The following is a 72,089-nucleotide window of genomic DNA, read 5'->3' as shown; positions in this document are numbered from 1 at the left end:
GCACGGCGGTGTCAAGCTGTTCTTCACATGGTTTGCCTTGGCGAACGGAGTCACACAGGGGAGGAACTGCTAAAGTTAATTCGTAAAGAAATCAGAGTATGGCTTACTCCACGAAATCTGGAAATGGGAACCATGATGACCGACAATGGGAAGAACATTGTGTCCGCACTGCGACAAGGAAGTGTGAAACATACGCCCTGCATGGCACACGTGTTGAATCTGGTTATCAAGCACTTCCTCAAGTCTTCACCCCATTTGCAAAACATCCTGAAAATGGCAAGGAAACTGTGTATGCACTTCAGCCTCTCGTACACCGCCAAGCACACCTTCCTTAAGCTGCAGCGTCAGAACGGTATCCCACAACATAGTCATATTTGTGACATTGCCTCACGTTGGAATTCCATCCTCCATATGTTGGACAGACTATACGAACAAAGAAAAGCCATCACCGATTTCTTGATGATCCAAGCAGATAGGAGTACTCCCCTGTGTAACTGCAATGTGAACCAGTGGCAGCTCATACGTGACACCTGGCGTTTGCTGAGGCCCTTTGAGGAAGCCACATTATTTGTAAGTCACTAGGATCACGCCATGAACAACGTAATTCCACTCCTACATTTCCTACAACAAATGATTGAAACCATGGCTGGTCACGGAAATGGCCGGTGTTTCTGGTCATCGGACCGAAGAGGAGGAGCAGGAGCAGCCAGAGGAGCTGGAGGGTTATGAAGAAGGCGAGACAGAGGACCCAGACACACCGTGGCAGTATGCAGTGGAGATGGAGGCAGGTAGTCCCTCCGAGTCACTGGCGCAAATGGCACGATGCATGCTCAGTTGCTTGCGTAGTGACCCCCGAATTGTCAAAATTCGTCAGTCAGGGATGACTTCTGGATCTCCACCTTATTAGACCCTCGCTACCGTCCCAGAATGGGGGCCTTTTTTACACCCACTGAGAGGGAGGACAAACTGACCTTCTACGTAGTCAGTTGGCTGATGCCTATCGGCCTCATGGTCCATCCACTCGCAGGTCTGACTCGGGGGGCCCTCTGCGCTCACCTTCCACTGCCATGGCTGCTGTGGAGGGGAGGGGTGGCAGGAGCAGTACCAGCTCAATCAACAGCAGCCTGAGTCTACAGTCGGTCATGAGTAGCTTTCTTCACCCGCATAGTGAAGCAACTTATCAGCAGCAGGTAGACATGGAGCAGGACCTGAACCAGCAGGTGGTGGCATACATTGACATGACCATGCCAACAACCATTGAAGATCCGCTGGACTTCTGGGCAGCCAAACTTGATTTATGGCCGCAACTAGCAGAGTTTGCCCTGGAAAAGCTGTCCTGCCCGGCCAGTAGTGTGCCATCAGAGCGGGTGTTTAGTGCGGCCGGGGCCATAGTCACCCCAAGGCGAACTCGTCTGTTCACTAAAAATGTAGAGAGACTGACGTTTGTCAAGATGAATCAGGGATGGATCAGCCAGGATTTCCAGCCACCAATGCCAGATGCCTCAGAATAGATTGACCATGCTGCTACACCAACATTTCCCAATTATGGTTGGTTATGAAACCCTCTTGGGTTATCAATTAGGGTTATGAAACCCTCTTTGGTACTGCCATTGCCTGCTCCTGGCTCATCCTGTGTCTTTCAGGAATTACATGCCTCACTGATGCTTCTGGCCTTGGGCCTTTAATTTTTGGAAGTTTAGCAGTAGCTAAATACATGCTTAATGCAAATGTCAACATTGATCTTTAAATGTAAGGGCTTATGAAACCCTCTTGGGTACTGCGAATGCCTGCTCCTGATTCATCCTGTGTCTTTCAGGAACTACTTGCCTCACTGACGCTTCTGGCCTTGGGCCTTTAATTTTTGGATGTTTAGCAGTAGCTAAATACATGCTTAATGCAAATGTCAACATTGATCTTTAACCCCTTCACGCCGAGCGACGTACATGTACGGCGCCGCGAAGTGTCACTTGGCGCGTGGCGACATACATGTACGTCACGGGGTTCTGGGAGCGTCGCGTCACCGGTAGCGGTGATCGGGCTGGGATGACTGCTGTTATCTAACAGCAGGCATTCTGGCACATCGCCAAGGGGGGTCCTGAGACCCCCCCATAACCGCGATGCGCGCAAATCGCAGGTCAATTCCGACCTGCGATCTGCGCGATTCCGGGTCATACGGGTCACTGGTGACCCAGTGACCCGGAAAATAAGAGGGATCGGGGATGTCCGAGACACCCTCGATCCCCCTAAAGGGATAGGAGTTTGGTGGCAGGGGTGCCACCCCTCCTATCCCTGCTATTGGTCGGCCGAGCGACCGACCGATAGCAGACCGGGGGAGGGGGGGTTAAAGTTCGGTTCCCCCACTTTGCCCACCTATCGGTGTCCGGGCAAAACGGGGGAATCGTCCAGGGAAGGTCGGCGCCGAAGGTCCCTACCTGGATCCCCGTTCGCGATCCTCCCCCACGTGCGGCGGCGGCAGCAATACTTCCGGGTCCTGCTAGGTGAGTTGTTGCATAGCAACATCCGGAGGGCCACAGTTTACAGTGGTCTCTAAACCGTGGCCCTCCAGATGTTGCAAAACTACAACTCCCAGCATGCCCAGACAGCTGTTTGCTGTGTGGGCATGCTGGGACTTGTAGTTTTGCAATATTTAGAGGGGTTCAGGTTGTAGATCACTAAGTGGTCTCAAACTGTAGCCCTCCAGATGTTGCAAAACTACAACTCTCAGCATGCCCAGACAGCAGTTTGCTGTCTGGGCATGCTGCGAGTTGTAGTTTTGCAACATCTGGAGGGCCACAGTTTTGATACCACTGGACAGTGATTTACAACTTGAACCCCTCTAAATATTGCAAAACTACAACTCCCAGCATTCAGGAACAGCATAAGGCTGTCTTGGCATGCTGGGAGTTGTACTTGCGTGCCTCCAGCCATTGCATAACTACATCTCCCAGCATGCCCTTCCGCAATCAGTACATGCTGGGAGTTGTAGTTTTGCAACAGCTGGAGGCACATTGGTTGGAAAATACTGAGTTAGGTCATAGAACCTAACTCAAGGTTTTCCAGCCAGTGTGCCTCCAGCTGTTACAAAACTACAACTCCCAGCATGCATGGTCTGTCAGTGCATGCTGGGAGTTGTAGTTTTGCCCCCCCCCCTCCCGTGTACAGGCTACATTCACACTGGCGGCAGATTACAGTGAGTTCCCCGCTACAAATTTGAGCTGCGGCAAATTTTCCGCCGCAGCTCAAACTCCTAGCGGGAGACTCAGTGTAATCTGCCGCCAGTGTGAATGTAACCTAAAAACACCACACTACACTAACATAAAATAAAGAGTAAAACACTACATATACACACGTACACTGCCCCCCCAACACCCCCCTTCCCCAATAAAAATGAAAAATGTATTGTATGGCAGTGTTTCTAAGATGGAGCCTCCAGCTGTTGCAAAACAAAAACTCCCAGCATTTCTGGACAGCAATTGACTGTCCAAGCATGCTGGGAGTTTAGCAACAGCTGGAGGCACCCTGTTTGGGAATCACTGGCATAGAATACCCCTATGTCCACCCCTATGCAAGTCCCTAATTCAGGCCTCAAATGCGCATGGCGCTCTCACTTTGGAGCCCTGTCGTATTTCAAGGCAACAAAATAGGGTCACATATGGGGTATCGCCGTACTCGCCTAACAAATTTTGGGGGGCTTTTTCTCCTTTTACCCCTTATGAAAAGGAACAATTGGGGTCTACACCAGCATGTTAGTGTAAAAAAATAATTTTTACACTAACATGCTGGTGTTGCCCTATACTTTTCATTTTCACAAGAGGTAAAAGGGAAAAACGCCCCCCAAAATTTGTAACACAATTTCTCCTGACTACGGAGATACCCCATATGTGAGCGCAAAGTGCTCTGGGGGCGCACAACAAGGCCCAGAAGGGAAAGTGCGCCATGTACATTTGAGGTGATTTGCACAGGGGTGGCTGATTGTTACAGCGGTTCTGACAAACGCAAAAAAAAAAAACACACCCACATGTGACCCCATTTTGGAAACTACACCCCTCACGGAATGTAATAAGGGGTGCAGTGAGAATTTACACCCCACAGGTGTCTGACGGATCTTTGGAACAGTGGTCCGTGAAAATGAAAAATTTTGCACAGCCCACTGTTCCAAAGATCTGTCAGACACCAGTGGGGGGTAAATGCTCACTGTACCCCTCATTACATTCTGTGAGGGGTCTAGTTTCCAAAATGGTATGCCATGTGGGGGTTATTTTGCTGTTCTGGCACCATAGGGGCTTTCTAAATGCGACATGCCCCCCGAGCAAAATTTGCTCTCAAAAAGCCAAATATGACGCCTTCTCTTCTGAGCATTGTAGTTCGCCCGCAGTGCACTTCAGGTCCACTTATGGGGTACCTCCATACTCAGAAGAGATGAGGTTACACATTTTGGGGGGTCTTTTCTGATTTTAACCCTTGCAAAAATGTGAAATTTGGGGGGAAACCCACATTTTAGTGAATTTTTTTTTTTCTTTTTACATATGCAAAAGTTGTGAAACACCTGTGGGGTATTAAGGCTCACTTTATCCCTTGTTACGTTCCTCAAGGGGTCTAGTTTCCAAAATGGAATGCCATGTGTTTTTTTTTTTTTTTGCTGTTCTGGCACCATAGGGGCTTCCTAAATGCAACATGCCCCCCGAGCAAAATCTGCTCTCAAAAAGCCAAATATGACTCCTTCTCTTCTGAGCATTGTAGTTCGTCCGCAGTGCACTTCAGGTCCACTTGTGGGGTACCTCCATACTCAGAAGAGATGGGGTTACAAATTTTGTGGGGTCTTTTCTGCTATTAACCCTTTAAAAAATGTGAAATTTGGGGGAAAACCAACATTTTTGTGAAAAATGTTTTTTTTTTTTTTTTACATATGCAAAAGTCGTGAAACACCTGTGGGGTATTAAGGCTCACTTTATTCCTTGTTATGTTCCTCAAGGGGTCTAATTTCCAAAATGGTATGCCATGTGTGTTTTTTTTTTGCTGTTCTGGCACCATAGGGGCTTCCTAAATGCGACATGCCCCCCAAAAACCATTTCAGAAAAACGTACTCTCTAAAATCCCCTTGTTGCTCCTTCGCTTCTGAGCCCTCTACTGCGCCCGCTGAACACTTTACATAGACATATGAGGTGTGTCCTTACTCGAGAGAAATTGGGCTACAAATATAAGTATACATTTTCTCCTTTTACCCCTTGTAAAAATTCAAAAATTGGGTCTACAAGAACATGCGAGTGTAAAAAATGAAGATTTAGAATTTTCTCCTTCACTTTGCTGCTTTTCCTGTGAAACACCCAAAGGGTTAAAACATTTACTGAATGTCATTTTGAATACTTTGGGGGTGCAGTTTTTATAATGGGGTCATTTATGGGGTATTTCTAATATGAAGACCCTTCAAATCCACTTCAAACCTGAACTGGTCCCTGAAAAATTGCGAGTTTGAAAATTTTGTGAAAAATTGGACAATTGCTGCTGAACTTTGAAGCCCTCTGGTGTCTTCCAAAAGTAAAAACTCGTCAATTTTATGATGCAATCATAAAGTAGACATATTGTATATATGAATCCAAAAAAAAGAAAAATTATCTGGAATATCCATTTTCCTTACAAGCAGAGAGCTTCAAAGTTAGAAAAATGCAAAAATTTTTATTTTTTCATCAAATTTTGGGATTTTTCACCAAGAAAGGATGCAAGTTACCACAAAAATTTACCACTATGTTAAAGTAGAATATGTCACGAAAAAACAATCTCAGAATCAGAACGATAAGTAAAAGCATTCCAGAATTATTAATGTTTAAAGTGACAGTGGTCAGCAGATTTGCAAAAGAAGGGCTTCGTCCTAGAGGTGAAAATGGGCTCCATCCTTAAGGGGTTAAATGTAAGGGGTTAGGAAACCCTCTTGGGTACTGCGAATGACTGTTCCTGACTCTTTCTGTGTCTTTCAGGAGCTACTTGCCTCCCTGATGCCTCAGGCCTTGGGCCTTCAATTTTTGGATGTTTAGCAGTAGCTAAATACATGCTTAATGCAAATTTCAACATTGATCTTTAAATGTAAGGGGTTATGAAACCCTCTTGGGTACTGTGAATGACTGCTCCTGACTCATTCTGTGTCTTTCAGGAACTACTTGCCTCCCTGATGCCTCAGGCCTTGGGCCTTCAATTTTGGGATGTTTAGCAGTAGCTAAATACATGCTTAATGCAAATTTCAACATTGATCTTTAAATGTAAGGGGTTATGAAACCCTCTTGGGTACTGCGATTGCCTGCTCCTGACTCATCCTGTGTCTTTCAGGAACTACTTGCCTCACTGACACTTCTGGCCTTGGGTCTTTAATTTTTGGAAGTTTAGCAGTAGCTAATACATGCTTAATGCAAATTTCAACAATGATCTTTAAATTCTCGGCGCTCTGCCAGGGCCTTCTCCTACCCCGCTGGGGGCCAATCCGAGGACCTCATTAAACCATCCAATCGGTAGTAGAGACATGCGGTGTGTACAAAGGGCAGGGGCCTAATGAACCCAAGCTTATGACCCGCACTTAGTTGTGATTCTTCTTTCCTGGCAAATAATTGCAATCTCTGATCCCTATCGCGAATAGGGTTCAGCGGGTTACCCGCACCTGTCAGTGAAAGATAGACACACGCTGGTGTAGCGCGCGTGCAGCCCCAGACATCTGAGGGCATAACACACCTGATATTGCTCGATCTTGCGATTGATCGTGCAATGTAAGGGGTTATTAACCCCTTAAGGACACATGACGTACTGGAACGTCATGTGTCCGCACCCGATCTATAACGTGGGGCCACGGCGTGGCGGCGGTGCCGCTCGCTATTAACCCTTTAGATGCGGCGTTCAAAGTTGAACGCCGCTCTTAAGTGAAAGTGAAAGTATGCCGGTTAGCTCAGTGGGCTGTTCGGAATAGCCGCAGCAAAATCGCGGCATCCCGAACAGCCTACAGGACAACAGAAGGGTCCCTACCTGCCTCCACGCTGTCCGATCGCCGAATGACTGCTCGGTGCCTGAGATCCAGGCATGAGCAGTCAAGTGGCAGAATCATCGATCACTGGTTTCCTATGAGAAACCAGTGATCAATGTAAAAGATCAGTGTGTGCAGTGTTATAGGTCCCTATGGGAGCTATAACACTGCAAAAAAAAAAGTGAAAAAAAAGTGAATAAAGATCATTTAACCCCTTCCCTATTAAAAGTTTGAATCACCCCCCTTTTCCCATTACAAAAAAACTGTGTAAATAAAAATAAACATATATGGTATCGCCGCGTGCGGAAATGTCCGAATTATAAAAGTATATTGTTAATTAAACCGCACGGTCAATGGCGTACACGCAAAAAAATTCCAAAGTCCAAAATAGTGCATTTTTGGTCACTTTTTATATCATGAAAAAATGAATAAGTCCTATCAATGCAAAAATGGTACCGCTAAAAACTTCAGATCACGGCGCAAAAAATGAGCCCTCATACCGCCCCATACGCGCAAAAATAAAAAAGTTATAGTGGTCAGAAGATGAGAATTTTAAACGTAGAAATTTTCCTGCATGTAGTTATGATTTTTTCCAGAAGTACGACAAAATCAAACCTATATAAGTAGGGTATCATTTTAATCGTATGGACCTACGGAATAAAGATAAGGTATCATTTTTACTGAAAAATTTACTACGTAGAAACGGAAGCCCCCAAAAGTTACAAAACAGCGTGCTTTTTAAAAAAAATTTGTCTCACAATGATTTTTTTTTCCGTTTCGCTGTAGATTTTTGGCCAAAATGACTGACGTCATTACAAAGTAGAATTGGTGGCACAAAAAATAAGCCATCATATGGATTTTTAGGTGCAAAATTGAAAGATATATGATTTTTTAAAGGCAAGGAGGAAAACACAAAAATGCAAAAACGGAAAAACCCTCGGTCCTTAATCCCTTAAGGACCAGGCCATTTTACACCTTAAGGACCGGAGCTTTTTTTGCAATTCTGACCACTGTCACTTTAAACATTAATAACTCTGGAATGCTTTTAGTTATCATTCTGATTCCGAGATAGTTTTTTCGTGACATATTCTACTTTAACTTAGTGATAAAATTTTATGGTAACTTGCATCCTTTCTTGGTGAAAAATCCCAAAATTTGATGAAAAAAATGAAAATTTTGCATTTTTCTAACTTTGAAGCTCTCTGCTTGTAAGGAAAATGGATATTCAAAATATTTTTTTTTTGGGTTCACATATACAATATGTCTACTTTATGTTTGCATCATAAAATGTATGAGTTTTTACTTTTGGAAGACACCAGAGGGCTTCAAAGTTCAGCAGCAATTTTGAAATTTTTCACAAAATTTTCAAACTCACTATTTTTCAGGGACCAGTTCAGGTTTGAAGTGGATTTGAAGGGTCTTCATATTAGAAATACCCCATAAAAGACCCCATTATAAAAACTACACCCCCCAAAGTATTCAAAATGACATTCAGTAAGTGTATTAACCCTTTAGGTGTTTCACAGGAATAGCAGCAAAGTGAAGGAGAAAATTAAAAATCTTCATTTTTTACACGCGCATGTTCTTGTAGACCCAATTTTTTAATTTTTGCAAGGGGTAAAAAGGAGAAAATTTTTACTTGTATTTGAAACCCAATTTCTCTCGAGTAAGCACATACCTCATATGTCTATGTAAATTTTTCGGCGGGCGCAGTAGAGGGCTCAGAAGGGAAGGAGCGGCAAATGGTTTTTGGGGGGCATGCCGCATTTAGGAAGCCCCTATGGTGCCAGGACAGCAAAAAAAACACATGGCATACCATTTTGGAAACTAGACCCCTCAGGGAACGTAACAAGGGGTAAAGTGAACCTTAATACCCTACAGGTGATTCACGACTTTTGCATATGTAAAAAAAAAATATATATTTTTTACCTAAAATGCTTGGTTTCCCAAAAATTTTACATTTTTAAAAAGGGTAATAGCAGAAAATACCCCCCAAAATTTGAAGCCCAATTTCTCCCGATACAGAAAACACCTCGCATGGGGGTGAAAAGTGCTCTGCTGGCGCACTACAGGTCTCAGAAGAAAAGGAGTCACATTTGGCTTTTTGAAAGCAAATTTTGCTCTGGGGGTATGCCGCATTTAGGAAGCCCCTATGGTGCCAGAACAGCAAAAAAAAACCACATGGCATACCATTTTGGAAACTAGACCCCTCGGGGAATGTAACAAGGGGTAACGTGAACCTTAATGCCCTACAGGTGTTTCACAACTTTTGCATATGTAAAAAAAAATTATTTTTTTTACCTAAAATGCTTGTTTTCCCAAAATGTTTACATTTTTAAAAAGGGTAATAGCAGAAAATACCCCCCAAAATTTGAAGCCCAATTTCTCCCGATTCAGAAAACACCCCATATGGGGCTGAAAAGTGCTCTGCTGGCGCACTACAGGTCTCAGAAGAGAAGGAGTCACATTTGGCTTTTTGAAAGCAAATTTTGCTCTGGGGGCATGCCGCATTTAGGAAGCCCCTATGGTGCCAGAACAGCAAAAAAAAAAAAACACATAGCATACCATTTTGGAAACTAGACCCCTCGGGGAACGTAACAAGGGGTAATGTGAACCTTAATACCCTACAGGTGTTTCACGACTTTTGCATATGTAAAAAAATATTTTTTTTTTTACCTAAAATGCTTGGTTTCCCAAAATTTTTACAATTTTAAAAAGGGTAATAGCAGAAAATACCCCCCAAAATTTGAAGCCCAATTTCTCCGGATTCAGAAAACACCCCATATGGGGGTGAAAAGTGCTCTGCTGGCGCACTACAGGTCTCAGAAGAGAAGGAGTCACATTTGGCTTTTTGAAAGCGAATTTTGCTCTGGGGGCATGCCGCATTTAGGAAGCCCCTATGGTGCCAGGACAGCAAAAAAAAAAAAACACATGGCATACCATTTTGGAAACTAGACCCCTCGGGGAACGTAACAAGGTGTAATGTGAACCTTAATACCCCACAGGTGTTTCACGACTTTTGCATATGTAAAAAAATATATATTTTTTTAACCTAAAATGCTTGTTTTCCCCAAAATTTTACATTTTTAAAAAGGGTAATAGCAGAAAATACCCCCCAAAATTTGTTAAGCAATTTCTCCCGAGTACGGCGATACCCCGTATGTGGCCCTAAACTGTTGCCTTGAAATACGACAGGGCTCCAAAGTGAGAGCGCCATGCGCATTTGAGGCCTAAATTAGGGACTTGCATAGGGGTGGACATAGGGGTATTCTACGCCAGTGATTCCCAAACAGGGTGCCTCCAGCAGTTGTAAAACTCCCAGCATGCCTGCCTAGACAGTCAACGGCTATCTGGCAATACTGGGAGTAGTTGTTTTGCAACAGCTGGAGGCTCCGTTTTGGAAACAGTGGCGTACCAAACGTTTTTAATTTTTATTGGGGAGGGGAGGGGGGTTGTATAGGGGTATGTGTATATGTAGTGTTTTTTACTTTTTATTTTATTTTGTGTTAGTGTAGTGTAGTGTTTTTAGGGTACAGTCACATGGGCGGGGGTTCACAGTAGTTTCTCGCTGGCAGTTTGAGCTGCGGCAGAAAATTTGACGCAGCTCAAACTTGCAGCCGGATACTTACTGTAATCCTCCGCCCATGTGAGTGTACCCTGTACGTTCACATTGGGGGGGGAACATCCAGCTGTTGCAAAACTACAATTCCCAGCATGTACGGTCTATCAGTGCATGCTGGGAGTTGTAGTTTTGCAACCGCTGGAGGCTCCGTTTTGGAAACAGTGGCGTACCAGACGTTTTTCATTTTTATTGGGGAGGGGGGCTGTGTAGGGGTATGTGTATACGTAGTGTTTTTTACTTTTTATTTTATTGTGTGTTAGTGTAGTGTAGTGTTTTTAGGGTACAGTCGCACGGGCGGGGGTTCACAGTAGTTTCTCGCTGGCAGTTTGAGCTGCGGCAGAAATTTTGCCGCACATCAAACTTGCATCCGGATACTTACTGTAATCCTCCGCCCATGTGAATGTACCCTGTACATTCACATTGGGGGGGGGGGGGGGACATCCAGCTGTTGCAAAACTACAACTCCCAGCATGTACGGTCTATCAGTGCATGCTGGGAGTTGTAGTTTTGCAACAGCTGGAGGCACACTGGTTGTGAAACACCGAGTTTGGTAACAAACTCAGTGTTTTGCAACCAGTGTGCCTTCAGCTGTTGCAAAAGCTACAACCCCCAGCATGTACGGACAGCGGAAGGGCATGCTGGGTCTTGTAGTTATGCAACAGCTGGAGGCATACTACATTGGCTGGGGATGCTGGGGATTGTAGTTATGCAACAGCTGGAGACACACTGGTTTGCTACTTAACTCAGTGTGCCTTCAGCTGTTGCAAAACTACAACTCTCAGCATTCACCGACAGCCAACGGGCATGCTGGGAGTTGTAGTTATGCAACCACCAGATGCACCACTACAACTCCCAGCATGCGCTTTAGGTGATTGTGCAAGCTGGGAGTTGTAGTTATACAACAGCTGAAGGTACACTTTTCCATAGAAAGAATGTGCCTCCAGCTGTTGCAAAACTACAAGTCCCAGCATGCCCATAAGGGAATGCTGGAAGTTGTGGTGGTCTGCCTCCTGCTGTTGCATAACTACAGCTCCCAGCATGCCCTTTTTGCATGCTGGGAGCTGTTGCTAAGCAACAGCAGGAGGCTGTCACTCACCTCCAACGATCCAGCCGCACAGGTCAGTCCCTCGTCGTCGCCGCCGCGGCCGTCGCTCCTGGGGCCCCGATCCCAACAGTCCCGCACCCGCTCACGTCCTCCGGAAGAGGGGCGGAGCGGGTTGCGGGAGTGACACCCGCAGCAGGCGCCCTGATTGGTCGGCCGGTAATCCGGCCGACGAATCAGGGCGATCGTGGTGCCACCTCTCCCCTGCTGGCTCTGGCTGCTCGGGGCCATCTCTGACGGCCCCGATCAGCCAATAATTCCGGGTCACCGGGTCACTGGAGACCCGATTGACCCGGAATCCGCCGCAGATCGCTGGACTGAATTGTCCAGCGATTTGCGGCCATCGTCGACATGGGGGGTCATAATGACCCCCCTGGGCGATATGCCCCGATGCCTGCTGAACGATTTCAGCAGGCATCGGGCACCGACTCCGCTCCAGATGGTTGCGGGGGGCCGGTAAAACACATGACGTTCTCATACGTCATGTGTCCTTAAGGACTCGGAAATGGAGACGTATGAGAACGTCATGTGTCCTTAAGGGGTTAAGGGGTTAAAGCCTCTTGGGTACTGCTGATGCCTACTCCTGACTGCTCCTGTGTCTTTGAGGAACTACTTGACTTCATGATGCTTCTGGGCTTGGGCCTTTAATTTTAGGATTTTTGAAATACATACATACATGCTTAATTTAAATTTCAACATTTATGGTGCAATGTATGGGGTTATTAAACACTCTTGGGTAGTGTTTTTTTCAAATTTTCTGATAATTATCACAGTAATAAACTTGAATTTTCCAGAATAATAACCATTACAACATTGAACACTTGCTGCGTGTGATTTTTAAATAAAATTTTCAAAAAAAAATACGGAGAGGGATGAATTCTGCTTCTTTATTTCATAAAAAATTATTTTATAGAAGAATGTCTTTTGATGGTCCACCGTCCTGCATTATAGAGTCTTCTGGACTGTTGGATATGCGCTTGTTCTTAAACAAAGGTACAAAAAACAAAAATAGCCGGTCAGGGCTATGGAGACGTTGCGTGCGCCTACATCCTACGGCCACATGAGCCCTGTGAGTGCTTGTGAGATTAGGTCCTTTGTACCCACACGGCGGGGTCCGGGACACAAATTTTGATTTAAATTTAAAATAAAAAAATCACACATTTCAATGGTCTTCTCATGCTGCAGCCAACTCCAGGCTGCATCATTCTGGTAATATATAGAGAGCACTCGCTGTCCTAAATTTTCGTTAAAATTTTTCGTCAAAAATGTTTGTCTTTTTTATTAGGGATTGTGAAGCTTTGGTGCGTACTCATGCATCAGCCAACTCCAGCCTGCGTCATTCAGGCAATATATGGTTTACTGATGGCGCTGCTGTGCCTGGGTCTGGTAATTTCAAATGTTCTCATAGGTAGCACCCGCTATCCAAAAGTCTTCTTCATAAATTTCTACAATTGTTATGTTTTTTGGGGGGGATTGTGAAGCCCTAGTGCCAACTCCAGGCTGTATAGGTACAAGACAAGGCTACAGTATAGGGTGCAGGAGTACATCGGCACTGAACGGACCCAGGACACAGCAGGTAAGAAAGTAAAATCCAATTTATTTGATGCAACGCGTTTCCCTGCGCAAGCACAGATTCATCAGATTCATCCTGCCTGATGAATCTGTGCTTGCGCAGGGAAACGCGTTGCATCAAATAAATTGGATTTTACTTTCTTACCTGCTGTGTCCTGGGTCCATTCAGCGCCAATGTACTCCTGCACCCTATACTGAAGCCTTGTCTTGTACCTATACGTTGTGGAATCCACACCAGGAGGGCCGCAGACGGACCATTGTATCCAAGCGATTTCCATTGTTGTGTATGAGGCTACACAACCTCCCAGGGTGAGCAATTTAAAATTAGCTTTTACTCTCCCCTCCCCCCATCTCCGGTGGTATTACCCTATGGAGCGCCTTCTCTCCTGTTTTTAGAACTCCAGGCTGTGTCATTCAGGCAATATATAGGTAGCACCCACTGTCCTAAATATTCTTAACATTTTTTAAAAAATTGTTGTTTTTTCTTTGGGATTCTGAAGCCCTGGTGTGTACTCAATGCTGCTTCCTGCTACACTCTGTCAGCCTGTTGGTCCTGTGTAGTGTTGCTCGCAAATATTCGCAATGCGAATTTTATTCGTGAATACTGCATATTCCCGAATATTCGCGAATATAGCACTATATATTCGTAATTACTAATATTCTTTTTTTTTTTTCCACAGTTCACATCACAGTGATCACCCCTCTCTGCTTCCAGCTTGTGTGGTGTAAAGAAGGCTCTAATACTACTGTGTGAGATTTCCGCTTATGCTAATTTTTGTATATGCTAATTTCCGCATATGTTAATTTTCACATACGCGAATTTTCGCATATGCGAAAATAAAACGAGAATATTGCGAATGTAGCAAATATATGACGAATATTCGTCCATATATTCGCGAATATTTGCGAATTCGAATATGGCCTATGCCGCTCAACACTAGTCCTGTGACAGTGTGCTACTGCGCCTCCACATCCTTCACTGTTTCTTAAGCCTCCACTGCCCGGACAAGTCTCAGTGGACCTTCAGCATACCATGTGTGCAGGGCACGGCAGTGTCACGCTGTTCTTCACATGGTTTGCCTTGGCGAGAAGTCTTGGAAACAATGGGCGGTGAGGGCAATGGAGACGTTGTGCCTACATCTCACAGCCACATGAGCCCTGTGGGGGCTTGTTGGATTTGGTCCTTCGTACCCACACGCTGGGGTCCGAGACACGCAAAGGTTGTTTTAAATTTCAAATCAAAAAATGATGGCGTTGCTGGGCGTGGGTCTGGGAATTTCAAATTTTCTCATAGGTAGCACCCACTATCCAAAATCTTTTTCAAAAATTTATAAAATTGTTGTGTTTTTTGGGGGGGATTGTGAAGCCCTGCTGTGTACTCGTGAATCAGCCAACTTCAGGCTGTGTCATTCAGGCAATATATGCTTTACTGATGTTGCTGTGGGGGCTTGTTGGATTTGGTCCTTCGTACCCACACGATGGGGTCCGGGACACTCAAAGTTTGTTTTAATTTTCAAATAAAAAAATGATGGCGCTGCTGGGCCTAGGTCTGGTAATTTCAAATTTTCTCAGAGGTAGCACCCGCTATCCAAAACCTTCAGTTTAAATTTCTTAATTCATCTTTTAATCTTAGGGATTGCGAAGGCCTTGTGCCTACTCATGCTGCTGGCAACTTCGGGCTGTGCCATTCATCCACTATATGGTCTCCTCATGCGGCCAACACCTCCACGCTGTGCCATTCAGCCACTATATGGTCTCCTCATACTGCCAACACCTCCATGCTGTGTCATTCAGCCACTATATGTCTCCTCATGCTGCCAACAAGTCCATGCTGTGTCATTCAGCCACTATATGGTGTCCTCATGCTGCCAACACCTCCACGCTGTGTTAATCAGCCGCTATATGGTCTCCTCATGCTGCCAACACCTCCACGCTATGTCATTCAGTCACTATATGGTCTCCTGACACTGATGCCCCCACCAGGCTCTGTCATTGTGCTGCTGTGCGGCAGTGATTCTAAAAGCGACGCCGGTAATCTGCATGTTATTCTGAATAACAGTATTATTTCACTACCCCAGCACACTCCATATGCGTTTTAGAACACAGCAAAGTTTTCTGTACCCCTATAGAGGCTGTATGTAGGCTAGAAATAGCCTTTTTTAATATGGATTTGCCGCAAAAAAATTTGGATCGAAGCAAACGTTTTCGGAAAATTCGGCGAATCGGCCGAATCGAATTTTTGAAAAGTTCTCTCATCTCTAATTATAACTTGTTCTTCAATAAGGGAATCTCTTGAGGGGCCACAAAAACAATGAAGTTTAGGAAGGCAAAGTTTGACCAACTCAGAGAAGCCCTTAACAATATAAAATGGGATAATGTCCTCAAAAACAAGAATACTGACACTAAATGGGAGGCTTTTAAAAATATCTAAAACTCTCACTGTAAGATGTATATACCTTATGGGAATAAAAGGGTCAGAAATAATATGGATGAATAAAAACGTTAGGGGGCAATAAATGACAAAAATATAGCATTTAAACTACTAAAACAGGACGGCAGTGAAGAAGCATTAAAAAGCTATAGAGAAAAAAGTAGAATTTGTAGGAAGAAATTATAAACGGGGATCAGGAAAAAGCAAATATATTAAACAAATTCTTCTCCACTGTATTCACCGAGGAAAATGAAATCCCAGATGAAATACAGTGTGATAAGGTAAGCTCCCCAGTACAGGTAACCTGTCTAACCCAGGAAGAAGTACAGTGCCGCCTACAAAAAATCAAAATAGACAAATCACCAGGTCCAGATGGCATTCACCCCCATGTTCTAAAGGAATTAAGTAATGTAATAGATAGACCTCTATTTTTAATATTCAGGGACTCTATAGTAAGAGGGACTGTTCCCCAGGACTGGCGCATGGCAAAGGTTGTGCCAATATTTAAAAAGGGGTCAAAAGGTGACCCCAGAAATTATAGACCTGTTAGTTTAAACTTTGTTGTATGTAAATTGTTTGAGGGTTTTCTAAGAGATGGTATTTTGGAATATCTTGATAAAAATAAATGTATGACTCCAGATCAGCATGGGTTTATGAGAAATCGGTCCTGTCAAACTAAACTGATCAGCTTTTATGAGGAGGTGAGCTCCAGACTGGACCATGGGGAATTGCTGGATGTCATATTTCTGGATTTTTCAAAAGTATTTGATAGGTGCCACATAAAAGGTTGGTGCATAAAATGAGAAGGATTGGACTGGGGGAGAATGCGTATAAGTGGGTAAGTAACTGAGGGAAACAGAGGGTGGTTATTAATGGTACTTATTCTGATTGGGTGACTGTTACTAGTTACTAGTGGGATACCACAGGGGTCAGTCTTGGGTCCTGTTCTATTTAATATATTCATTAATGACCTTGTAGAGGGGTTGAATTGTAAAGTAGCAATCTTTGCAGATGATACTAAACTATGTAAAGCAGTAAACACTATAGAGGACAGTGCACTGTCACAAATGGATCTGAATAGGTTGGAGGTTTGGGCTGGGAAGTGGCAGATGAGGCTCAACACTGATAAATGTAAGGTAATGCACACGGGGAGGGAAAAATCCGGGTTGGGATTATGTATTAAATGGGAGAACACTTGGGACGACAGAAGTGGAAAAGGACTTAGGAGTCTTAGTTAACAGTAGATTTAGCTGTAGTGCCCAGTGTTGGGCAGCTGTGGCCAAGGCAAATAAAATCATGGTGTGCATCAATAGGGGCATAGATGCCCACAACAAGGAAATAATTCTACCGCTGTACAAATCACTAGTCAGACCACACATAGAATACTGTGTACAGTACTGGGCACCAGTATACAAGATAGATATAGTGTAGCTGGAGAGGGTTCAAAGACAGGCAACCAGGGTAATACGGGGAATGGGATGACTACAGTACCCAGAAAGATTATCAGAATTAGGGTTATTTAGTTTAGAAAAAAGAAGACTTAGGGGCGACCTAATAACCATGTATAAATATATCAGGGGGCAGTACAGAGATCTCTCCCATGATCTATTCATACCCAGGACTGTATCTATAACAAGGGGGCATCTTCTACGTTTAGAGGAAAGAAGGTTTCTATACCAGCACAGACGGGGGTTCTTTACTGTAAGAGCAGTGAGACTGTGGAATTCTCTGCCTGAGGGGGTGGTCATGGTGAACTCTGCAAAAGAGTTCAAAAGGGGTCTGTATGCATTTTTGGAGAAAAATAACATCACCGGTTATGTATACTAGATTTATAGGGATAGAACGTTTATCCAGGGATTTATTCTGACTGCCATATTTGGAGTCGGGAAGGAATTTTTACCTCTAGTATGAGGGTTTTTGCCTTCCTCTGGATCAACTCAGTACGGACTCATTAGGGTTATAGGTTGAACTTGATGGACTCTGGTCTTTTTTCAACCTTACAAACTATGTTTCTATGTTACTTTGCTATAATTTCTATAATGGGGTAATTTGTGGGGTATTTCTCACAGAAAGGCCCCTCAAATCCACTTCAAACATAACTGGTCCCTGAATAATTCAGAGTTTAAAATTTTCGTGAACATTTTTTAAATTGATGCTATATTTTGAAGCCCTCTAATGTCTTCAAAAAGTAATAACATGTTAACTTTATGATGCCAACATAAAGTACCGCTGTCCATTTTCACCGGGGGGGGGCCTCTTCTCTGTGCTCAGGGCCTGCCCCGGACTAGTGACGTTGCCTTGACGACGACACACAGGGACGTTCATGCGCGTCCCTGTGCATCGTCGTCAAGGCAACGTCACTAGTCCGGGGCAGGCCCGGAGCGCGGAGAAGAGGGCCCCCCCGGCGAAAATGGACAGCCCGGAATGACGAACCCTCCCCACCAGACGGTCCCTACAGCATAGATGGCCCGGACCAGCTCACCCTCCTTCCCACCGAGGGGAGGTGAGTAGAAAACTAAATGGGGGGGGGGTCTGGATGATGAGGAAGGCCGATGGCTGTCCGGGCATGCTGGGAGTTGTAGTTTTGCAACTTCTGGAGGTCCGCAGGTTGAAGACCATTGAGAAGGGATTGAGAGGCGGAGAGTTCACTCGAGTATAAGCCGAGGGGGGCGTTTTCAGCACGAAAAATCATGCTGAAAAACACGGCTTATACTCACAATCACAATGTGTGATGATCGGATCGCCGCGGCAGCGCTGCGGGCGATGTGATCATCCATTCAAAGTACCGCAATGCCGCAGATGCCATGATCTGTATTGATCACGGCATCTGAGGGGTTAATGGCGGACATCCGCGCGATCGCGGATGTTGGCCATTACGGGTATGACGCGAGCACCGTTTTGATGCTCGCGGTCATACAAAGGACGTAAAGGTCGTTAAGGGGTTAATGTGTACATGTGAAACCAGCTCAATGCAATTGCAAGAGCTTTTCATGGTTATTTTTCTCAGTTATGTTTGCTACCAATCTTTCAACCCATTCATCTGAGATGAGGATTCAGCTAAGGAGCTTTTTATTTTCTTGCAAGTTTCCTATTCTTCCTCCAGAAACCAAAGCTTCCCTTAACATAAACATCACATTCAAGGGGTACTCCGCCCCTAGACATCTTATCCCCTATCCAAAGGATAGGGGATAAGATGTCAGATCGCCGGGGTCCCGCTGCTGGGGACCCCGGGGATCGCTGCTGCAGCACCCCGCTATCATTACTGCGCAGAGCGAGATTGCTCTGCACATAATGACGGGCAATACAGGGACCGGAGCATCGTTATGTCACGGCTCCGCCCCTCGTGACATCACGGCCCGCCCCTGTCAATACAAGTCTATGGGAGGGGGCGTGGCGGTCATCACGCCCCCTGCCATAGACTTGCATTAAGGGGACGGGCCGTGATGTCATAAGGTGCTCTGGCCCCTGTATCGCCCGTCATTACGCACAGAGCGGGACCGCTGCGATCTAACATCTTATCCCCTATACTTTGGATAGGGGATAAGATGCCAGGGGCGGAGTACCCCTTTAAATGGATTTGAAAATACTTCTAAAAGTTTACCGAAGTCCCCAGGACAGGCAAGATTAATGTATCCATACTATAAGATTTAAAGTCCTCATTTGACACCTCATCTTGAAACAAACACCCTTGCATAAGAGGTTGGGTTAGAGTTTTTTTTTTACTGTAATATATATTTAGTTGACATATAAGTAACATGTGTAGCAAGTTTCATTGAAATATCTCCAGCCATTTAGAAGTTATTGTGGTGGCCAAGTACAGGAGTTGCTCTCCTGTACCCTTTTCTGTCCTGTGTGGCAGACTCTATTTCAGTGCCCAAGTCCATCTTCACTATGCATACCCTAAATGGCTAACAGTGCATTATGTTATTTATTCATTTGTCTTTCTGATGTTAATGTGCCTTTAAATGTTGTTACCAAGTCCTATGTAACCAGGGAAGGTGTCAGTGACCAGGTGACTTGTTGGTGACCTATAGGACCCCTCCAAAATGCTCCCTTGTAAACACAGGGAGGAGCCAGCTAGTTCAGTCTAGAGTCTGCAGTGCAGAGTCCAGTGCTGAGTACAGTACAGTCAAGACCTGAGAGTGTCTGGTGTTCCTAAAGGAGACCTAGGCCTCACACAAAGCCACGCTTCCACTAACTGTGTACCCCTTCAGGTGAAAGTCAAAACCTGGTAAACAACTACAGGGGAGAAGTCTAGTCAGTCATAATCAAGTCTATTCAGTCTGCTAAAGTCAGTGTGGGTCAGCTTCATTCAGTCCAAGTCCACTACAAGTCCCAGCTAGCCCGCAAATCTCCTTAAGTCACTGGGTATCTCCTTGGGCCTAACTGAACTGTAAAGACTATACCATCTGTCTGCCACAGTAAATCTACTGTAGTTCCGTAACCCTGCATCAGAGTTATTATTTGCCCCGTGCCTGGTCCAGGAACCAGCGACCATACCTCGGGTGGTGTAGAGGATAACCACGCCCTGGTGTCACGAACGCAAGGGGTTAATGCCATCTGCCCCTAGGGTAATAATCTGCCCTTCATCACACTGCTCACCACAACTTTTGGCATCACGAACAGGATTTGGGTGTGCGCCTTATGCAAAAAGTACCCCCCTAGCGTGAACTGTGTCTGTATTGTCGAAAATTTGCATGCTGATGCGAAAAGAAATTGCGCCAGAAAGTGTATGGGACTTTGTCAGTAAAACTCATATGTTGAGAGGCGCTTGTGAAATTGAGGGGGAGGTGAAGAGATGTTTATTGTCTGCCATTGTGAACCGTGTAAAAGTCGTGCAGCCCTGTGTAAAGTCTGTACCTGAAAGGGTTAATCTGGCCCAGCGACTCCCACGCGTCAGCGGTCACAGCTCCACCCACGTCAGTCCCCAGCGGTGATGCCTCTTCGACTCAGGGAGGAGGATGCGGTTATCTTCAACTGTTGCCCACAAAGTCAGCACTGCACTGCAGTTTCGGAAAGTATCACCGATCATCAATATAGAGTCTCCGGTACCCAAGTCTGCTGTCATCATTCCGGTAGTAGCCAGAAGCCTGGTTATTAAGTCTCCTGTTACCAGGTACACCATCATTCAAACAGGAGCCGCTGCAGAACCTCGTCAGCTCTCTTAAAGGGAAACGGACCTCATCTTTCTTAAAACGATAGCGCACTCAAAATTCCACAAGATGTCTGAACCCAGCACAACAGATCAACCGGGCGTCAGTGCCTCTCCATCTCCAGCGGTGAGCCCGCCACCTGGTCCAGCAGCTAGTGTTCTGACTCCTGCAAGCATCAACAACCCTGATGTTCCAGCGACAGCAACAGTATTAATGGGGAATCCTGTCCTTCCTACCTACAATGGAAACCCCTTCACCCTGAGGGGTTTCAAAGAGAGGATCCAGAGCTTGTTTGTCTTTTACTCTTTCCCTCCTAACAGGTACAACTGCTCACGGGACAACTCCAGGGGCCGGCACTAGAGGAAGCCCACACCTAGCCAGCATCTGAGCAGGCGACAGTAGAGCAGATTTTTGAGGGACTGTACCAGGTGTTTGAGTCACATTCTCCATCAGAGGTATGTATCTGACTATATGAAAGGCGACAGAAGCCAGGTGAGACCTTGAGAGCATATGCTGTAGCCCTACAGAATGCCCTAGAGACTGTCCAGAAGTTAGATGCAGGCCAACAAATTCAGGGCTACTCGAGCAGGGCAACAAAGTGTTAATGGACAGATTTATTGATGGAGCCCATAATAAGTGGGACAAGGCCCAAATGAGAATGTTTCCAGTCCAAAATCCCAACATGTCATTTCATGCTTTTAAAAGACTGGCTATCCAAGTAATTGAGTTCGAGACTGAGTTAGAGGAAGATTGTACTCCCCTTACACCTGCTCAGGAACCACTGGGGGCGATGGCCAGGCCTATACCATCAACGTCCCCTGTCCCCAGCCCAGTGCAACCTACTCTGCCAGTCACCACAGTCTTGGATCTACAGAGTGTTATTCAGGACATTGAACAATTGACTAAAGCTGTTAAGGAGCTTGCCGCCCGGCCTGCCCCGCCTGACCGTGAACCGTACTTATCTAGAAAACCTGTCCCTGCTTCTGCTCCCCACAATCCCAGTTACCGTAATCCTCCACTCAATAGGTATTCAGGGACTCAGAGGCCTTTTTGCACCTATTGTAACAAGCCCGGCCATTGGAAAATGCAGTGCTGGGATTTAAACGGATTCACCCTGAGGTCGAGGACTGGCCCTTAGGAAAACAGTCATCAGGTCCAACCCTCAAACGACCTTAATCAGGACTCTCACTTTATGTCGCCTCCTGCCCCCTTGTAACGGTTATCGGTGAAGGTATATATTTAAGTGCGTTAATAGATACAGGGTCACAAGTGTCTACCATATGTAAACATGTTTTCTATCAGCATTGGGATGCTAGTCTATTGTGTGAGCCTTATGATGTTAACTTCAGAGTAGTTGCAGGTAATGGGTAACCAGTCCCCAGACATGGATACTGGGAGCCAACCATTCAATTGGGGGAACATATACTTACAGGGCAGGGAGTGATTGTACATAATGTGACAGATAAGGGGTCTGCTGAATTCATATTGGGGATGAACGTTATGAGGAATTGTTTTACTGAGATTCTAGATGCCTTGTATGCCTCTCTTCCCTATATGCCCCCTTCAGACCAACAGGCTGTGCACCACCACCTGAAAGTCCTACAAGCGGAACAGAAATTTGTCAACAAGCAAGGCGAGATCTGCAGAGTACGAGTTCAAGATATCAAGTCGGTTACCTTACAACCCAACACTGAAATCACCAGGAACCCCTCACCCATGCAGCTAGAAGATCATCCATTAGTTTGAGCTGCGATTTGTCTCGTCACTGTGTCAAACAGAAAAGTCCCAGTACGGTTAGTGAACCTGTCTGATTCTGCTACTGTTTTACCCAAGTACACTGCAGTTGCTCAGTTGTACCTCCTAGAGTCGAAAGACATCGTGACTAAACATCTAGTGGCCCAACAGCTTGTGGCTCAAGTCACCGGTGGATCCAGTACTAATCCCCCAGAGCCCTGATGGGCGAAGCTCCAGGTTGGGGATGCCACTACCCCATGGGATCAGGTCAATGGAGTCATCAATGTAGCCAAGAGGTATCATGAAGCTTTCAGTAAACACCAAGTATAGGAAGGTGTGTATGGATATTGTGTCTCTACGAGACAATTATACTGTGCTACCGGCTGATCCCACATCCCAATATTTGGTGGAACTAAAAAACTTGATAGATGAGGCCAAGTTGAACCAACTCATTGATGAAAAAGAGTTTGGCTATTTATATCCGAGACATCCCCAGCTGCCTACTTTCTACTGCCTTCCAAAGGTACACAAAGGGGTCCATCCATTGAAAGATTGCCCTATAGTATCAGGGAATGGCTCATTAACAGAAGCAATCAGTGTCTATGTAGACAAAATACTTAGAGGGTTCGAAACAGCTTTGCCGTCTTATGTTAGAGACACGATGGACTTTCTTAAACGCATTGAGAACATCCAACTGGATAACTCTACCTTCCTCTGTAGTATAGATGTTGAGGCTTTATATAGCTCCATCTTACATGAAAAAGGATTAATGGCCGTGGAAGTATTTCTATCTTCGAGGGGCAATTATTTCTCCGCCCACAACAAATTCGTGGTTGACTTAGTAAGATATATTCTTACACATAACATCTTTACGTTTGATGGGAAGATCTACCACCAGCTCAGGGGGACCGCGATGGGGAGCCCTTGTGCCCCCACATACGCGAATCTCCTCCTGGGCTTTTGGGAGGACACCGTGGTCTTCCCACCAGAGGACAACCTCTGGACTGCCCACATATTGATGTGGGCAAGGTACATAGACGACGTGTTCGTTCTATGGTTCGGTACCAGGGAGGATTTCCTTGGTTTTGTTGATTTCCTCAACTCAAACACTTTGGGCTTGAGGTTCACGTTTGAGATTGATTCACACTCCCTCCCCTTCCTTGATGTACTGGTACAGAAGGATGACACAGGGACACTATCCACTAAACTATACCGTAAATCTACATCCACGAATAGTTTATTACACTGGTCATCCTTCCACCCGTTTGCATCACGCAGAGGTATCCCGAAAGGGCAATATCTTAGAGCCCGTAGGAACTGCTCAACTGATGATGAATTTCATCAGGAAGCTAGGAGGCTGAGGGACCGCTTCCATCAACGGGGATATCCGAAGGAAATCCTCACATCGGCATTCAAACATGCACAGAGTCAACCACGAGAAGAGTTATTATCACCTCGAGAACGTCAACAGGATGACTCCTTCTCCCGGATTATAGCCACATATGATGATCGTTCGGCTGAAATTTATGGGATCATCCAAAAAAACTGGTCTATCCTCCAGGCTAACCCCCTTCTTGATAGGGTAATATCCTCCCGACCATTAATAACGTACCGTAAGGGTCACAGTCTTCAGGATAGACTTGTCCACAGCCATTATACCCGCCCGACCCCGCCAAGATCATGGTTAGATAGACGCATTTGGGGCAATTTTCCTTGCAGCGGCTGTACGGCATGCCCCTTTATGGCCAGAACCAAACAGGTCACAAGTTCATTCACAGGTGTTAGCTTTGACATTAGAGATTTCGGGAATTGCAGAACCAAAGGGGTAGTATATCTCTGCCAGTGTAATTGCCCTCTTGATTATATTGGTAAAACAATACGGGAGTTTCGGAGGCGTATATGTGAACACCTTAATGACATCAAACATCAACGCCCAACCTCGATAGCCAGACACCTACGGGATAAACACAACAATGATCCCAAATGTCTGAAATTCTCCATTATTGAAGTTGTGCGCCCCTCTCCCCGCGGTGGGGATTTTGATAAGAGACTTCTTCAAAAAGAAACACGAAGGATACACCATTTCAAATCGACCACCCCTAGGGGGATGAATGAGATGTTATCCTTTGCATGTTTCTTATAGAACTGATGTTACCTTTCCATGACTCTAGACTGTACTCCCTGGGGATTAATAGGCCAAATCATGAGCCTTTCTCTCCATATCAAGGGTAGAATTAGTTTTTGTGTTTGAAAACTTAGCCAGCGACTATTAGCACCAGAGTGTGCAGCTGTCCTATATATTATTCTGGAACATAGTATCCAGCTATATGATTTGTCATATTAGGTAAAACTTTTTTATAACATTATCTGACCTTATATGCATAGCCTTATGGTTTATTCATAACATAGGCAATTACCATCCTGAAGAATAAGCATTTAATCCTACACAGGACTTAATATACTTACATCGGTTTCCCCCATGTATACACGGTCGCTCTTATTTTCATTTCCCAAATAAGCAAGAAATATTTCTAAGTGTCACTTTTGCCTTAATGCGCATGTCTCAACACTTAGACGCTGTGGGATTATCGGCAATTAGTGCCGGGCGCATGTGCGGGAATTAACCTATCACAATCACTCCTGTGCGCCTGCGCGGTGTAGACCGGGAGCAGGAAGCACATTAGATGACACGCGCAAGCGTACTTCCGACATCCATGGTCATGTGGCCCAGATCGGTCACATGACCGATATCCGGAAGTAAACGCTTTACATACGTGAACGCCGAGGAGTATACCAACAAGGTAAGGACTTCCTCCTTACAGGTATAGGGCGGTCCGGAGTCAGAATGAGAGACACTGGTTGGCTGGTATCCCCAGTCAGTCTATCGCCCGGTGATCAATGATTGGCCAGGACTGATTGGGATGTGGTATATAGGTATAGCCGACACCATATTCCAACATGGCAGCGGGAACACTGGTCATCTCATCCCTATCCCCAACTAACCATCATGGTGGACAACCCTGGTCCTAATTTCATCTAATACCCTTTATTGTCCCCTGATGATTAGGGCAAGAAACGCGTCGGGCCACAGCTGGGGTTTCACCCCATTACCAATTTCTTCACCTTTGGTCCAGATAAGTGTTACGCCGAGCGCTCCGGGTCCCCGCTCCTCCCCGGAGCGCTCGCTTCTCTCTCGCTACCGCAGCGCTCCGGGCAGCTCCACTGACCCGGTGCGCTGCGATACCGTCTCCAGCCGGGATGCGATTCGCGATGCGGGTAGCGCCCGCTCGCGATGCGCATCCCGGCTCCCGTACCTGACTCGCTCTCCGTCTGTCCTGTCCCGGCGCGCGCGGCCCCGCTCCCTAGTGGTTCCAATTAGTGTGTTCACCTGTGCACTCCCTATTTATACCTCACTTCCCCTTCACTCCCTCGCCGGATCTTGTTGCCATTGTGCCAGTGAAAGCGTTTCCTTGTGTGTTCCTAGCCTGTGTTCCAGACCTCCTGCCGTTGCCCCTGACTACGATTCTTGCTGCCTGCCCCGACCTTCTGCTACGTCCGACCTTGCTTCTGTCTACTCCCTTGTACCGCGCCTATCTTCAGCAGTCAGAGAGGTTGAGCCGTTGCTAGTGGATACGACCTGGTCACTACCGCCGCAGCAAGACCATCCCGCTTTGCGGCGGGCTCTGGTGAAAACCAGTAGTGACTTAGAACCGATCCACTAGCACGGTCCACGCCAATCCCTCTCTGGCACAGAGGATCCACTACCTGCCAGCCGGCATCGTGACAGTAGATCCGGCCATGGATCCCGCTGAAGTTCCTCTGCCAGTTGTCGCCGACCTCACCACGGTGGTTGCCCAGCAGTCACAACAGATAGCGCAACAAGGCCAACAGCTGTCTCAACTGACCGTGATGCTACAGCAGCTACTACCACAGCTTCAGCAATCATCTCCTCCGCCAGCTCCTGCACCTCCTCCGCAGCGAGTGGCCGCTTCTGGTCTACGACTATCCTTGCCGGATAAATTTGATGGGGACTCTAAATTCTGCCGTGGCTTTCTTTCCCAATGTTCCCTGCACTTGGAGATGATGTCGGACCAGTTCCCTACTGAAAGGTCTAAGGTGGCTTTCGTAGTCAGCCTTCTGTCTGGAAAAGCTCTGTCATGGGCCACACCGCTCTGGGACCGCAATGACCCCGTCACTGCCTCTATACACTCCTTCTTCTCAGAAATTCGAAGTGTCTTTGAGGAACCTGCCCGAGCCTCTTCTGCTGAGACTGCCCTGTTGAACCTGGTCCAGGGTAATTCTTCCGTTGGCGAGTACGCCGTACAATTCCGTACTCTTGCTTCAGAATTATCCTGGAATAATGAGGCCCTCTGCGCGACCTTTAAAAAAGGCCTATCCAGCAACATTAAAGATGTTCTGGCCGCACGAGAAATCCCTGCTAACCTACATCTTGCCACTCGCATTGACATGCGTTTTTCCGAAAGGCGTCAGGAGCTCCGCCAGGATATGGACTTTGTTCGCACAAGACGTTTTTTCTCCCCGGCTCCTCTCTCCTCTGGTCCCCTGCAATCCGTTTCTGTGCCTCCCGCCGTGGAGGCTATGCAGGTCGACCGGTCTCGCCTGACACCTCAAGAGAGGACACGACGCCGCATGGAGAATCTCTGTCTGTACTGTGCCAGTACCGAACACTTCCTGAAGGATTGTCCTATCCGTCCTCCCCGCCTGGAAAGACGTACGCTGACTCCGCACAAAGGTGAGACAGTCCTTGATGTCTACTCTGCTTCTCCACGTCTTATTGTGCCTGTGCGGATATCTGCCTCTGCCTTCTCCTTCTCTACTATGGCCTTCTTGGATTCCGGATCTGCAGGAAATTTTATTTTGGCCTCTCTCGTCAACAGGTTCAACATCCCAGTGACCAGTCTCGCCAGACCCCTCTACATCAATTGTGTAAACAATGAAAGATTGGATTGTACCATACGTTTCCGCACGGAGCCCCTTCTAATGTGCATCGGACCTCATCACGAGAAGATTGAATTTTTGGTCCTCCCCAATTGCACTTCCGAAATCCTCCTTGGACTACCCTGGCTTCAACTCCATTCCCCAACCCTGGATTGGTCCACTGGGGAGATCAAGAGTTGGGGGCCCTCTTGTTTCAAGGACTGCCTAAAACCGGTTCCCAGTACCCCTTGCCGTGACTCTGTGGTTCCCCCTGTAACCGGTCTCCCTAAGGCCTATATGGACTTTGCGGATGTTTTTTGCAAAAAACAAGCTGAGACTCTACCTCCTCACAGGCCTTATGATTGTCCTATTGACCTCCTCCCGGGCACTACTCCACCCCGGGGCAGAATCTATCCTCTGTCCGCCCCAGAGACTCTTGCTATGTCGGAGTACATCCAGGAAAATTTAAAAAAAGGCTTTATCCGTAAATCCTCCTCTCCTGCCGGAGCCGGATTTTTCTTTGTGTCAAAAAAAGATGGCTCTCTACGCCCTTGCATTGACTATCGCGGTCTTAATAAAATCACGATAAAGAACCGCTACCCTCTACCCCTCATCTCTGAACTCTTTGATCGCCTCCAAGGTGCCCACATCTTTACCAAACTGGACTTGAGAGGTGCTTATAATCTCATCCGCATCAGAGAGGGGGATGAATGGAAAACGGCATTTAACACTAGAGATGGACACTTTGAGTATCTGGTCATGCCCTTTGGCCTGTGCAACGCCCCTGCCGTCTTCCAAGACTTTGTTAATGAAATTTTTCGTGATCTCTTATACTCCTGTGTTGTTGTATATCTGGACGATATCCTGATTTTTTCTGCCAATCTAGAAGAACACCGCCAGCATGTCCGTATGGTTCTTCAGAGACTTCGTGACAATCAACTTTATGCCAAGATAGAGAAATGTCTGTTTGAATGCCAATCTCTTCCTTTCCTAGGATACTTGGTCTCTGGCCAGGGACTACAAATGGATCCAGACAAACTCTCTGCCGTCTTAGATTGGCCACGCCCCTCCGGACTCCGTGCTATCCAACGTTTTTTGGGGTTCGCCAATTATTACAGGCAATTTATTCCACATTTTTCTACCGTTGTGGCCCCTATCGTGGCTTTAACCAAAAAAAATGCCAATCCCAAGTCTTGGCCTCCTCAAGCGGAAGACGCCTTTAAACGGCTCAAGTCTGCCTTTTCTTCGGCTCCCGTGCTCTCCAGACCTGACCCATCTAAACCCTTCCTATTGGAGGTTGATGCCTCCTCTGTAGGAGCTGGAGCGGTCCTTCTACAAAAAGATTCTTCCGGGCATGCTGTTACTTGTGGTTTTTTTTCTAGGACCTTCTCTCCGGCGGAGAGGAACTACTCCATCGGGGATCGAGAGCTTCTAGCCATTAAATTAGCACTTGAGGAATGGAGGCATCTGCTGGAGGGATCAAGATTTCCTGTTATTATTTACACCGATCACAAGAACCTCTCCTATCTCCAGTCTGCCCAACGGCTGAATCCTCGCCAGGCCAGGTGGTCTCTGTTCTTTGCCCGATTTAATTTTGAAATTCACTTTCGGCCTGCCGATAAGAACATTAGGGCCGATGCTCTCTCTCGTTCCTCGGATGCCTCGGAAGTCGAACTCTCTCCGCAACACATCATTCCTCCTGACTGCCTGATCTCCACTTCTCCAGCCTCCATCAGGCAAACTCCTCCAGGAAAGACCTTCGTCTCTCCACGCCAACGCCTCGGAATCCTCAAATGGGGTCACTCCTCCCATCTCGCAGGTCATACAGGCATCAAGAAATCTGTGCAACTCATCTCTCGCTTCTATTGGTGGCCGACTCTGGAGACGGATGTCGTGGACTTTGTGCGAGCCTGCACTGTCTGTGCTCGGGATAAGACTCCTCGCCAGAAGCCCGCTGGTTTTCTTCATCCTCTGCCTGTCCCCGAACAGCCTTGGTCTCTGATTGGTATGGATTTTATTACAGACCTACCCCCATCCCGTGGCAACACTGTTGTTTGGGTGGTCGTTGATCGATTCTCCAAGATGGCACATTTCATCCCTCTTCCTGGTCTTCCTTCAGCGCCTCAGTTGGCTAAACAATTTTTTGTACACATTTTTCGTCTTCACGGGTTGCCCACACAAATAGTCTCGGATAGAGGCGTCCAATTCGTGTCAAAATTCTGGAGGGCTCTCTGTAAACAACTCAAGATTAAATTAAACTTTTCTTCTGCATATCATCCTCAATCCAATGGACAAGTAGAAAGAATTAACCAGGTCTTGGGTGATTATTTACGACATTTTGTTTCCTCCCGCCAGGATGATTGGGCAGATCTTCTACCATGGGCCGAATTCTCGTATAACTTTAGAGTCTCTGAATCTTCCTCCAAATCCCCATTTTTCGTGGTGTACGGCCGTCACCCTCTTCCCCCCCTCCCTACTCCCTTGCCCTCTGGTTTGCCCGCGGTAGATGAAGTGACTCGTGATCTTTCCACCATATGGAAAGAGACCCAAGTTTCTCTTTTACAGGCTTCATCTCGCATGAAAAAGTTTGCCGATAAGAAAAGAAGAGCTCCCCCCATTTTTGCTCCCGGAGACAAGGTATGGCTCTCCGCTAAATATGTCCGCTTTCGTGTCCCCAGTTACAAACTGGGTCCACGCTATCTTGGTCCCTTCAAAGTCTTGTGCCAAATTAATCCTGTCTCTTACAAACTTCTTCTTCCTCCTTCTCTCCGTATTCCTAATGCCTTTCATGTCTCTCTTCTTAAACCACTCATCATCAACCGTTTCTCTCCCAAATTAGTTTCTCCCACTCCTGTCTCCGGTTCTTCTGACGTCTTCTCAGTGAAAGAGATACTGGCCTCCAAGACAGTCAGAGGAAAAAAGTTCTTTTTGGTGGATTGGGAGGGCTGTGGACCTGAAGAGAGATCCTGGGAACCTGAGGACAACATCCTAGACAAAAGTCTGCTCCTCAGGTTCTCAGGCTCTAAGAAGAGGGGGAGACCCAAGGGGGGGGGTACTGTTACGCCGAGCGCTCCGGGTCCCCGCTCCTCCCCGGAGCGCTCGCTTCTCTCTCGCTACCGCAGCGCTCCGGGCAGCTCCACTGACCCGGTGCGCTGCGATACCGTCTCCAGCCGGGATGCGATTCGCGATGCGGGTAGCGCCCGCTCGCGATGCGCATCCCGGCTCCCGTACCTGACTCGCTCTCCGTCTGTCCTGTCCCGGCGCGCGCGGCCCCGCTCCCTAGGGCGCGCGCGCGCCGGGTCTCTGCGATTTAAAGGGCCACTGCGCCGCTGATTGGCGCAGTGGTTCCAATTAGTGTGTTCACCTGTGCACTCCCTATTTATACCTCACTTCCCCTTCACTCCCTCGCCGGATCTTGTTGCCATTGTGCCAGTGAAAGCGTTTCCTTGTGTGTTCCTAGCCTGTGTTCCAGACCTCCTGCCGTTGCCCCTGACTACGATTCTTGCTGCCTGCCCCGACCTTCTGCTACGTCCGACCTTGCTTCTGTCTACTCCCTTGTACCGCGCCTATCTTCAGCAGTCAGAGAGGTTGAGCCGTTGCTAGTGGATACGACCTGGTCACTACCGCCGCAGCAAGACCATCCCGCTTTGCGGCGGGCTCTGGTGAAAACCAGTAGTGACTTAGAACCGATCCACTAGCACGGTCCACGCCAATCCCTCTCTGGCACAGAGGATCCACTACCTGCCAGCCGGCATCGTGACAATAAGTTATATGGTTACACTAATTGCTCTGTCTCAACAATATGTGCATGTATATGACCCTACTGTCGCTTTGATATATATCATAGTTTATCTATACTGTTATGATCTTTTTCACCATATGTATGTTATATCTGTGTGATACCAACTAGCTGGGTGAGATAATACAAAACCTCAACTGCACTATAACTGCATATATAGATTTACTTAGTAGGATCTATAGTACCAGCGACACTTTATGACAGTGGTGACAACGGACCATGGTTGTCATTTCCCTCATAATAAGATCCATCTTAGATGGTACCCTCATGACAGTGGTGACACTAGGTCATATCTATCCTTCTCCCATCCAAAGAGATAGATAGCCTATACAAGTGAGACAGAGAGCCTCCCTATGGTCTATAGTACAGGGCAAGGCTAGTACAAATAGGGGTAGGTTCCAGCACGGGGCCGCCCTTTCTAGGGCGATCACTCCGTCTAGGTTTAGGGGTAGTGAAGGGACCTAGTAGAAAGGGCAAGTAGGTAGTGGCCGCCATCCATATGCCAATATATCCCTAGGCCCTTTCCCCCCTCCACCCCACCCCACCCCAACCCCCCATCCTTTCCTTAGTAACCATATAACGGACCACCAACAATAAGTCTCCTGATTGGTGGGAGCAACTGGTTTCTGATAATTCAATTACGGCTTTCATCATGCCAATATGAATATATATCAGGACCTTTGATTTTAACATATGTTGGTCTGAGAGGATCCTATTTTCTTTTGCTTTAATTTAGGTATAATAAAAGTTACATTTTAGTGTTTCATATTTGGATTAGTAATTTTGGTTGACACTAATTGCATCCAATATTCTGTGATAGTTTCAGTAAACACCCCCACAGACTTTCGTAAAAACTTCAATGATCCAGCACCATATCCTCCCAGGTGGCAGCCCGCCTATCAAAAAGGGGGCACCGTCCGGTCGCACCTGGCATGTATCAGACTGTCAAGAAAATGCTAGCTGACATGAAGAAGGTGGACGTGATTCAAGAAAGTCAGAGTCCCTGGGCAGCGCCAGTCCTTCTAGTAAAGAAGAAAGATGGAACTATCCGCTTCTGTGTTGACTACAGGAAACTGAACAATGTCACACATAAGGATCCTTATCCCGTGGCAAGAATTAAGGAGTCACTTACTGCCATCAGGTCTGCTGCTTAATTCTCCACCCTGGACTTAACCAGCGGGTACTGACAAGTACCAATGGCCTCAGAGGACCAGGAGAAGACCGCCCTTTGTGACACCCATGGGGTTGTTGGAGTTCAAAAGTATGCCGTTTGGGCTGTGCAACCCCCTTGCTACGTTCCAGCGTCTGATGGAAAGGTGCTTGGGACATCTGAATTTCCAAAGTGTCTTATTGTACCTGGATGATGTCATCGTGTACTCCAAGTCTTACCAGGAACCCCTCAGTCATCTGTCAGACGTCTTTCAAGTCCTGATCAAACATGGGCTGAAGATCAAACCATCAAAGTGCCACTTGCTCAAACATCAAGTCCACTACCTCGGCCACGTTGTCAGCGCAGAGGGAGTTCAGCCAAATCATGAAAAGGTGGATGCTGTCAAGAACTGGCCTACACCACGCACAGTGAAGGATGTTAGGAGCTTCCTGGGATTCGCCGGCTACTACCGCCGTTTCATCCCACACTTCGCCCAAATTGCAGAACCTCTTACAGCTCTCCTACGGGGAACAGCGAAGGAGAATTACAATCGAAGACTACCTATTGATTGGGCCGAAAAGCAAGAGACAACGTTCCAAGCTCTCAAGCGTCTGCTGAAGTAACCTCCCATCTTGGCATATCCAGAGTACAGTCAGCCCTTCTGATTATATACTGATGCCAGTTTTTAGGCATCAGTCCTAAACTGGCATCAGTATATAGCAGTCCTGTCCCAAGTTCAAGATGGACAAGAGAGAGTGATTGCCTATGCCAGTCGAAATCTGCGAGGGGCAGAGATGAACAATGCCAATTACAGTTTGTTCAAACTGGAACTTCAAGTACAGAAGTGCAAGTCGAATGTCACTGCTGATGTACTCGGATGACCCCCGGTGAAGAGCCACCTGTCCAAGACAAGTGGAAAGACGTGGAGATGCCCCCATTTTACCAATGGTTTGACAGTTTTTGCACCTGAATGTCTATGCATATCCATGAACTTTGATCTATAGGACATTATATGCACCATCTGGGGATTCAGAATTGACCTTTTATTTTTATTTTTTGCATATTTTTTGCACATTTTAATTATTTATTTATTTATTTAATTTATATTGAATTTATTATATCTTATTTTTCATTTTTGCAGGGAAATTGCAAGGGCCCTGCGTTACCCCCTCCAGCACACATCTACCTTTTTGTATTTAATCTAATTTCTTCATTAAATTCATATATTTTTACTCTGTGGTCTAATCTCTCTTCTTTGTTCACCTCTATTATCTGATTCCTTCCTCTTCCTATTTCCCCTCTCCCTCCTCCTCTCCCCCCCTGCCCCCCTCTCACTATAATGCATGATGCAGTTCATAAAGGCTTACGTCAGAACATGTGCCGCTGTACTGTTTGCAGTGTTATGCTTGAAAAAAGAATCTTCATTATCCGCAAGTGATAGTGCTGGGATTTACTTTACTTCTATTGGATTACCTAATCCCCGTGTACCTAAACTTACTACAGTGCCGACCGACTATACCTTGGGCAAAGTAAAAAAAAAACTCCTCCATAATGTTGTTCATCTCATCCTAGTTCAAATACCCTAATGTTTGAGTATGTATGTACATTGTTCAAAATGCCACATGGAGTCTTCCCCAGTTCACCAGCCCTGTGAAGGACATTCACTAAAGATGCCCCAGGAACTGTCTTTACTACTGTTATTGCGTGGCCTCCAGTGGACAATTTATCTCATCCGCCCTCCAGGACTATGTGCCGAGGACAGCTTCTGTTAAGAGGGGGAGTCTGTGGTGGCCCAGTACAGTAGTTGCTCTCCTGTACGTTTTTTTGTCCGTTGTGGCAGACTCTATTTCAGTGCCCCTGAGTCCACCTTCATTCTGAATACCCTAAATGGTTAACAGTGCCTTATGTTATTTACTCCTTTGTCTTTCTGATGTTAATGTGCCTTTAAATGTTGTTACCAAGTCCAATGTAACCAGAGAAGGTGACAAGTGGCTTGTGGGTGACCTATAGGACCCCTCCAAATTGCTCCCTTATAATGCCAGGGAGGAGCGAGCTAGTTCAGTCTAGAGTCTGCCATCCAGAGTTCAGTGCTGAGTACAGTACAGTCAAGACCTGACAGTGGCTGGTGTCCTAACGGAGACCTAGGCCTCACCACGCCTCCACGCTTCCACTAACTGTGTACTCTTTCAGGTGAAAGTCAAAACCTGGTAAGAGAGGAAAAGCAACAATGATGCTCTTGTCCTCATATCTCATCCTTATATTTGTCCCCCACACTAACTTTTCTCTGCATCTGCCTTCCGGATAGTTAAATCATACGTTATCACCATGTTGGTTCGACAGCAGGACATGTCCCATAGACTGCAAATAAACTGCAATTCAACTGCAACATGTCAACACAGCCTTATGTTGATCGGTAATGTTTTAAGCAGTGGAGAAGTATTTTTTTTTATTAGATTGTGACATAATATATACTCACAACGGGGGGCGTGTCTGGCCATGCCCTGAGTAAAGAGCTTCTGTGCTCTGTCCCTGACCGCCTAACACCGGGAAACTACGGCACATTAATGGGTGCTAAACGTCACCGGAAGACCTCTAAAGCTGGGGGTACCCCCTCTGCCTCGGGGGTTCCCATCTCAAACTTCTTCTCCCCGCTGCAAGAGGAGTTGCCGGCCCCGAACCGCAGTGCCCCAGGGACTCCTGGCAGTAGAAGATCGCTTCCTGGGCTGCCTCCCGAGGCTGCCGTGGGGCCTCAGGCATCGGAACTGCACCTGCCTGCACCTACTTGGGGTGAGTCCTGTATGTCCCCAGAAGTGCCGCTGCTGGACCTCGCCTCTCCTGCCTGTCAGGCCCCGGTCCTTGTCTGCACTCATGCCGCTTCTCCTCCTGCCTCGGCCGCAGACCTGTTAGCCACGCCTCCTCGCTGTTCTCCTGCCGGGCCGCCATTAGCAGCGCTCCCTGTACACACGTAGCGGACGGAGAGTGCACTGAAACAGTTCTCAGTGCCTCTGGACCCTGCTGCGAAACCTTATAGTGTGTCCCCAGCTATTCCTCTTCTACCCTGGGACTCTGTGGACGCTGAGGAAGCCACCGAAGTTGCCGCAGTGGCCCCAAGCCCCCCTCTCCTCCAACCTCCCTCTGGCTCTGCGGCTTCTCAGAGGGGTTCACCACTACTATTCCCCTCCATGGAGGACCCTGTGCTGCCCCCAGACCAGGACCCTGGTTCCCGGGGCCGCCCTTCATCATCCCAGCACTGCTAGACCGTGTTCACCAGGGACTCTGTGCTGGACCCATTTTGCCCTCCGCATTCTCCTGCCCTGGAGAGGGCACACTCGCAAGCCCCTTACATTTACGTCCTGTGCATAACCGCGGGCATCGGAGCGATGCCCGTGTCATGCGCGGCTGATCCCGGCTGCTGATCGCAGCCAGGGACCCGCCGGCAATGGCCGACGCCCGCGATCTCGCGGGCGTCCGCCATTATACCCTCAGGTGCCGGGATCAATACAGATCCCGGCATCTGCGGCAGTGCGCGATTTGAATGAATGATCGGATCGCCCGCAGCGCTGCTGTGGGGATCCGATCATTCATAACGCCGCATGGAGGTCCCCTCTCCTTCCTCCGTCCGGCTCCCGGCGTCTCCTGCTCTGGTCTGTGATCGAGCAGACCAGAACAGAAGATGACCGAAAACACTGATCTGTTCTATGTCCTATACATAGAACAGATCAGTATTAGCAATCATGGTATTGCTATGAATAGTCCCCTATGGGGACTATTCAAGTGTAAATAAAAATGTTAAAAAATGTAAAAGTAAAAGTTAGAAAAATCCCCTCCCCCAATTTAAAAGTAAAACGTCAGTTTTTTCCTATTTTACCCCCAAAAAGCGTAAAAAACATTTTTTATAGACATATTTGGTATCGCCGCGTGCGTAAATGTCCGAACTATTAAAATAAAATGTTAATGATCCCGTACGGTGAACGGCGTGAACGAAAAAAAAAAAAGTCCAAAATTCCTACTTTTTTAATACATTTTATTAAAATTTTTTTTATAAAAAATGTATTAAAAGTACAGATCATGGCGCAAAAAATGAGCCCCCATACCGCCGCTTATACGGAAAAATAAAAAAGTTAGAGGTCATCAAAATAAAGGGATTATAAACGTACTAATTTGGTTAAAAAGTTTGGGATTTTTTTTAAGCGCAACAATAATATAAAAGTATGTAATAATGGGTATCATTTTAATTGTATTGACCATAAATTGTACGGCGTGAAAACGAAACCTTCCAAAATTAGCAAAATTGCGTTTTTCTTTTTAATTTCCCCACAAAAATAGTGTTTTTTGGTTGCGCCATACATTTTATGATATAATGAGTGATGTCATTACAAAGGACAACTGGTCGCGCAAAAAACAAGCCGTCATACTAGTCTGTGGATGAAAATATAAAAGAGTTATGATTTTTAGAAGGCGAGGAGGAAAAAATGAAAACGTAAAAATTAAATTGTCTGAGTCCTTAAGGCCAAAATGGGCTGAGTCCTCAAGGGGTTAAGCGCTGGCGCCTCTGGATAGTTTTTTTGCCGCCTCCCCACGCTTTTCATGCAGGGGCCTTTCCTCCTCCTCCACTGACCCTTCATGATCTCTTCCTTACCTCTGTGTCTCCAGCCTCTTGCGGTTCGTTTTCATGCCTCTTCCCCCTTCCACTGAGTCCTCGTTCTCCTGGTTTTCCTTCTCTACCTGACTTTTCTCACTTTCCTTCTCTTGCTGCCTCCCTTCAACTTGGTTTGGTTTCTGTCCTAGTCAGTGTCTACGGACGGTATGCCTCCCTGTATGGGAAAGTGCCACTTAGTTTGTTGTGATTTTTGCTGTATGACCAAATTTGCTATGATGATGCTGTTATTTTGTATTACTTGTGCTGTACTGTTTTCTCTTATTACCCGTACTGTACTGTATTCTCTTTTAACTCACACTGTACTGTATTCTCTTATAACCCATGCTGTACTGTATTCTCTTATAACCCATGCTGTACTGGATTCTCTTATAACCTGTGCTGTACTGTATTCTCTTATAACCTGTGCTGTACTGTATTCTCTTTTGCATCTCACTTTGTCCTGCTTAATTACAAGTCCCTCCCCCCTGATCCCCCCTCCCCCCTTTTCCCATCCTTATCTATTTAGTCTATGTTCCTATAGCAGGACAATTTATGGCCTATCTTCATGTGAATTCTCCATTTCTATTGTCTTAGCCCCTGCATATTTGTGAGATGTAACCTGTGTGTTCTGCTTGTGAGCTTAGATTTGCTTTGGACTTGATAAAGGGAGGAATCCTTAAAGCCTGTCTCTACAAAATTCTGTTAGTCTAATAAAAAAGGTATGACAACATACTGCAACATTTTTTGATTTATATATATATATATATATATATATATATATATATATATATATGTAGTAAAAGAAGGAGGTGGAAGCAGCACTTCCCTTACAATCAATAAGCCAGTGCTCGCAAGTCTCAGGGGTCCAGGTCACGGCCCAATGTAGATACAAAGTAGAGAGGAAACTGCAGCACACAAATTCAGTGCAAAAATAAGTGTTTCTTTTATTCCATGAACAAGAGCGACGTTTCGGAGTTCTCACAACACCATCCTCAAGCTAAATGCACAGTGATTCAACAAGGTATATATACACATCAAACATCATATATCAGTGCAATTGTTTAACAATTATCAATTAATCAAAAATAGTGAATAAAATCATCATACAAAATATAAAATTCATAAAGAAATAGTGAACAGTGTTTAGAGGCTACATAAAGTATCCAAGTAATGTGAAGTGCAAATTAAAATTGCTGTACAGCATGCAATAAAGATAAAAACAGAGAATGGTATCATGATTATTAATTAATATAATCTGTGTACATTATTCATATAAACAGGAGAAGGCGGGATGTTCATAAGACTCACCATCCATATAGGCAACGTGCAAATATCTAGCGTGGGTAAAAAACATACTGTGGCTGCGCCGCGTCCTTCATCACCATAGTGATGTGGTGTGTGATAATCCATGGCCAATCAGATGCCGCCATCTCACCTTTCCCATAGTACCTATGCGGCGGTCAGCTGTCACACATTGGTAAGGAATCAGAGGCGGCCACGTAACAGTCACGCGATCGCACAGAGCGGTCACATGCACAATAGACTGCACACGCAGGCGCATCAGGCTGTCAGCCCGCACGCATGCGTGCTATCACCATCAGGCTGGCCGATCACCATATCAATTAAGGGAAAGAAATACAAGAATCAAAAATAAATAGAAGATAAACAAAAATAAATCAAAAATAAATAAAATTAAAAATAAATCAAACCGTCATTGTTTCAGCAGTCCTTAGACATTGCTGATAGACCCCATACTATCCGTATATATTCACAGGTAAGCACCTTTGTATTCATCCGTCACATTCGGTAACCCTTAGCAACCGGAATCCATTTCTGGCACCAAGTTGCAACCACATTCTCCGACTCTAGGGGGGTCTCCCTCCCGAATCGTCTCCATGTGGGGGACCTGAGTGTTACTATAGGAGGTGCCACAATCCATAGCATGTATCTTGTGGGGTATAAATAAAAAATGATAATTGAAATAAAATAAGTGTAAATATGTTTTATTTTGTAAGAAATAAAACATAAAATGTAAATAAAAAATAAAGAATTATAAAAAATAAAAAATTTCAACATAAAGAAATAAAATAAAATTTATAAAAAATAATGAAAAAATAAAAATAACAGCAAAATAAGAATAAGTTGCAGATATGAATTGTTCGGACAGTCCCAAGGGTGATTAATGTCTACTGCCATGAGGCCGCATTCCGTTCGCACCAATCAAATACACAAATTACTCTTCAATAAAGTGCTCATATAAAATCTTGTTACATGTGTGAAATAAATTTGATGGAGAGTCTTGGGCCAGAGCAGCACGCCTTCCCCCTATAACAGATGAGAAAATATATATTAATAATAGTAATACATAAAAATTGGAATAGTTATATTAGAAACATTAAATATTAACGAACCACTGATGCTCTCAGATTCTTTGATGACACATGAACAGAGGAACTACACTGCAATTACCACTATCTGGATGACACCTATCAGATGTTATGTTAGTCCCTTCCTTGGCTATGTGTAGCTATGATGTTATTTCGGGACCATGGGACCGATGTTCTTCCATTAAAGTGACCGTCCTTCACAAATGAGAACGGGTCTAGTGCCGGCTGCACTCCTCCATTCTGCGTCCCCTAAAATAGTGGGAAACAAGCGTCTATTGGTGTTGTGCCCACGGTACAACACAAAAAGGTGAGCAAACCCAATATATCATTCTGAAACTGTTGCTCCTTTTTGAAGCAGACATCTATTATAATTTTTCTTATACATCTAGAAAACCTATTTTACTATGCTTGGATGCGCATTGTGTCTCCTCTGTTTTTTTCTATATATTTCTGTTTTATGATGTTATTAGCACCCATTAACATTATATATTTGTGGAGTTCAAGTGAATTCCACATTGAGGCCCCCCGGCTGGAGGGTCCGCAGTGTGTATATCCACTGTATCTCTTGGCATTTGAGAATGCTCACACGATCTCCACCTCTCTTTAGTGGATGAATATGGTCTATTAAGGTAAATTTTAGGTCTCGTTCTTGATGTTGAGCTTCCACAAAGTGTCTGGACACTGGAAGGTCCAGACGCTTCTTGCGGATGCTATGGCGGTGTTGATTAAATCTCGCTCTGAAGTCCCACGTGGTCTCCCCCACATAGAGGAGACCACATGGGCACTTCAGAACATAGACCACGACCTTTTGTCGAAGGGCCTCAGTTTCTGCCCGAGTGCAGCAACCGATTGGTTCCAACTTGAACTAGATATTATACAGTTTTTCCGTAGACTTAAATTAAAAATATGGTTCGCACAGATTCCATGTAGCAACAGAAATTTTGAGCCAAGAGATGTTGGTGAGGATGATTGTCACGATGCCGGCTGGCGGGTAGTGGATCCTCTGTGCCAGAGAGGGATTGGCGTGGACCGTGCTAGAGGATCGGTTCTAAGTCACTACTGGTTTTCACCAGAGCCCGCCGCAAAGCGGGATGGTCTTGCTGCGGCGGTAGTGACCAGGTCGTATCCCCTAGCAACGGCTCAACCTCTCTGGCTGCTGAAGATAGGCGCGGTACAAGGGAGTAGACAGAAGCAAGGTCGGACGTAGCAGAAGGTCGGGGCAGGCAGCAAGGATCGTAGTCAGGGGCAACGGCAGGAGGTCTGGAACACAGGCTAGGAACACACAAGGAAACGCTTTCACTGGCACTAAGGCAACAAGATCCGGCGAGGGAGTGAAGGGGAAGTGAGGTGATATAGGGAAGTGCACAGGTGTAAACACTAATTGGAACCACTGCGCCAATCAGCGGCGCAGTGGCCCTTTAAATCGCAAAGACCCGGCGCGCGCGCGCCCTAGGGAGCGGGGCCGCGCGCGCCGGGACAGAACTGACGGAGAGCGAGTCAGGTACGGGAGCCGGGGTGCGCATCGCGAGCGGGCGCTACCCGCATCGCGAATCGCATCCCGGCCAGAGGCGGTATCGCAGCGCCCCGGGTCCGTGGAACCGACCGGAGCGCTGCAGTGAGAGGAGTGTAGCGAGCGCTCCGGGGAGGAGCGGGGACCCGGAGCGCTCGGCGTAACAGTACCCCCCCCCTTGGGTCTCCCCCTCTTCTTGGAGCCTGAGAACCTGAGGACCAGACTTTTGTCCAGGATATTGTCCTCAGGTTCCCAGGACCTCTCTTCTGGACCACAACCCTCCCAATCCACTAAAAAGAAGGTTTTCCCTCTGACCTTTTTAGATGCTAAAATTTCTTTGACGGAGAAGATGTCCGAGGAGCCGGAGACAGGAGTGGGGGAAACAGATTTGGGAGAGAAACGGTTAATGATAAGTGGTTTAAGAAGAGAAACATGAAAGGCATTAGGAATACGAAGAGAAGGAGGAAGAAGAAGTTTGTAAGAGACAGGATTAATCTGGCGCAAAATCTTGAAAGGACCAAGATAGCGTGGTCCCAACTTATAGCTAGGGACACGGAAGCGGACATATTTGGCGGAGAGCCATACCTTGTCTCCAGGGGAAAAGATGGGAGGAGCTCTTCTTTTCTTATCCGCGAATCTCTTCATGCGTGAAGAAGCCTGTAAGAGAGAATTTTGGGTCTCTCTCCATATGATGGAAAGATCACGAGAAATTTCATCCACAGCGGGCAGACCAGAGGGCAAGGGGGTAGGGAGGGGGGGAAGAGGGTGACGGCCGTACACCACGAAAAACGGGGATTTGGAGGAAGATTCAGAGATTCTGAAATTATACGAGAATTCGGCCCAAGGTAGAAGATCTGCCCAGTCATCCTGGCGGGAGGAAACAAAATGTCGTAAATAGTCACCCAAGATCTGGTTAATTCTTTCTACTTGTCCATTGGATTGAGGATGGTATGCAGAAGAAAAATTTAATTTAATCTTGAGTTGTTTACAGAGAGCCCTCCAGAATTTAGACACAAATTGGACGCCTCTATCCGAGACGATCTGCGTAGGCAACCCGTGAAGACGAAAAATGTGTACAAAAAATTGTTTTGCCAACTGAGGCGCTGAAGGAAGACCAGGAAGAGGGATGAAATGTGCCATTTTGGAGAATCGATCAACGACCACCCAAATAACAGTGTTGCCATGGGATGGGGGTAAGTCAGTAATAAAATCCATACCAATCAGAGACCAAGGTTGTTCGGGAACAGGCAGAGGAAGAAGAAAACCAGCGGGCTTCTGGCGAGGAGTCTTATCCCGGGCACAGATAGTGCAGGCTCGCACAAAGTCCACCACATCAGTCTCTAGAGTCGGCCACCAATAGAAGCGAGAGATGAGTTGCACAGATTTCTTGATGCCCGCATGACCTGCGAGATGGGAGGAGTGACCCCATTTGAGGATTCCGAGGCGTTGGCGTGGAGAAACAAAGGTCTTTCCTGGAGGAGTTTGCCTGATGGAGGCTGGAGAAGTGGAAATCAGGCAGTCAGGAGGAATGATGTGTTGAGGAGAGAGTTCAATTTCAGAAGCATCTGAGGAACGAGAGAGAGCATCGGCCCTAATGTTCTTATCAGCAGGCCGAAAGTGAATTTCAAAATTAAATCGGGCAAAGAACAGAGACCACCTGGCCTGACGAGGATTCAGCCGTTGGGCAGACTCGAGGTATGAGAGGTTCTTGTGATCGGTGTAAATAATAACTGGAAATCTTGATCCCTCCAGCAGATGCCTCCATTCCTCAAGTGCTAATTTAATGGCTAGAAGCTCTCGATCCCCGATGGAGTAGTTCCTCTCCGCCGGAGAGAAGGTCCTAGAAAAAAACCCACAAGTAACAGCATGCCCGGAAGAGTTTTTTTGTAGAAGGACAGCTCCAGCTCCCACTGAGGAGGCATCAACCTCCAATAGGAAGGGTTTAGATGGGTCAGGTCTGGAGAGCACGGGAGCCGAAGAGAAGGCAGACTTGAGTCGTTTAAAGGCGTCTTCCGCTTGAGGAGGCCAAGACTTGGGATCGGCATTTTTTTTGGTTAAAGCCACAATAGGAGCCACAATGGTAGAAAAATGTGGAATAAATTGCCTGTAATAATTGGCGAACCCCAAAAAACGTTGGATGGCACGGAGTCCGGAGGGGCGTGGCCAATCTAAGACGGCAGAGAGTTTATCTGGATCCATTTGTAGTCCCTGGCCAGAGACCAAGTATCCTAGAAAAGGAAGAGATTGGCATTCAAACAGACATTTCTCAATTTTAGCATAGAGTTGATTGTCACGAAGTCTCTGAAGAACCATACGGACATGCTGGCGGTGTTCTTCTAGATTGGCCGAAAAAATTAGGATATCATCAAGATATACAACAACACAGGAGTATAACAGATCACGAAAAATTTCATTAACAAAGTCTTGGAAGACAGCAGGGGCGTTGCACAGGCCAAAGGGCATGACCAGATACTCAAAGTGTCCATCTCTGGTGTTAAATGCTGTTTTCCACTCATCCCCCTCTCTGATGCGGATGAGGTTATAGGCGCCTCTTAAGTCCAATTTAGTAAAGATGTGGGCACCTTGGAGGCGATCAAAGAGTTCAGAGATGAGGGGTAAGGGGTAGCGGTTCTTAACCGTGATTTTATTAAGTCCGCGGTAGTCAATGCAAGGACGTAGAGAGCCATCTTTTTTGGACACAAAGAAAAATCCGGCTCCGGCAGGAGAGGAGGATTTACGGATAAAGCCCTTTTTTAGATTCTCCTGGACGTATTCAGACATGGCAAGAGTCTCTGGGGCAGAGAGAGGATAAATTCTGCCCCGGGGTGGAGTAGTGCCCGGGAGGAGGTCGATAGGACAATCATAAGGCCTGTGAGGAGGTAGAGTCTCCGCTTGTTTTTTGCAGAAAACATCCGCGAAGTCCATATAGGCCTTAGGGAGACCGGTTACTGGAGGAAGCACAGAGTTACGGCAAGGGTTACTGGGAACCGGTTTTAGACAGTCCTTGGAACAAGAGGGCCCCCAACTCTTGATCTCCCCAGTGGACCAATCCAGGGTTGGGGAATGAAGTTGAAGCCAGGGAAGTCCAAGGAGAATTTCCGAGGTGCAATTGGGGAGGACCAAAAGTTCAATCCTCTCGTGATGAGATCCGATGCTCATTAGAAGGGGCTCCGTGCGGAAACGTATGGAACAGTCCAATCTTTCATTGTTTATACAATTGATGTAAAGGGGTCTGGTGAGACTGGTCACTGGGATGTTGAACCTGTTGACGAGAGAGGCCAAAATAAAATTTCCTGCAGATCCAGAGTCCAAGAAGGCCACAGAAGAGAAGGAGAAGGCAGAGGCAGACATCCGCACAGGCACAGTAAGACGTGGAGAAGCAGAGTGGACATCAAGGATTGTCTCACCTTTGTGCGGAGTCAGGGTACGTCTTTCCAGGCGGGGAGGGCGGATAGGACAATCCCTCAGGAAGTGTTCGGTACTAGCACAGTACAGGCAGAGGTTCTCCATGCGGCGTCGTGTCCTCTCTTGAGATGTCAGGCGAGACCGGTCGACCTGCATAGCCTCCACGGCGGGAGGCACAGGAACAGATTGCAGGGAACCAGAGGAGAGAGGAGCCGAGGAGAAGAAACGCCTCGTGCGAACAGAGTCCATATCTTGGCGGAGCTCCTGACGCCTTTCGGAAAAACGCATGTCAATGCGAGTGGCTAGGTGAATAAGTTCATGAAGATTAGCAGGCATTTCTCGTGCGGCCAGAACATCTTTAATGTTGCTGGATAGGCCTTTTTTAAAGGTCGCGCAGAGGGCCTCATTGTTCCAGGATAATTCAGAAGCAAGAGTACGGAATTGTACGGCATACTCGCCAACGGAAGAATTACCCTGGACCAGGTTCAACAGGGCAGTCTCAGCAGAAGAGGCTCGGGCAGGTTCCTCAAAGACACTTCGAATTTCCGAGAAGAAGGAGTGTACAGAGGCAGTGACGGGGTCATTGCGGTCCCAGAGCGGTGTGGCCCAAGCCAGGGCTTTTCCAGACAGCAGGCTGACTACGAAAGCCACCTTAGACCTTTCAGTGGGGAACTGGTCCGACATCATCTCCAAGTGTAATGAACATTGGGAAAGGAAGCCACGGCAAAGCTTAGAGTCCCCATCAAATTTATCCGGCAAGGATAGTCGTAGTCCAGAAGCGGCCACTCGCTGCGGAGGAGGTACAGGAGCTGGCGGAGGAGATGGTTGCTGGAGCTGTGGTAGTAACTGTTGTAGCATAACAGTCAGTTGAGACAGCTGTTGGCCTTGTTGCGCAATCTGTTGTGACTGCTGGGCGACCACCGTGGAGAGGTCAGCGACAACTGGCAGAGGAACTTCAGCGGGATCCATGGCCGGATCTACTGTCACGATGCCGGCTGGCGGGTAGTGGATCCTCTGTGCCAGAGAGGGATTGGCGTGGACCGTGCTAGAGGATCGGTTCTAAGTCACTACTGGTTTTCACCAGAGCCCGCCGCAAAGCGGGATGGTCTTGCTGCGGCGGTAGTGACCAGGTCGTATCCCCTAGCAACGGCTCAACCTCTCTGGCTGCTGAAGATAGGCGCGGTACAAGGGAGTAGACAGAAGCAAGGTCGGACGTAGCAGAAGGTCGGGGCAGGCAGCAAGGATCGTAGTCAGGGGCAACGGCAGGAGGTCTGGAACACAGGCTAGGAACACACAAGGAAACGCTTTCACTGGCACTAAGGCAACAAGATCCGGCGAGGGAGTGAAGGGGAAGTGAGGTGATATAGGGAAGTGCACAGGTGTAAACACTAATTGGAACCACTGCGCCAATCAGCGGCGCAGTGGCCCTTTAAATCGCAAAGACCCGGCGCGCGCGCGCCCTAGGGAGCGGGGCCGCGCGCGCCGGGACAGAACTGACGGAGAGCGAGTCAGGTACGGGAGCCGGGGTGCGCATCGCGAGCGGGCGCTACCCGCATCGCGAATCGCATCCCGGCCAGAGGCGGTATCGCAGCGCCCCGGGTCCGTGGAACCGACCGGAGCGCTGCAGTGAGAGGAGTGTAGCGAGCGCTCCGGGGAGGAGCGGGGACCCGGAGCGCTCGGCGTAACAATGATTAATTTGTATTTTCAGATTTTGATCTAGATCTTCCCAGCAATTTTAATCCTATTGTACAAAACAGAGCATTGGATACCTACTGTAATCTGATTAAACATGAGATCTCTGTGATCAGAGATACTATGTCTACATACAAATACTCTAATTTGACTAGACAACAATTGTTGGCTCTTAATTCCCTGATCCATGATCACAATCTGGTGGTGAAGCCCGCCGATAAGAGTGATCATGGATCGGGGAAAATATATTTTGGAAGCTGAGAGGCAATTAAATGATCGTTCTACTTATTTAAGACTTAACTCTGACCCTACACAAAAGATCCATTCTAAAATTAAAACTGAACTTGATGTAGCATTACAATCACAATTGATCGACCAGACTTTGTATAAAATTTTACCTATTCCTCATCCAGTTGTTATACCTGCTCCCAAAGATTCACAAGTCACTGGAGGACCCCCCTGGTAGGCCGATAGTGTCCGGCCAGGGGTCCATCACCAGTGGCTTGTCAATCTTTGTGGAGCAGATTCTTCGCCCTTATGCACAAGTGGCAAAATCATATTTACAAGATACATCAGATTTTCTTAGAAAAATTGCTGACATTCAAATTCTTTCGGACACCATATTGGCCACGCTGGATGTCGTCAGCCTGTACACCGCCATCCCACACGATGGGGATTTGCAGGCTGTGAGGTCCAGCGTGACAAATGATTTCTCTAATCAAAAAACTGAGTTTATCATCACCCTTCTGGAATTGGTCCTGAAAAATAATTATTTTTTGTTTAATGATCAGTTCTTTTTGCAAACCTCTGGCACCGCCATGGATACGAACGTGGCGCCCACTTACGCCAACGTGTACATGGCGGTGCTGGAGGAAACGTTCGTCTATGTGTCCCACCACTCCAGCAAATTGCTGGGGTGGTGGCGATACATAGACGACGTTTTTTTTATTTGTACAGGGACCATGGAGGAACTAAATGCATTCCATGGTTACCTTAACTCTGTTAATGATAATATCCGGTTTACGTTGCATGCTTCCTATTTGTCTGTTAATTTTTTGGATACATTGGTCACTCTCTCAGGTAACAGATTAACCACGGATTTATTTGTTAAGAGTACAGATCGGAATTCAACTTTACATTTTTCAAGTTGTCATCCCCGCCCGATGGTGCGATCCTTGCCCTATAGCCAAATGCTACGGACATCATCTAGTCAGAGGAACAAATTTCACCTGCATTGGACAGGATGATTACCAATTTTTCCAAGCGTGGTTATCCTAAGGATCTTCTCTTGGAGAGTAGATCCAGGGTGATCACCTTGGATAGAAAAGAACTGATTAATTCCACAAAACGTAGAGACAGGAGAGTGAGAGTCCCTTTTGTCTCTACCTTTGGTGAACATTCCAAGAAGATTGCTAGTGCTTTAAATAAGCACTGGCATATCTTACAGACAAGCTTCCCTAATATTACAGAATTCAAAGAAAAACCATTGATTTCGTACAGACGTCCACATAATTTGAGAGATAAATTAGTGAAGAATGATGTATCAAATAAAGTGAGAACCCAGAGATACATGACGGTAAGGAGCAAGGGATTTTACCCTTGCCGTCAATGTGTCACATGTAAATATATGGAAAAGGGGCCTACATTTTCCCATCCAACATCCGGTGAGAGCTACAAACTAAGACACTATCTCACCTGTACATCAGACCATGTGGTCTATGTTCTGAAGTGCTCATGTGGTCTCCTCTATGTGGAGGAGACCACGTGGGACTTCAGAGCGAGATTTAATCAACACCGCCATAGCATCCGCAAGAAGCGTCTGGACCTTCCAGTGTCCAGACACTTTGCGGAAGCTTAACATAAAGAATGAGACCTAAAATTTACCTTAATAGACCATATTCCTCCACTAAAGAGAGGTGGAGATTGTGTGAGCATTCTCAAACGCTGAGAATTACAGTGGATATACACACTGCAAACCCTCCGGGGGGCCTCAATGTGGAATTCACTTGAACTCCACAAATATATAATGTTAATGGGTGCTAATAACATCATAGCTACACATAGCCAAGGAAGGGACTAGCATAACATCTGATAGGTGTCATCCAGATAGTGGTGATTGCAGCCTAGATCCTCTGTTCATGTGTCATCACAGAATCTGAGAGCATCAGTGATTCGTTAATATTTGATGTTTCTAATATAACTATTCCAATTTTTATGTATTACTATTATTAAAATATATTTTCTCATCTGTTATAGGGGGAAGGCGTGCTGCTCTTGACCAAGACTCTCCATCAAATTTATTTCACACATGTAACAAGATTTTAAATGAGCACTTTATTGAAGAGTAATTTGTGTATTTGATTGGTGCGAACGGAATGAGGCCTCATGGCAGTAGACATTAATCCCCCTTGGGACTGTCCGAACAATCCATATCTGCAACTTATTCTTATTTTGCTGTTATTTTAATTTTTTTCGTTATTTTTAATTAATTTTATTTTATTTCTTTATGTTGAATTTTTTATAATTCTTTATTTTTTTATTTACATTTTATGTTTTATTTCTTACAAAATAAAAAGTATTTACACTTATTTTATTTTAATTATCATTTTTTATTTATACCCCACAAGATACATGCTATGGATTGTGGCACCTCTGATAGTAACACTCAGGTCCCCCACATGGAGACGATTCGGGAGGGAAACCCCCCTAGAGTCGGAGAATGTGGATGCAACTTGGAGCCAGAAATGGATTCCGGTTGCTAAGGGTTACCGAATTACCGGATGAATACAAGGGTGCTTACCTGTGAATATATACGGATAGTATGGGGTCTATCAGCAATGTCTAAGGACTGCTTAAACAATGACAGTTTGATTTATTTTTAATTTTATTTATTTTGATTTATTTTTGTTTATCTTCTATTTATTTTTGATTCTTGTATTTCTTTCCTTTAATTGATATGGTGATCGGCCAGTCCGATGGTGATAGCACGCATGCGTGCGGGCTGACAGCCCGATGCGCCTGCGTGTGCAGTCTATTGTGCACATGACCGCTCTGTGCGATCCCGTGACTGTTACGTGGCCGCCTATGATTCGTTACCAATGTGTGATGCACAACACTTCCTGACTGATCAGCTGACCGCTGCATAGGTACTATGGGAAAGGTGAGGTGGCGGCATCTGATTGGCCATGGACACCACATCACTATGGTGATGGAGGACGCGGCGCAGCCGCAGTATGTTTTCTAACCACGCTAGATATTTGCACGTTGCCGATATGGATGGTTAGTCTTATGAACATCCCGCCTTCTCCTGTTTATATGAATAATGTACACAGATTATATTAATTAATAATCATGATACCATTCTCTGTTTTTATCTTTATTGTATGCTGTACAGCTATTTTAATTTGCACTTCACATTACTTGGATACTTTATGTATCCCCTAAACACTGTTCACTATTTCTTTATGAATTTTATATTTTGTATGATGATTTTATTCACTATTTTTGATTAATTGATAATTGTTAAACAATTGCACTGATATGTGATGTTTGATGTGTATATATACCTTGTTGGATCACTGTGCATTTAGCTTGAGGATGGTTTTGTGAGAACACCGAAACGTCGCTCTTGTTCATGGAATAAAAGAAACACTTATTTTTGCACTGAATTTGTGTGCTGCAGTCGCCTCTCTACTTTGTATATATATATATATATATATAAATAAAGGGGTTGCGTATTTACCACAGGGTGAGGCCACCACTCCTGCTGTAACGGAGCTTCAGAAGGCCATTAAGCACTCTGCAGGCATTCTGGGTAGGGGAATATGCAAAGCAGCTCATTACATCATCTTTTCAGGTAATGTTCCCTGATATCAGCTTAGCTCCTGTAAAGGAATATAAAAAGCTGATAGGGATTTTATGCCAAGCCAGACTACTCCCCAAAAGGGAAGTTTCTACCCATCTGCAGACAGCTGTTTCGTGGTTTTTGCCACCCATCAGTACAGAGCAGGGTGATCTGGCTTGGCTGGGGTAAGAGGCCTGAGAGCAGCTAAAGGGGTTAAATATTTACCTCAGGGTGAGGCCACCACTCCTGGTGTAACGGAGCTTCAGAAGGCCATTAAGTACTCCGCAGGCATTCTGGGTAGGGGAATATGCAAAGCAGCTCATTACATCACCTTTTCAGGTAATGTTCCCTGGTATCAGCTTAGCTCCTGTTAAGGAATATAAAAAGCTGATGGGGATTTTATGCCAAGCCAGACTACACCCCAAAAGGGAAGTTTCTACCCATCTACAGATAGCTGTTTCGTGGTTTATTGAAAAAGCTTTATTGTCCGTTCACTCATTACAAGTTATACACTAAATTACAATCACACAAAGCATGACAGTACAATACCCCGCAAAGGTGCCCTAAGCTATACATCGCACATCATGCTACTCTAACACTCCGCTCAATCCTGTAATAGAAAAGCTCAAGAGATCGAATAACAAAACAATGCAATCTGTGATCGGGGTAGGGGCGTGGGCTGTGGGGCGGGGGCAGATCACAGGGCCAAACTGCTGGGCTGTATCTTCAAGAAGACATGGGAGAAGGAGAGGGGTCTTCACTCCTCTTCTTCTTCATCGACGGCCGGGCTGTCCAAGATGGAATAGTCTCTAAGCAGGCTCTTGATGAACCTGCGGCATTCCCGGACGGACATGTTCTCCCTGTTGATCACGAGGCGGTTCCTGGCAAGCCACACTGCGTCCTTAAAACAGTTCATTAGGCGCCAGGCCTCCTGGTTGGCCTCCACGTCGTGGGTCCCAGGGAACCGACCGTAAAGCACTGAATGGTACGATAGGCAGTTCCTGGGTACAGTGTCTCTGAGTTCATGTTCCAGGGCGTCCAACAGACCCTGTGCAAAGGGGCACTGCCAAAACACGTGCAAGGATGTACACGTACCGGATTGTGCACAGGTTGCGGGCATGCATGAACGACCTGAGAGAGAGTCCTCCCTTGACGGCCATCCACGACAAGTCCTTGTGTCCATTGGCAAGCTGCTTTGAGGCCACATTAGTCCAAACTGTCTCTGCTGTCGCTGCGGGGAGTCCTGGAACCAGCTCAGTCAAGTCCTTAGCTCGGATGAGCTTGTAGATTGTCTTCGGCTTCCATAGGTCAGGTTTCAGTCCTTCCAGCTGGTGCTCCCTCACAAACCGGACAACATCCCCATAGAACCAGGGAGCATTCCAGTTGTAAGGGATGAAGTTGTGCCACCTGTCCCAGCCCAGCTGTCTCCAGAGGGGCATGAGAAACAAGCGAGACATGGACCTGCCCGCTGAGCCAGTCTTTTCAACAAGAGTCCGCTGCACGCTGACACATGCAAAGGAGGCCCTCAGCAGAGTGGAGATATCGGGTATTCAAATTTTTATATTTTCTTGAAATTTTTTTTAATTGCTGCTATCTTTTGAAGCCCTCTAATGTCTTCAAAAAGTAAAAATATGACAACTTCATGATGCCAACATGAAGTAGACATTCTGTTTTTGTGAATCAATATAACATTTATTTGGAATATCTATTTTCCTTACAAGCAGAGAGTTTCGAAGTTAGAAGAATGCAAAATGTAAAAAACTTTTCATGAAATTTGGGAATTTTTCACCAAGAAAGGATGCAAGTAACAACAAAAAATTACCACTAAGATAAAGTAAAATATGTCACGAAAAAAACTATCTCGGAATCAGAATAATCGGTAAAAGAATCCCAGAGTTATTAATGCATAAAGTGACAGTGGTCAAAAAAAGGTGAAAAAGGGCTCAGTCCTTAACCTCTTAAAGGGGTACTCCGGTGAAAACCTTTTTTCTTTTAAATCAGCTGGTGACAGAAAGTTAAACATATTTGTAAATTACTTCTATTAAAAAATCTTAATCCTTCCAGTACTTATTAGCTGCTTAATGCTACAGAGGAAATTCCTTTCTTTTTGGAACACTGATGACATTATGAGCACAGTGCTCTCTGCTGACATCTCAGGTTTTCACCGGAGTACCCCTTTAAGGACCCAGGGCGTATGGATACGCCCTCACACCCTGGGCCTTAAGGACCCAGGGCGTATCCATACGCCCTGGCGTTTTCCGGTCCCTGTCAGGCGCCGGGCAGAGATCGGAAGTGGATGCCTGCTGAAATGCTTCAGCAGGCATCCAGGGCAAATGCAGAGGGGGGCCATGTCTGCCCCCTATGTCGGCGATTGCGGCAAATCGCGAGGGAAATCGCCCCTGCGATCTGCGGTGATACTGGGCTGATCGGGTCTCTGGGACCCGACCGCCCGGTAATTTTGCATGATCCCGGTTGTCACAGACAGCCAGGACCATGCTAAAGTATAGGAGCGAGGTGGCAAGCCTGCCACCTCCTCCGATCCCCTGCGATCAGTCGGTTAGCTAACCGACCAATCGCAGGGGGGGGGGGGGGCAGTTACTTCCTCCTGCCCTGCCCGGCCCCTGGAAGTCCGAAGAGGACGGGAGGAAGACCGGAGGACGCGGCGGGGGACGGGGGAGTGCTGGGGCCCGGCCCTGGTACTTACCTCATCCCTGAAGACCCGGATCCCGGCGATGAAGACGGCGGTGGCGGCAACAGGTGAGTTCCTCTTCAGCCGCGGTCGGGCCCTTTACAGCAATGCACGTCGCCGTAAAGCAACATGCATTGCTGTAATTGGACCCTGTATACTACAACTCCCAGCATGCCCAGACAGCCCTTGGCGTCTGGACATGCTGGGAGTTGCAGTTTTGCAACATCTGGAGGTCCACAGTTTGGAGACCACTGTGCCCTTCCAGATGTTGCAAAACTACACATCCTCAGCATGCCCTTACTGTCCAGGCATGCTGGGAGTTGTAGTTCTGTAACATCTGGCCCTTCCGATGTTGCAGAACTACAACTCCCAGCATGCCTGGACAATTTTGGCATACTGGGAGTTGTAGTTTTGCAACATCTGGAAGGGCACAGATTGGGAACCACTGTATTAGTGGTCTGCAAACTGTAGTCTTCCAGATGTTGCAAAACTACAACTCCAAGCATGCTGGGAGTTGTAGTTCGGCAACATCTGGCTCTAAAGATGTTGCCGAACTACTACTTCCAGCATGCCTGAGAATGTTTGGGAGTAGTGGTTTTGCAACAACTGGAGGCACACTGGTTGGGAAACATTGTCTGTTTCCTAACTCAGTAATTCCCAACCCGTGTGCCTCCAGCTGTTGCAAAACTATAACTACCAGCATGCACTGATAAACTGTGCATGCTGGGAGTTGTAGTTTTGTAACAGCTGGAGGTCCCCTCCCCCCTGTGAATGTACAGGGTACATTCACATGGGCAGAGGGCTTACAGTGAGTATCAGGCTGCAAGTTTGCGATGCAGCAAATTTTGCGCGGCAGCTCAAACTCGCAGCGGGAAACTCGCTGTAATCCCCCGCCCATGTGACTGTACCCTAAAAACACTACACTACACTACACTAACACAAGATAAAATAAAAAGTAAAAAACACTACATATACATATACCCCTACACAGCCCCCCTCCCCAATAAAAATGAAAAACGTCTGGTACGCCACTGTTTCCAAAATGGAGTCTCCAGCTGTTGCAAAACAACAACTCCCAGTATTGCTGGACAGCTGTTAACTGTCCAAGCATGCTGGGAGTTTTGCAACAGCTGGAGGCACCCTGTTTGGGAATCACTGGCGTAGAATACCCCTATGTCCACCCCTATGCAAATCCCTAATTCAGGCCTCAAATGCGCATGGTGCTCTCACTTTGGAGCCCTGTCGTATTTCAAGGCAACAGTTTAGGGCCACATATGGGGTATCGCCATACTCGGGAGAAATTGCCTAACAAATTTTGGGGGGCTTTTTCTCCTTTCACCCCTTATGAAAAAGTGACGTTGGGGTCTACACCAGCATGTTAGTGTAAAAAAATAAATTGTTTACACTAACATGCTGGTGTTGCCCTATACTTTTCATTTTGACAAGAGGTAAAAGGGAAAAAAGCTCCCCAAAATTTGCAATGCAATTACACCCGACTACGGAGATACCCCATATGTGGGCGCAAACTGGGGGCGCACAACAAGGTCCAGAAGGGAGAGTGCACCATGTACATTTGAGGTGATTTGTACAGGGGTGGCTGATTGTTACAGTGGTTTTGACAAACGCAAAAAAAAAAACATGTGACCCCATTTCGGAAACTACACCCCTCACGGAATGTAATGAGGGGTGCAGTGAGAATTTACACCCCACTGGTGTCTGACAGATCTTTGGAACAGTGGGCTGTGCGAATTAAAAATTTCATACAGCCCACTGTTCCAAAGATCTGACAGACACCAGTGGGGGTAAATGCTCACTGTACCCCTTGTTACGTTCCTCAAGGGGTCTAGTTTCCAAAATGGTATGCCATGTGGGGGTTATTTTGCTATCCTGGCACCATAGGGGCTTCCTAAATGCGACATGCCCCCCGAGCAAAATTTTTTTTTTTTACGTATGCAAAAGTCGTGAAACCCCTGTGGGGTATTAAGGCTCACTTTATTCCTTGTTACGTTCCTCAAGGGGTCTAGTTTCCAAAATTGTATGCCATGTGTTTTTTTTTTTTGCTCTCCTGGCACCATAGGGGCTTCCTAAATGCGACACGCCCCTGAGCAAAATTTGCTCTCAAAAAGCCAAATATGACTCCTTCTCTTCTGAGCATTGTAGTTCGCCGGTAGTGCACTTCTGGTCAACTTATGGGGTACCTCCATACTCAGAAGAGATGGGGTTACAAATTTTGGGCGGTATTTTCTGCTATTAACCCTTGAAAAAATGGGAAATTTGGGGGGAAACACACATTTTATTGAATTTTTTTACATATGCAAAAGTCGTGAAACACATGTGGGGTATTAAGGCTCACTTAATTCCTTGTTACGTTCCTCAAGGGGTCTTGTTTCCAAAATGGTATGGCATGTGTTTTTTTTGTTTTTTTTTTGCTGTTCTGGCACCATAGGGGCTTCCTAAATGCAACATGCCCCCCAAAAACCATTCCCGAAAAACGTACTCTCCAAAATCCCCTTGTCGCTCCTTCGCTTCTGAGCCCTCTACTGCACCCGCCGAACACTTTACATAGACCTATGAGGTATGTGCTTACTTGAGAGAAATTGGGCTACAAATATAAGTATACATTTTCTCAAAAATTGGGTCTACAAGAACATGCGAGTGTAAAAAATGAAGATTGTAAATTTTCTCCTTCAGTTTGCTGCTATTCCTGTGAAACACCTAAAGGGTTAAAAGGCTGACCGAATACTTTGGGGGCTGCAGTTTTTATAATGGGGTCATTTGTGGGGTATTTCTAAGATGATGACCCTTCAAATCCACTTCAAACCTGAACTGGTCCCTGAAAAATAGTGAGTTTGGAAATTTTGTGAAAAATTGGAAAATTGCTGCTGAACTTTGAAGCCCTCTGGTGTCTTCCAAAAGTAAAATCCCCTTTGGATAGGGGATAAGATGTCTAGGGGCGGAGTACCCCTTTAAGAGGTTAAATTCAGAGCTCAAATGTTGTGCTTTTTTCAGGGTTTTTTTTTCTGTTTTTTTTTTTTTTCTTCACTCAACTGGACCACCATCCTTCTCATTTATAAGGGCTCCAGAGGTAAGATTTGCACCTAGTTTACATTTGTGCCATATCTGTTATATATTCCATAAATATGCAAATGGGGATAATAAGTGAAGTAATTTATTTTGATGTATGATGTATGTATGATGATGAGTTAATACATGCATTCTTGGTAATAGTAACCCACTCATTTCTAGGTTATGCTTTGTAACTCAATGGCCTTTGTCTATGCATCCTTACACATGTTCTGAACACTCCCTGCACATGTTCCTAAGGTAGATTAGCCTTTTTCTGTGCACAATTGCAGACTGTCTCCTGGAAGCAAAAGCAATATAGCTACAGCATTTATCCAGTCTATTTATTGAAATATCCCATGAAGCCTGCATGTAGTTCCTGAGTTTATGAGCACAGCAAAGCGTGATGATTTTTTAATAGGAATCAAACAGCTAATGACGAGTCTGTGATCAGTGCAAAGAAAACCATCTCAAAATTTTAATTAACTGTATTTTAATAGCTTTAATTATAATTGAATAATTTAAATACCAAGGGAAACAGTTAAATCTCCTCAAAGCCTTTTTTATTTACATTTTAAATGCTGCTAATAAAACAAGGATGAGTTCAGGATCTTCCAAGCAAAGTAAGAAGATCCAGCGATAACTTATTGACCACAGGTATTACCACAGAGTTGTATGAATCCTGATTGTTAGTATGAGAAGCAGAGTATTTAGTTCAACTTGTAAAAAATAAACAATAGAATGAAGAGGGTGGCTGGTGGCTCTTTGAGGAAAAGGCAGAAGTCGATATAACTGGAGATGAGCAAATCAAAGCTGATAAATTCGCAACAAATGCAAATATCGACGCAATTCTATTCCGTGAATCGCTTCATTACACTCCATTTACTGCGGTTCAGGCTTCAGAGCATCTAATATGGCGGATCCACATGTCAGTATATGGGGCAAGGAACGCTGGGAAGGCAGGAAGGCATGGCGGAAGGGAAGTAGGCGGGATGACCCTGAATCACATGCAGGATGCAGCCGATCAGCAGCCAGTGACCCCTGTGATGTCACAGCCCTATTAAAAACAGCAATTTCTGGCCTACAGAGAGCCCCAATAGGGGTGTAAAACACTTTGATTTTGTTCTAACATGCATATGGAGTGTGCTGGGGGTAGTGAAATAATACTGTTATTCAGAATAATATGCAGATTACCGACATCGCTATTAGAATCACTGCTGCAGAGCGGCACAATAACAGAGCCTGGAGGTGGCATCAGTATGAGCAGACCAGTATCAGTATGAGACACGCAGGGTGCATTTGAGTGGCACGCGAGCGAGTACCGAACTGCAGGTAGTCCCGGGACACTGTCACTTTAAGCGGCTGCTAAAAGATCCGGCCAGGGACAGAAGATGTATCCCTCCCCCTCCCTCTCCCTGTCCGGTTATTGCTGTGCTGAACTGGGAACAACTTAACAGAGAGAGTTTCTCTCTTTTCCTTCCCTGTCACCTTTCAGCTGCCATGCTCTGCTGTCTGTCGGCAGCATGGAGGTGGAGGGGGATTGCTCTGAGCTCTGTACTGGCCACAGTGAGGTGTCTGAAGGAGGTCAGGGGTCACTGCTACAGACCAGTGAGTCGTCTGTATGTTTCTGTGGAATACACTTAGCTCAACTCCTGGCTATGACAGCAGCTTTCCTGCCCCGAAGACAGGCTCTGTCAGTCTATAGATCCCCATAACTGTGTTATCTACAGATTCCCTCATAACAGTGTTCATTTACAGCTCCCTCATAAGTCTGTCATTCACAGCTCCCCCATAAGTGTGTCATTCACAGCTCCCCCATAAGTGTGTCATTCACAGCTCCCCATAACAGTGTTCATTCACAATTCCCCATAACAGTGTTCATTCACAGCTCCCCCATAAGTGTGTCATTCACAGCTCCCCCATAAGTGTGTCATTCACAGCTCCCCATAACAGTGTTCATTCACAATTCCCCATAACAGTGTTCATCCACAGATCCCCCATAAGTGTGTCATTCACAGCTCCCCCATAAGTGTGTCATTCACAGCTCCCCCATAAGTGTGTCATTCACAACTTCCCCCATAAGTGTGTCATTCACAGCTCCCCATGACAGTGTTCATTCACAATTCCCCATAACAGTGTTCATTCACAGATCCCACATAACAGTGTTCATTCACAGATTCCCCCATAAGTGTGTCATTCACAGCTCCCCCATAAGTGTGTCATTCACATCTCCCCCATAGATGTCATTCAACGCTCCCTCATAAGTGACATTCACAGCTCCCCCATAAGTGTGTCATTCACAGCTCCCCCATAAGTAAGTCATTCACAGCTCCCGATAACAGTGTGCATTCACAGATTCCCCATAAGTGTGTCATTCACAGCTCCACATAAAAGTGTTCATTCAAAGCTCCCTCATAAGTGTGTCATTCACAGATCCCCCATAAATGTGTCATTCACAACTCCCCCATAAGTGTGTCATTCACAGCTGCCCCATAAGTGTGTAATTCCCAGCTCCCCCATAAGTGTGTTATTCACAGCTCCCCCATAAATTCTGGGTTCTGTATTATGGTGGGGTCTGATTCTGGGGTCTGTATTATGGTTGAGTCTGATTCTGGGGTCTGTATTATGGTGGGGACTTCTTCTGGGGTCTGCATTATGTTGGGTGGTGATTCTGAGGTTTGTATTATGGTGGGGTCTGATTCTGGGGTCTGTATTTTGGTGGGGTCTGATTCTGGGGTCTGTATTATGGTGGGGTCTGTATTATGGTGGGTGGTGATTCTGGGGTCTGTATTATGGTGGGGACTGATTTTGGGGTCTGAATTATAGTGGGTCTGATTCTGGGGTCTGTATTATGGTGGGTGGTGACTCTAGGGTCTGTATTATGGTGGGGTCTTATTCTGGGGTCTGTATTATGGTGGGTGGTGATTCTAGGGTCTGTATTATGGTGAGATTTGATTCTGGGGCCTGTATTATGCAGGGCGGTAATTCTGGGGTCTGAAGAAAGAGGAGTCCAGCGTCCAGAAACTCGGAGGATGATATTTATTCACCAGATGGTCATAACAGGAACACAGGGTACAGTGACGCGTTTCGGCTTTACAACAAAGCCTTAGTCATACACAACATGTAGTACAAAAAGACCGGGTTTTATACATGTGAGTGGGCGGACATGACGCAGCGGCACACCTGCACTGACAGGTGGACGTGACGTCAAAACCACACCTACACAAGATGGTATATCCACCCACATGTAAAAACCAATAGCAACCGCCACTGCAAGACATGCAAAACATAAATTAGAAATCAATAAAATTGTATAAGATTTACCAAATATGGACGCTTTACATGAAAACAGTATTAAAAAATATATATAAACATACATAGATATAACAGTTTCTTTATTACAAAGTGTATTAAATATAAAAAAAAAGGGGAGAAAGATATCAGCATCATCTATAAATTACAGAAATCTATCTCTCATAATAATAAAAGAAAAGAAAACCGCATATCTTAGAAGCATTCACACTCATGGTTTGCATATGTGAGTGTATCGCTGAATTATGCGACACCACTGGTGTCGTATACCTGTTTACATGCATTAGCTGTCAAGTACAATACGTTGGCTGCACCACAAGTTCTCTGAAAATGAGGATTCGGAAGCATATTTCCGATGTACCACATTTCCTATCTAGGAACGTCTCAATGGTATCTAAGCACTGTGCGGAGGCGCATACTGGGGATACCTCTGGTCTCCGGCTTCAGGGGATTGAAAGGGTCACGGTTCCAACTAGAGGTGGTAATCTTAGACATAAGATTCTAGACCGTGAGATCTTTTGGATCCTGAAGTTGGGGACTAGATATCCTCGAGGTTTGAATAAAAGAATGGATACGATCTTACATTACTGATATAATTTTTTGAATTTTCAAAGTTTTTTTTTTTTTTTTTCCTTTTTCTTCTTCTCCGGGTCACTGCCCCTCCCCCCTTTTTCCGCTTCCCCCCCTCCCCCCCCCCTTTCTTATCTGGATGTTTTCCAACGATTATTATGGTTCTAGCTGTTACATCTGTAGTGCGATCGCATAATTCCGCGATACACTCACATATGCAAACCATGAGTGTGAATGCTTCTAAGATATGCGGTTTTCTTTTCTTTTATTATGAGAAATAGATTTCTGTAATTTATAGATGATGCTGATATCTTTCTCCCCTTTTTTTTATATTTAATACACTTTGTAATAAAGAAACTGTTATATCTATGTATGTTTATATATATTTTTTAATACTGTTTTCATGTAAAGTGTCCATATTTGGTAAATCTTATACAATTTTATGGATTTCTAATTTAGGTTTTGCATGTCTTGCAGTGGCGGTTGCTATTGGTTTCTACATGTGGGTGGATATACCATCTTGTGTAGGTGTGGTTTTGACGTCACGTCCACCTGTCAGTGCAGGTGTGCCGCTGCGTCATGTCCGCCCACCCACATGTATAATACCCGGTCTTTTTGTACTACATGTTGTGTATGACTAAGGCTTTGTTGTAAAGCCGAAAAGCGTCACTGTACCCTGTGTTCCTGTTATGACCATCTGGTGAATAAATATCATCCTCCGAGTTTCTGGACGCTGGACTCCTCTTTCTTCTGTTGTTCATTTGGGCGAGGTCCGCGCCCTGTCCGTGCGTACCTGGGGTGAGCTGAAGCACTGTTGTTTCTCTGTCTAATTCTGGGGTCTGTATTATGCAGGGCGGTGATACTGGGGTCTGTATTATGCAGGGCGGTGATACTGGGGTCTGTATTATGTAGGGCGGTGACACTGGGATCTGATTCTGGGGTCTGTATTATGCGGGGCGGTGATACTGGGATCTGATTCTGGGGTTTGTTTTATGGTGGGGTCTGATTCTGGGGTCTGAATTAAAATGCTTATCCATGCTAAACAAATACTTTTGGCTTACTATATGTGAAATGGGTCACTGGGTTTTTAATAAAAGTATATAGTTGTCACGATTCGGCTGGCAGGAGGTGGATCCTCTGTGCCAGAGAGGGATTGGCGTGGACCGTGCTGGTGGACCGGTTCTAAGTTGCTACTGGTATTCACCAGAGCCCGCCGCAAAGCGGGATGGTCTTGCAGCGGCGGTAGCAACCAGGTCGTATCCACCAGCAACAGCTCAACCTCTCTGACTGCTGAAGATAGGCGCGGTACAAGGGAGTAGACAAGAGCAAGGTCGGACGTAGTAGAAGGTCGGGGCAGGCAGCAAGGATCGTTGTCAGGGGCAACGGCAGGAGGTCTGGAACACAGGCTGGGAACACACAAGGAACGCTTTCACTGGCACAATGGCAACAAGATCCGGCGAGGGAGTGCAGGGGAAGTGAGGTATAAATAGGGAGTGCACAGGTGAACACACTAATTAAGCCAACTGCGCCAATCAGTGGCGCAGTGGCCCTTTAAATCGCAGAGACCCGGTGCGCGCCTAAGGAGCGGGGCCGCGCGCGCCGGGACAGGACCGACGGAGAGCGAGTCAGGTACGGGAGCCGGGGTGCGCATCGCGAGCGGGCGCCACCAGCATCGCGAATCGCATCCCGGCTGGGAGAGGTATCGCAGCGCACCCGGTCAGCAGGTCTGACCGGGGCGCTGCAATTGCGAGGATGTTGCGAGCGCTCCGGGGAGGAACGGGGACCCGGAGCGCTCGGCGTAACAGTACCCCCCCCCTTGGGTCTCCCCCTCTTCTTGGAGCCTGAGAACCTGAGGACCAGACTTTTGTCTAGGATGTTGTCCTCAGGTTCCCAGGATCTCTCTTCAGGACCACAGCCCTCCCAATCTACCAAAAAAAATCTTTTTCCTCTGACCGTCTTGGAGGCCAGTATCTCCTTCACAGAGAAGATGTCAGAAGAACCGGAAACAGGAGTGGGAGAAACAAGTTTGGGAGAGAAACGGTTGATGATGAGTGGTTTAAGGAGAGAGACATGGAAGGCATTGGGAATACGAAGAGAAGCAGGAAGAAGGAGTTTGTAAGAGACAGGATTAATCTGGCACAAGACTTTGAAAGGACCAAGATAGCGTGGTCCCAGTTTGTAACTGGGGACACGAAAGCGGACATATTTAGCGGAGAGCCATACCTTGTCTCCGGGAGCATAAATGGGGGGAGTTCTTCTTTTCTTATCGGCAAACCTTTTCATGCGGGATGAAGCCTGTAAAAGAGAATTTTGGGTCTCTTTCCATATGGTGGAAAGAACACGAGTCACTTCATCCACAGCGGGCAAACCAGAGGGCAAGGGAGTAGGGAGGGGGGGAAGAGGGTGACGGCCGTACACCACGAAAAATGGGGACTTAGCAGAAGATTCAGAGACTCTGAAGTTGTATGAGAATTCGGCCCATGGTAGAAGATCTGCCCAGTCATCCTGGCGGGAGGAAACAAAATGCCGTAAATAGTCACCCAGGACCTGGTTAATTCTTTCTACTTGCCCATTGGATTGGGGATGATAAGAAGAAGAGAAGTTTAATTTAATCTTGAGCTGTTTACAGAGGGCCCTCCAGAATTTAGACACGAATTGGACGCCTCTATCCGAGACGATCTGTGTGGGCAAACCGTGAAGACAAAAAATGTGTACAAAAAATTGTTTTGCCAACTGAGGCGCTGAAGGAAGACCAGGAAGAGGAATAAAATGTGCCATCTTGGAAAATCGATCAACGACCACCCAAACAACAGTGTTGCCACGGGATGGGGGTAAGTCTGTAATAAAGTCCATACCAATCAGTGACCAAGGCTGTTCGGGGACAGGCAGAGGATGAAGGAGACCAGCAGGCTTCTGGCGAGGAGTCTTATCCCGGGCACAGACAGTACAGGCCCGCACAAAATCAACAACATCCGTCTCCAGAGTCGGCCACCAATAGAAACGAGAGATGAGTTGCAAGGACTTTTTGATGCCCGCATGGCCTGCGAGGTGGGAGGAGTGACCCCATCTGAGAATCCCGAGACGTTGGCGTGGAGAAACGAAGGTCTTCCCTGGAGGAGTTTGCCTGATGGAGGCTGGAGAAGTGGAGATCAGACAGTCAGGAGGAATGATGTGTTGCGGAGAGACCTCTACTTCCAAGGCATCCGAGGAACGAGAGAGGGCATCGGCCCTAATGTTCTTGTCGGCAGGGCGAAAATGAATTTCAAAGTTAAAACGGGCAAAGAACAACGACCACCTGGCCTGGCGAGGGTTCAGCCGTTGGGCAGACTGGAGATAGGAGAGATTCTTGTGATCGGTGTAAATGATAACTGGAAATTTTGATCCCTCCAGCAGATGCCTCCATTCCTCAAGTGCCAATTTAATGGCCAGTAGTTCTCGATCCCCGATGGATTAGTTTCTCTCCGCCGGAGAGAAGGTCCTAGAAAAAAAACCACAAGTAACAGCATGCCCGGAAGAATTTTTTTGTAGAAGGACCGCTCCAGCTCCCACTGAGGAGGCATCTACCTCCAATAGGAAGGGTTTAGATGGGTCAGGTCTGGAGAGCACGGGAGCAGAAGAAAATGCAGACTTGAGCCGTTTAAATGCGTCTTCCGCTTGGGGAGACCAGGACTTGGGATTGGCATTTTTCTTGGTTAAAGCCACGATAGGAGCCACAATAGTGGAAAAGTGTGGAATAAATTGTCTGTAATAATTGGCGAACCCCAAAAAACGTTGGATAGCACGGAGTCCGGAGGGGCGTGGCCAATCAAAGACGGCAGAGAGTTTATCCGGGTCCATTTGTAATCCCTGGCCAGAGACCAAGTATCCTAGGAAAGGAAGAGATTGACATTCAAACAGACATTTCTCCATTTTGGCATAAAGTTGATTGTCTCGAAGTCTCTGAAGAACCATGCGGACATGCTGGCGGTGTTCTTCTAAGTTGGCAGAAAAAATCAGAATATCGTCCAGATACACAACAACACAGGAATATAAGAGATCATGAAAAATTTCATTAACAAAGTCTTGGAAGACGGCAGGGGCGTTGCACAGGCCAAAGGGCATGACCAGATACTCAAAGTGTCCATCTCTGGTGTTAAATGCAGTCTTCCATTCGTCCCCCTCCCTGATGCGGATGAGATTATAAGCACCTCTTAAGTCCAGTTTGGTAAAGATGTGGGCACCTTGAAGGCGATCAAAGAGTTCTGAGATAAGAGGTAGGGGGTAGCGGTTCTTTACCGTGATTTTATTAAGTCCGCGGTAATCAATGCAAGGACGTAGGGAGCCATCTTTTTTGGACACAAAAAAAAATCCAGCTCCGGCAGGAGAGGAGGATTTGCGGATAAACCCCTTTTTTAAATTTTCCTGGATGTATTCAGACATAGCAAGAGTCTCTGGAGCGGACAGAGGATAAATTCTGCCCCGGGGTGGAGTAGTGCCCGGGAGGAGGTCAATAGGACAGTCATAAGGCCTGTGAGGAGGTAAAGTCTCAGCTTGCTTTTTGCAAAACACGTCAGCATAGTCCATTTAAGCCTTAGGGAGACTGGTTACAGGGGGAACCACAGGGTCACGGCAGGGAGTACTGGGAACCGGTTTAAGACAGTCCTTGAAACAAGAAGTACCCCAGCTCTTGATCTCTCCTGTGGACCAATCAAGGGTTGGGGAATGGCATTGAAGCCACGGTAGTCCAAGGAGAATTTCGAAGTGCAATTGGAGAGGACCAAAAACTCAATTTTTTCGTGATGAGGTCCGATGCACATTAGGAGGGGTTCCGTGCGGTAACGCACGGTACAGTCCAATCTTTCATTGTTAACACAATTGATGTAGAGGGGTCTGGCGAGACTGGTCACCGGGATGTTGAACCTGTTGATGAGAGAGGCCAAAATAAAATTTCCTGCAGATCCGGAATCCAAGAAGGCCATGGTAGAGAAGGAGAAGGTAGAGGAAGATATCCGCACAGGCACAGTAAGGCGTGGAGAAGCAGAGTTGACATCAAGAACTGTCTCACCTTTGTGCGGAGTCAGCGTACGTCTTTCCAGGCGGGGAGGACGGATAGGACAATCCTTCAGGAAGTGTTCGGTACCGGCACAGTACAGGCACAGATTCTCCATGCGGCGTCGTGTCCTCTCTTGAGGTGTCAAGCGAGACCGGTCAACTTGCATAGCCTCCACGGCGGGAGGCACAGGAACGGATTGCAGAGGACCAGAGGAGAGAGGAGCCGGGGAGAAAAAACGCCTCGTGCGAACAAAATCCATATCCTGGCGGAGCTCCTGACGCCTTTCGGAAAAACGCATGTCAATGCGAGTGGCTAGATGAATGAGTTCATGTAGGTTAGCAGGGATTTCTCGTGCGGCCAGAACATCTTTAATGTTGCTGGATAGGCCTTTTTTAAAGGTCGCGCAGAGGGCCTCATTATTCCAGGATAATTCGGAGGCAAGAGTACGGAATTGGATGGCGTACTCGCCAACGGAAGAATTACCCTGGACCAGGTTCAGCAGGGCAGTCTCAGCAGAAGAGGCTCGGGCAGGTTCCTCAAAGACACTTCGAATCTCCGTGAAGAAGGAGTGTACAGAGGCAGTGACGGGGTCATTGCGGTCCCAGAGCGGTGTGGCCCATGACAGAGCTTTCCCAGACAGAAGGCTGACTACGAAAGCCACCTTAGACCTTTCAGTAGGAAACTGGTCCGACATCATCTCCAAGTGCAGGGAACATTGTGAAAGAAAGCCACGGCAAAACTTAGAGTCCCCATCAAATTTATCCGGCAAGGATAGTCGTAGGCCGGAAGCGGCCACTCGCTGCGGAGGAGGTGCAGGAGCTGGCGGAGGAGATTATTACTGAAGCTGTGGTAGTAGCTGCTGTAGCATCACGGTCAGTTGAGACAGCTGGTGGCCTTGTTGCGCTATCTGTTGCGACTGCTGGGCGACCACCGTGGTGAGGTCGGCGATAACTGGCAGTGGAACTTCAGCGGGATCCATGGCCGGATCTACTGTCACGATTCGGCTGGCAGGAGGTGGATCCTCTGTGCCAGAGAGGGATTGGCGTGGACCGTGCTGGTGGACCGGTTCTAAGTTGCTACTGGTATTCACCAGAGCCCGCCGCAAAGCGGGATGGTCTTGCAGCGGCGGTAGCAACCAGGTCGTATCCACCAGCAACGGCTCAACCTCTCTGACTGCTGAAGATAGGCGCGGTACAAGGGAGTAGACAAGAGCAAGGTCGGACGTAGCAGAAGGTCGGGGCAGGCAGCAAGGATCGTAGTCAGGGGCAACGGCAGGAGGTCTGGAACACAGGCTGGGAACACACAAGGAACGCTTTCACTGGCACAATGGCAACAAGATCCGGCGAGGGAGTGCAGGGGAAGTGAGGTATAAATAGGGAGTGCACAGGTGAACACACTAATTAAGCCAACTGCGCTAATCAGTGGCGCAGTGGCCCTTTAAATCGCAGAGACCCGGCGCGCGCGCGCCCTAAGGAGCGGGGCCGCGCGCGCCGGGACAGGACCGACGGAGAGCGAGTCAGGTACGGGAGCCGGGGTGCGCATCGCGAGCGGGCGCCACCCACATCGCGAATCGCATCCCGGCTGGGAGAGGTATCGCAGCGCACCCGGTCAGCAGGTCTGACCGGGGCGCTGCAATTGCGAGGATGTTGCGAGCGCTCCGGGGAGGAGCGGGGACCCGGAGCGCTCGGCGTAACAATAGTGGTTAAAATGGGATATATGTGTAATGGAATAGAATGTGCGGACTAGTTGTATAGATAACAAAAAAATGTTTATTGATTAATTAGTTACATAAATGGTCTCAGCAGGGCCCTTGCTAGACACCAGTATTAACCTCTTAAGGACCCATGACGTATGCGTACGTCATGAGTCCCGGTCCTGCGATATAACGCGGGGTCACACGGTGACCCCGCATCATATCGCGGCGGGCCTGGCGTCATAGTGAAGCCGGGACCCGCCTCTAATAGCGCGTGGCACTGATCGCTGTGCCGCGCGCTATTAACCCTTTAGCCGCGCACTCAAAGCTGAGCCGCGCGGCTAAAAACGAAAGTAAAAGTGCCCGGCTAGCTCAGGGAGCTGTTCGGGATCGCCGCGGTATAATCGCGGCATCCCGAACAGCTGTAGTACAGGAGGAGGTCTTCTTACCTTCTCCTGTGCTGTCCGATCGCCGAATGAATGCTTCAAGCCTGAGATCCAGGCTTGAGCAATGCGGTGAAAATTTTTAAGAGTTATGATTTTTTAAAGTTAAGGAGGAAAAATTGAAAATGAAAAAACGGAAAAAGCCCGGGTCCTTAAGGGGTTAAAAAACAAAATAGTATTAAAACAATGATGTAAGATAAAATAAAATAATAGTTTATAGCACCCACCTCTGTATAACTTGGATTATATTTGGTCAAATCCAGCCTTTTCTGTTATCTGATTTGTATTATCGGCAGTCTTAGAATAACAGTAGCAATTAGAATAACAGTAGCAATAGGTGTTGTAATCCAGGAAATATTGTAACAAGTATGGATCCAGAGATACTGTAGCAAGTAATGATTGTTGGTGCTACTGCACCACTCACCGCTCCGTTTGGGTCGGGATGGCAGCCCCTGGTGTGCTGGGCTCCTCATCGCAGGCTGGCTCGGCTGGGCAACCGACACAATAGATGTGTCAGCACGTTGTGACCGGAACCTCCTCCGGTGGGGCACAGATGATTGCTCAGTCTTACGGATGGAATCACGGCAAACAGGCAGGTTGGTGAGTGGATGCAGGTGATGCTTGTATGCGCATCAGATCGCCCCCCATCCGTTGTGATCCTCCTGTATAATGTATAGATGCGGCTGGCTGCTCTTCTATGGTCCCCTGCACTGCCGTATTTATACATCTATTCATATTTCCCACATAGAGCCACTACATGGTCTCTTCATGCTGCCACAAACTCAAGGCAGTCATTCAGCCACTATATGGTCTCCTCATACTGATGTCACCTCTACGCTCTGTCATTGTGCTGCCATGTGACTCCTTGTTATATTTGGTCCTTTTTACCCACATGCAGGGGCCTGGGACACTATAACTTGGGAGTTAAAATTTCAATTTCAAAATCCTCAATTTCAATTTCAAAATCCTTAATTTAAAATCCTCAATTTCAATTTCAAAATCCTCAATGTCAATTTAAAAATCTTAAAATTCAATGGCCTCCTCATGCTTCTGCCAACTTCAGGCTGTGCCATTCAAACACTATATGGTCTCCTCATGCTTCAGCCAACTCCAGGCTGTGTCATTCAGCCACTCTATGGCTGAAATAGCCATTTTTAATATGCAGGGTGGGCCATTTATATAGATACAACTTAATAAAATGGGAATGGTTAGTGATATTAACTTCCTGTTTGTGGCACATTAGTATATGTGAGGGGGGAAACTTTTCAAGATGGGTGGTGACCATGGCGTCCATTTTGAAGTCGTCCATTTTGAATCCAACTTTTATTTTTTCAATAGGAAGAGGGTCACGTGACACATCAAACTTATTGGGAATTTCACAAGAAAAACAATGAAGTGCTTGGTTTTAACGTAACTTTATTCTTTCATTCGTTATTTACAAGAACAACGACCAATCCACTTTGATGTGTTTCCCTCTTTATGTACTGAAGCTGGCACATTCCCTGAGTTTTTCCAGCAAGATGGTGCACCACCACACTATGGGTGTCAGGTCTGAGCATTCCTAGATGAACAGTTTCCTGGAAAGTGGATTGGTAATCATGGGCCAGTTGAATGGCCCCCAAGATCTCCCAATCTGACCCCCTTAGACTTTTATCTTTGGGGTCATCTGAAGGCAATTGTCTATGCTGTGAAGATACGAGATGTGCAGCACCTGAAACTACGGATACTGGAAGCCTGTGCTAGCATTTCTCCTGCAGTGTTGCTATCAGTGTGTGAAGAGTGGGAGAAGAGGGCTGCATTGACAATCCAACACAATGGGCAGCACATTGAACACATTTTATAAGTGGTCAAAAACTTGGAAATAACTCATGAAAGAATAAAGTTACGTTAGAACCAAGCACATCATTGTTTTTCTTGCGAAATTCCCAATAAGTTTGATGTGTCACATGACCCTCTTCCTATTGAAAAAAACTGAAGTTGGATTCAAAATGGCCAACTTCAAAATGGCCGCCATGGTCACCACCCATCTTGAAAAGTTTCCCCCCTCATATATACTAATGTGCCACAAACAGGAAGTTAATATAACCTACCATTCCCATTTTATTAAGGTGTATCCAGATAAATGGCCCATCCTGTAGATTCGCTGCAAATAAATTCATATCGAACCAAATTTTTTCGAAAATTTCGGCGAAACGGCCGAATGGAAGAACTCAACTTCAGCAGCTGATAAGTACTGGAAGGATTATGATTTTTTAATAGAAGTAATATACAAATCTGTTTAACTTTCTTGAGCCAATTGATATGAAAAAAATAGTTTTTCACCGGAATACCTCTAAAAATTTTATAGACATTTAGAGAGAAGAGGGGAAGGAAGAAGAATCAGTATAGCCCAGAAATCAAATGACCTCAGGTTTGTCAATTGTCTTTCAAAGGCTTGCAAGAAGGAGGAAAAATCACCTAACCACGGGGAAGCCAATAATGTCATGCATACAACTTCCAGCCAATTAGGAGGCAGGGTTGGGGTTGGGCCATTGGCAGCAGAAAAGTGTATGCATGTAGCTGCAGTGGCTATTTTAGGAAGAAGAGCTGTAAAGAGCAAATCTATATGAGGGAATGTGTGTTTTCTTGCCTAGATAGCAAAGGAGAGCAGTGGTAGATAATCCAAGAAAAATAGAAAATACCATCCGGCGCTTCTCCTCCTAGGACATACATAGGCAGCAGTCCATGTGACAATTAACAGAGTGTCTTTATTTGCAATTCAAGTTTCCAGCTCGTGCTGAGCTCTTCGTCAGGCATAATACAGAACATTGGGAATCACAGTGGTTAAAAAACCTGGGGAAAAATTTTTTAATACATATTTAAAACCATAATAAGGATGAACATATTCAATTTTACAATTAAACAGACGTTTAGAATAAATACATGCATATGACAGATGCTTGGATAATGTAAATTGAAGGTCACTTTGTAGCACTGCTACCCGAGTACAGAGACCACGCTAGCGGCCTCTGAATGAATGGGATCCAGAAGGTCTTTAGCCTCGTTCTGGATCCCATTCATTCAGAGGCCGCTAGCGTGGTCTCTGTACGCTTTTTAACCACTGTGATTCCCAATGTTCTATATTATGCCTGACGAAGAGCTCAGCACGAGCTCGAAACTTGAGTTGCAAATAAAGACACTCTGTTAATTGTCACATGGACTGCTGCCTATGCATGTCCTAGGAGGAGAAGTGCCGTATGGTATTTCCTATTTTTCTTGGATTATATCCACCACTGCTCATCACCCATCCAGTCGACCGAAAGGGACCTGGAAAGGAAACCGTGGCTGCTCACCTCCACTTGTTTTGCGAGTCTACATGCCTGCAGAGGTGTTGTGCCCTGAGCACAACACTATCCGGTAATCCTCCATTTTTTTGCGCACATTGAAGCAAAATTACAAAAACTGTCTGCATTAGGGGTGCACCTTGTTTTTTGTCTTTCTATATTTAGATAGCAAAGGAGGCCCCCATGTCTACAATAACCAAAGCTGTATACAGAAAGCATACCAACAATGAAGAAAAGTAGGTAAAACGGGAATCATGGATCAGCTTAAGCTGACACACTGGCAGAGAGGCTGACGTTCGTTTGTGGGAGAGTCTAAAAGAACGTGGCTTAATACAAATTAACTCAAAGGCAATTTTCCCTGTGGCCATTGTCCCCACTGCAAACAAACTCACGTAAATAAAAATAGGTGGTCGTGACATTACAATAAGACAATTTATCTGTTGTTGATCCAAATATGTGGTATATTGTCCATGGTGCGATTGGGGCAGATTTTATGTCGGCTCTACAATAAGATATATGTTCACTAGATAGAGAACGTTTACACTCCCTTCAGATGGGCAATGGCACCCTCCTCGCCCATTTAAACATGAAAAGAGTACATCATGGAGATCCCAGTGCCCTAAAATTTACAGAAATAAAAAGAATTGACACAAGTCACAATAGAGTAAACAATCTATGTAAGAAAGAAGCGGTTTGGATCATTCGGATCGGAGCTCTGGGGGAACTCGGTCTCCACAACCGCAACAAATTCAATATCTTTGCCTAAACTACCAATAGTTATATATTCTGTGCATATTTTTTGTATACATATTTCACGCTTTTTGTAATTTTAGTATTTGTATCACATGACTGGCTCTCCGGGTGACATCACAGTGAGTGCCAGGTGAAGGAGTGCTTTCCAGTGAAGCTGGGCACGCTGAGAGAAAGCGGGCAACCACAAAATGGACATCAGCCTCTCCACCAGTTCTCCGCCATACTTCCCTTTTTACCTCCTGGGCATGTTTTCAATGCTATAAATAAAATTGGACTACTTTTACTTCATCGGGTTAGTGCAACCTACTTCATTGTTGGTATGTTGGATGTCAACTATGCATTAGGTCTTGCACCCCTGTCCTGAACCTTACCTGTGAATCTTGGACTCTCAAGGCTGTATACTGTCTTTCTACATGTAATGGTTGCGGCCTTAGCTTTCGTAAGGCTAGTAGTATACAGAAAGCAGTTGCTGAATGTGCTGTACTTGTACTATATTTGTTGGGGGGCATGGTCAGGTGGTGGTGTACATACTAGCTCTGTATGGTCATTTTGCTATTCTTCTGTAACTTCCTAGATGAGGTAAACAACAACAAAAAATGTGGTCTCAAATGGCTGGAGGTGCTCAACCCCAAATGCAGTTGTGCATTTATACTGGGAGAGCAGATCCTGCCCTTGTAGTCCATTGCTAGGGGCGATCCCCAGCATAAAAATGCATACAATGGAGGATGCCTGCAGTGGACTACAAGTGACACAATAGAATCCTACACCAGATTTATACTTGGAGGTGTGTAAACTCCATATGTTAATGCGCCTTGAACATTTTCCAGGCAGCATTAAGGTTACACCTGTGAGGCCATGCACCTATATCAGCCAACTTGGGTGGGGCTTGTAGCCTCTCTCCCTCCTCCCATTGTATGTGTGCTCAGTCACGCTGGAGGTAACTGGGAGCAGGCTGCATGTCGGCCTAATGCTGCTGTAATTGCCCACTGGCCCCTGGTTTTTGCTTATTACGCACAGGTAGGTTAGCGCTAGGTCCCGTGCCATTTGAGAAACCTTGGCGTTGGTCTGCGGGCTCTGGTATGTCCTTCATATAAGGATATATTTTAACATCAGTGTTGAGGGATAGCCAATGTCATTGTATACATCTACCACAATAGTGCACCTAAATTTCTGTATTGTATTATTCTAGATGAGGTAAACCAGGAACAGTGCTGGATCTGGAAGCAGGCAATT

The sequence above is a fragment of the Hyla sarda genome, chromosome 7 (genome assembly GCF_029499605.1).
Source record: "Hyla sarda isolate aHylSar1 chromosome 7, aHylSar1.hap1, whole genome shotgun sequence".
Lineage (NCBI taxonomy): Eukaryota > Metazoa > Chordata > Amphibia > Anura > Hylidae > Hyla > Hyla sarda.
This window is presented reverse-complemented; position numbering follows the sequence as displayed.